This window comes from Petromyzon marinus, chromosome 19, assembly GCF_048934315.1.
Source record: "Petromyzon marinus isolate PM22_M1 ecotype Great Lakes invasive population chromosome 19, UKy_Petmar_22M1.pri1.0, whole genome shotgun sequence".
In the NCBI taxonomy this organism is placed as follows: Eukaryota; Metazoa; Chordata; class Hyperoartia; order Petromyzontiformes; family Petromyzontidae; genus Petromyzon; species Petromyzon marinus.
This window is the reverse complement of record NC_133685.1, coordinates 14,491,627-14,563,715: the sequence shown is the minus strand read 5'-3', so window position 1 is coordinate 14,563,715 and position 72,089 is coordinate 14,491,627. Positions and strand designations below refer to the sequence as shown.

The 72,089-nt window shown below is 51.1% G+C and overlaps 1 protein-coding gene across 1 annotated transcript; it reads left to right on the top strand.

Annotated features, from left to right (window-relative positions):
• Window positions 1-30,271: 30,271 nt before the first annotated feature.
• LOC116943812 (transcription factor Sp9-like) lies at window positions 30,272-47,043 on the top strand. Its single transcript, XM_032957035.2, has 2 exons — window positions 30,272-30,470; window positions 44,095-47,043. The coding sequence occupies exons 1-2, from the start codon at window positions 30,450-30,452 to the stop codon at window positions 45,541-45,543; spliced, it is 1,470 nt and encodes a 489-aa protein (XP_032812926.1). The 5' UTR covers window positions 30,272-30,449; the 3' UTR covers window positions 45,544-47,043.
• Window positions 47,044-72,089: the final 25,046 nt, after the last annotated feature.

Sequence of the window (72,089 nt, the reverse complement as noted above, 5' to 3'; positions counted from 1 at the left end):
GCACCAAGTACTCATTCGAGGCCGAGTCGACCTAGGGGAGGCCCATGCCCGGTTCAAATAATCGTCACCGATGGTGTTGGCGGCCGTGAGCGGGAATCGAACTCGGCTCGACGGCTTTCGTAGCGCAGCGCGCGACCCGCTACACCACCGCTCCCCCCACGCCACCCTACCCAGGATCCACACAGGCGCGCGTGTGGGTCCTGGGTACTCCGTCCGTGGCATCGTCCTCGATCGCGCAATGACCATGGGAAGCGGGGGGCGCTGATCCGACACCCCGCGCGCGCGCTTTGTTTAACAGCGGAGGTTGAACGAGCGGATAATGAATCCGTCATGAAGAGGCTGCTCAGGCATCGTAAAGGACGCCGGTCCGGTCGGGGACATCCACGGCTCACTTGGGGGTGGGATTAGCCGCGCTCTCACGACCCGCGGCTTCCGCTGAACGGGAACGATTGACCGCATCGGCTCGTGTGCAAAGTGCTACTAGAGAGATGGCCTTCATCCAGCAGTGGATGTGATCATGGCTGCTGCTGATGTTGATCATTCAAACGAAATTATTTTATTTATTTTATTTTACCAGGTAAAGCCTCACTGATCCGTCTAGCTCTTTTTCAGAAGTAACCTGGCCACAAATGACAGCTCAGCGAAGTGGCTTATCGCCTGGAAATCTATGGCAGCCAAATTTTCCAAGACGCGCTTTTATTCTAAATGTGGAGGGGAAATCCCCGGTGGAAACGAACATAAAATCCTCGGGGGAAGAAACATACAAACTCCAAATATACAGGCGTCAGGGTCGGGTACGAACCCATGATTTCTTGCAACTATCCCAAAGTAGGCATCCTACACACAATATATACAGAGAGTGACAATAAACATATTCTTATCTTGTAGGTACACACCCACCGCCTGCAACCGATTCCCTCATGCGACACGGAATGGCTGGAGTGCGACGCGAACGGACGGTAGAGGGTTGAGGTCTATGGGTCTACGTGGGGAGTGGTTAGCGCAACGCTGCGCTATGAACCTGACAACACGGGTTCGATTCCCTCTCACGGCCAAACACCCGTGACGATTATCTGAAACGGTCCTGGGCCTCCCCTAGGTCGACTCAGCCTCAAATTAGTACCTGACGCGATGTGTAAACATCGTCACCCAAGACGACACCACCAAGTACGCGAGGGGGCGGGTCACCCCCCACGCTGACAACGGTGAGATCGAGGAGACGGAGTCGCAAGCATAAGGACGTGGCCGAATAGAAATCGATGCAAAGTAACCGCGATACAGGAGGAAGAGCAGACAGAGAGGAGGGAGCTGTCGACACGAGACAAAAGCAATAGCTTAAAAATACACAATGAAGCCAAAGATAAATCGGTGCAAAGTAACCGCGAAAAACGAAGGAGATGAGACACACGGGGAGAGAGAGAGAGAACGAGATAAACTATTCCACCTTGATGAAACAACAGAACGTTCGTGTAGCCAGCGACAAAAGCAACAGGATAACATATAAACAATGAGGCAGATAGAAATCGTGACAAAAGCAACCGCGTAGCAGGAGGTAAAGGAGACAGAGAGAGAGAGAGTCGTGAAGCCAGGGATAAAATACACTCGTGGGTAATTGACTAGAAACGCTGGCGCCATTGATTCATAACTTTTGAGCAAAGAACCATCATCATCATCACCACCGCTATCACTTCACGCTGCAATGCACCTTGGCTCTGCAAATGGAACCCTAGCAATTGCCCTATGTAGGGTTCATTTTGTGTGTGTGTGGGGCTGGGGGCTGGGGGGTGGGGGTGTGTGTTAGGGTGGATGGATGCCTATTTGTTTATTGCAAATTGAGTGTATTTTGGCCTTTTCCAAAATAAGCACGTTTTTTGTCGTGCGCGTGTGTGTTTGTCAAACGTTTAAAAATCCGTTAAGTTGCAACTGCTTCTAAAAAAAAAACCTGTAATGAAACCGGTGTTATTCTGGTTCACAAAGCAACAGTTAATATATCTACTTAACAGCCATTTAGTGAATTATCGGATGTAACCACCGTAGCATCAGCTGGGTTTTTTCTCTCTCTCTCTGTGCAACAGAAATGAGCGTTTTGCAAATGAGACGGAATAACTTGCCACACAACAAATCGGAGAGGAAAGCATTCGGCAGATCCGACCAACCACCTCGATCCCACCAGGCGCGTCACCGTGGACAGCGAGTCCTCGTTTAACGCGCTCGATGCGTTCCTGAAAAGTGCCACGTCGAGCGAAAAACGATTTCCCCGCAGATAATATCATGGTAAAGTTCGGCGAGATGGTATGTGCTACTCACTACTACTACTACGCACATCACACAGTGAGACGCTGCGGAGAAATAACGTAGGGTACGCTGCCGCATTACTGTACAATTCCATGCATTGTGTTCGCTGTGCCGCAGCTCAAGAAAATAGTTCGTCAACCGTTCAGAAACCGCGTTATAGTGGCGTGCGTTCCCTGTTATAACGACGTGCGTCCCGCGTTATAACGGGCCGTGTTCCGCGTTATAACGAGCCGCGTCCCGTGCTATAACGACGTGCGTCCCGCGTTATAACGGGCCACGTTCCACGTTATAACGGGCCGTGTTCCGCGTTATAACGAGCCGCGTCCCGTGCTATAACGACGTGCGTCCCGCGTTATAACGGGCCACGTTCCACGTTATAATGGCGAAAAGTGTCCCCGAATGGAAGCCTCCGCGATTCGTATCGTTGTCACAAATCAAGGCGTCGATCATTCTCAATGCTCCCCCTTCTGTTCTAAGTCACCCGTAGAGTTCACCACTTGTCGTTGTTGTTCTCTAGTAATAATTGTTATCACCATCATAGTAACGATTACAATGGCACGACTTTAAAGCCTTTCGTCAATCCACTGCGTCGCATCAGTCGTTTATGAGATTTAATTTTTGGACATTTATGATATTTTTTTACCGTTTCAGGGATAAGGAGCGCTTCACGATGTCAGTTCGCCCACAGCCTCCAACCCATCCCCTCCCCCTCCCCCAACATCCGAACGCGAAGGGAAATATTTTCCGGAGCACAGGCCCGTACAGCTCCCTGAACATAACCCCTACTTATTCAGAATAACGAGACTCCTTCCTCGGTTGATTTCAATGCGGTATTTATACCAAAATGCCCTTTGTTTGCTCCGCAATGGATTCTTGAATCTGTCAGTGTGGAGCTTTGGAGCGCTTCCTCCCCACATGAAGCCGAACCGAACAACCGGTCGTAAATGGAACTGTCCAAACACCCGCACGCAGGTACGGCCCCACTGAGCTACGTAGCTCTATCTCAGAAGCGACCTGGCTATCACAAATGACAGCTCAACGAAGTCGCTTATCATGTGGACATGTATAGCAGCCACATGCTCTGAACGCGCGATTTTGATTCGAAATGTTGGAGGGGAAAAAAAACGGAGGACCCGAAGAAAAAATAAATCCACTTGACCACGGGGAGAGAGAGACACGCAAACTTCAAATATACTGCAAGCGGCAGGGTTGGGATCGAACTAACGACCTCCTGTATACCAGGCGAGGAAGTTAACATCTCCTCGCTATCGCGGGACACTACTGCGGAGATGGAGCCATATTTTAACAGCCGGAATGGATTGTTGAATTGCGAAGGATGGCGAGGGACGGCGACGTGCTTCGGGAACGCCTTCATCCAGCAGTGGATTAATAATGGCTGATGGTCGGGATGACGATGATTATGTTTGAACGAAGATTATATTTTAAGCGTTTTCACTGCTCTTTTGTTAAAATAAAATGTGCCACGTGCAACCGAGTGTTGTAAAGATGTTAAGAGCCCTCTGTGGTTATAATTTGTCCACATAACTTGTATGAACGTATGACACACACACACCGACTGTTGGAGAGGAAAACAATCAAACGAGAAATTTAAAAAAGAGTTTAAAGTGAAATAAGCTGATGTGCTTCGTGAAGACTTTAGAGCTAACCTGTTCTGCTTTGCAGTCGTATTTCACCTACACATTCAGACATACCATCACACAAGCAGCCATTCCATCACACATCCAACCAAACCATCACACATCCAGTCATTCCATCACACATCCAGTCATACCATCACACATCCAACCAAACCATGACACAGCCAGCGATACCATCACACAGCTCAGCCACACCATCACACACAAACCCACACTGCCACCACCACCACCACCACACAGTTCACCACAACATCACCCAATGACGCAATCGAGCCCCCGGCACCACGTAGCAGTCGAGTGGATAGTCACAACATCACGTGCCCAGCCACACCATCACACAGCACACCCCCCCCACTCCCACCCCACCGCCTCACTCCTCTCCGGCGCTTGGCCATCGCCTGCACCCAGTGGCCGCGCCGTGAACCCGCGCAGGGCCCCGAGCCGACGCGCGGCAGCCCGAACCATGCAAGGCCGCGCCACCTTTACTCCTAAACGGTGTCGGTAATCCCGACTTAAGCCTCTCACCCCCCTCCCCTCCTCCCCCGTCTCTTCTCCCCCCCCCCCCCTCTCTCTCTTTCAAGAGGATGTCACCAATGAGTGGAGGCTGTGGGAGGCGATGGTTGGGTGAGAGGCGCTGGTTAAGTCAGGTTCCCCCACCCCCCCCTCCACACACTTGGCTCCAGATGCCTCCGTCAGGGATTTGCTGGCTCACGTGCGAATCGCGTACAAAAAAATATATATTTTATTAATAATGCCGTGCTCCTACGTGTACCCTGTGTGTGCGTACATGTATATTATAAAGGATGGAGTGGTGGCGCGAAGGTTAGCGCGCTGCGCTATGAACCCAGTTTGCGCTGAGCTCGATGACTCCCAGTCCACGGCAGGGATCAGGAGCGAGCGATGGGTCACTAAAACACTCCGCCTCGAGCGACACGCACTGACCCGCGTAGTGAAGTATGGTCAGGTAACCCCCCCCCCCCCGCCCCTGTTGAGGATTGGCGCTCGAGTCACTTATCGCGGTGCACTGCTGTGAATCCGGAGTTGTTCTCGTGGCACCGGGGTTGGTAGACCACGCCAAGACGTGGACAGCCGTGAAACCGCCTGGGCTGCGAGAAGCCTTGGACACGTGAGTGTGCGTAGTGCGGAGCGGGCGTGTAGTGGTCCCGCTGCGACGGGAACCCCGCGACCCGAGTTCAATTCCCGCTCACGAGCAACGCACGGTCATGAGTATTTGAACCGGTCCTGGGCCTCCCCTAGGCCGACTCAGCCTCAAATGAGTAATCTGGCGCGGTGCGTAAAACATCGCCACTGGGGGAGACAAAGGGTGACCGGGCGCGGTGTTGGGCACCCACCCCCTCGCGCGCCGTGCCGGCCTTCATAAGGACTGCCCCAACAGTCTGTTGAGGCCATATGAGGGATCTTTGTCTTTATCTCGGTACGCGTCCTGCTAGGTTACCACGATTGTACGCCACCCCCACCCTTCAGCTCCCCTGCCTCCCACTCCACGTGTTTAATCTTGAGACTTAAACCCGAAGTTTCAGAATCCACCTCCATCCCCCCGTCTCTCACCCCCCCCACCACCCCATCTCCTCCCCCTACGGAATAAGTTGGGGGATGAATGAGACGGACGAGTCTCAGCAGGTCCCGTGCCACACTTGTTGCGAAGGGGGGGGGGGGTTGGCGCGGGGGGGGGGGGGGTGAGGAGCGTGGGGGGGGGGGGTAGGAGGTCAAACGTCGAAGTCATCTTATAGCGACAAATCGCGTTGTGTGAACACCGGCGCGTTAAGCGAGGACTTGACGTCATTTGTTTCATCGTAAACAAATGACGGCGGTTGACCAGGGGGAAGTCTTCCCCGAGACGCGACACTAAACTCCGACCTCGTTGGGGTCGTTTGACCGATTCCGGGAGTCGGGCTCGGCGTGGCAGGAAGGCGACTTGGAAAATCCGTGGAGAAAAATTCCACATCGTGGGACCTCCCTTTGTGAGTATCAAATCATAAGAATATGTTTTACCCTCTCTGGCAATGAAACCGTTTGTGTTGAGATGTTAAAACATTAAACTAAATCTTTTTGTAAGTAATCATGTCCGCATTAACCACACGTGTGTTTTTTTTGGTTTGCATGTTCACCACAAATATATGTGGTCAATGCGGACGTGATTCCTTGCAAAAGGTTTCAGTTTGGGGTTTTAACATCTGAACACAAACTGTGTGATTGCCTGAAAGGATAAAACCTATTCTGAGAAAATTCCACGTTCAGTTGAATTATCTGATGAGTGGCGGTGGGGGGGTGCGAGTGGTGATGTCCACGGGATGAGGAGTTAATGTTGCAGGGGCCTATTTACGTTGAACTTCTTTCACGCCGTACATATCCAACCGCTCTAGTCGGAGGTGCGGGGGTTTGGAAAGCTGACGAGAGGTGACAGGCAACTTCGTGACATCAGTGTCTACACAGGGCGAGTGGACTGTGTGGCAGCGTGCCGATTACAACCAGGGCATTACGCGCAAGTGCACAATTAGTGTCCATACGGAGATGTTAATACAACTAAAGTTGTGCAACTTCGGGTGTCTCCACCGGGTCACAACAAAGTGTTGTTCTTGGCTGTGTGGCTTTATGAGAGCCATTCGCTAGCAACGCGATCGTATTTGGCATAATCATCATCATCGTCAACTTCATCATTAAAATCATCCACTGTCTTCTTCATGATCATTGTTCCTCGTCGCAACATTGAATTGCCATGTAACCATCTTCATGATCATTGTCTTCAGCATCGTCGATTGGCATCAGCGTCATCATCATCATCACTCCGCTGCCTAAAATCATCGTCATAATAAATAACATCACGGGTGCCAGATGTTTAGAATGCACGTTAGAGATATGGTGGGATGTACGGAGGGAGTTGGAGATAGGCAGAGAGGGGGATGGATATGGGATGTACGGAGAGAGTGGGAGAGAGTTGAGACGTACGGGACAGAGAAAGTGGGACAGAGAGATTGGATGCACGGAGAGAGAGGGAGGGCAAATGCAATGCACGGAGAGAGTGGGAGAGAGGTGTGGGGGGTGGTGGGAGAGAGAGACAGCTCAAGCGCCAGGGTTCGGGGAAGACGCACACTCGTGGCTGTCAGACGGGCTGTCGGGGCCGCAGATAATCCGGTGTTAAATTAAATTTTGGTGATGGGCAGGAAATTACCCTCCCCCCGCCTCTTGCCCGCACGTTTAGCGAGTTTGCACGGCGCTAATCGCCGCCGCCGCCGCTCCCGTGGCGCTGTTTGCTGTCACTTAGAGTCACCGCCACGTGAGTGACTGTGTGCATACTGTTGAGGCTATACGGGGGACCTTTGCCTGTGTGTGTATAATATGTGGGGAGCGGTGGTGTAGCGGTTAGCGTGCCGCGCTATGAAACCGGCGACCCGGGTTCGATTCCCGCTCATGACCAACACCGGTGACGATTATCTGAACCGATCCTGGGCATCCCCTAGGTTGATTCAGACTCAAATGAGTACCTGGTGCGGTGCGTAAACATCGCCACTGGGGATACAAAGGCGATCGGGCGTGGTGCTGGCCACCCATCCCCTCGTGTACCGTTCCGGCCTTCATAGGTGCTCGCTAACAGCACTTGTCCCTGCAGTCTGTTAAGGCTATACGGGGGAAATGTATCTTTGTGTGTATGTAATGCAATGTATGAATGCGGGGGAGCGGTTAGTGTAGCGATAGCAGTTGCGAATATTTAAACCGGTCCTGACTCAGCCTGATAACTCCAGCAGGAAGGCAGAAGCCACGTGATAAGCTAGCACCACCAAACATTGTACAAGCTCCGCGGGCCTCTATATATGAATGCGTTTTATCCCATTAATGAGTGTTTACATGTGGGATGAAGCCGGAGAAAACCCCACGCGTGCGACGGAGCAACGCTCGATCCCATACAGACAGAACAGGCGGAGTCCCGACGTTTCCGCTTCAACTGCCTTCCCCGGGGCGGGAGTCCCACAGCCCACCTGTGCATGATACACCAACCCTCGCTGTTACATATGTAGTAGCTACTACACTACACATGTACACTACACATGTAGTAGCTACTACACTACATATGTAGAGGCTACTACATATGTGAGGTAGTAGCTACGGGCCCCGCACTTTCAAGGGCGCCGCGCTAAATGCTTTCAAGATATCAATTCCGGTTCAGTGACTCTGCACTTGCTCTATTACTATAGTACTATACTGCCTTCAACCTTTGTGAACGGCTGGGTGTTTAATGTTAGCGATTTGTCGTATTATCTGGCTGTATAGCAAATGAAAAAAAAAACAATTACTTTACTATGCAAGTTAAAAATGAGTTTTTTAATGTTTTTTTTTTATATATTTAGGGCACCTTTATAACATTATTTATGCTACAGGCTCCGCACTAGCTTAATCCGGCACTGCTCATACCCGCCTCGACTGGACGTCTGTGAAAGATAACTTCATAGCTCACCGCATTCCTCCAGTACAAGTGCAGATTCTGATTTGTGTTTCACTCGCGACACTGATTGGTGGAGGAGGCGCCTCCAATGCTCGCGGGCACTCTCCAGTTGTATTTGGCCTCCTCTTCCACGGCTGGCCAGTTTCGTCCGGCGCAAAGAGTTGTGGGTAGTGGGTGGTAACCCCCACACTTTGCCCCACCACAGACTACCACCACAGACTACCACCGCAGACTACCACCACTACCACCACTACCACCACAGACTACCACCATAGACTACCACCACTACCACCACACACTACCACCACACACTACCACCACCACTACCACCACTACCACCACAGACTACCACCACTACCACCACAGACTACCACCACTACCACCACAGACTACCACCACAGACTACCACCACTACCACCACAGACTACCACCACAGACTACCACTACCACCACCACAGACTACCACCACTACCACCACAGACTACCACCACAGACTACCACCACTACCACCACAGACTACCACTACTACCACTACTACCACCACTACCACCACTACCACCACAGACTACCACCACTACCACCACTACCACCACAGACTACCACTACTACCACCACTACCACCACTACCACCACAGACTACCACCACTACCACCACTACCACCACAGACTACCACCACAGACTACCACTATCACCACCACAGACTACCACCACTACCACCACAGACTACCACCACAGACTACCACCACTACCACCACAGACTACCACCACTTCTACTAACACTACCACCACACACTACCACCACTACCACCACAGACTACCACCACTACCACCACTACCACCACAGACTACCACCACTACCACCACAGACTACCACCACTACCACCACTATCACCACAGACTACCACCACAGACTACCACTATCACCACCACAGACTACCACCACTACCACCACAGACTACCACCACTACTACTAACACTACCACCACACACTACCACCACTACCACAGACTACCACCACTACCACCACTACCACCACAGACTACCACCACTACCACCACAGACTACCACCACTACCACCACTACCACCACAGACTACCACCACAGACTACCACCACTACCACCACTACCACCACAGACTACCACCACTACCACCACAGACTACCACTACTACCACCACAGACTACCACCATAGACTACCACCACAGACTACCACCACCACTACCACCACTTCCACCACTACCACCACAGACTACCACCACACACTACCACTACTACCACCACAGACTACCACCATAGACTACCACCACAGACTACCACCACCACTACCACCACTACCACCACTACCACCACAGACTACCACCACACACTACCACCACTACCACCACAGACTACCACCATAGACTACCACCACAGACTACCACCACTACCACCACTACCACCACTACCACCACAGACTACCACCACACACTACCACCACTACCACCACAGACTACCACCATAGACTACCACCACAGACTACCACCACCACTACCACCACTACCACCACAGACTACCACCACACACTACCACCACTACCACCACAGACTACCACCATAGACTACCACTACAGACTACCACAGACCACCACAGACTACCACCACACACTACCACTACCACCACAGACTACCACCACACACTACCACTACCACCACCACTACCACCACAGACTACCACCATAGACTACCACCACAGACTACCACCACAGACTAATTGTGGCGTTTCCCGCTTACACTGCAGGGTGGAGAGAGGAGGTGCTGGGGGGGGGGGGTTAGAGGGCGGGGGGATTTATAAAATGTGTCCCATTGTGTTTATCTCAACATGTTCTTCAATGACACCACTCTTTCCAAGGTAAGTAAATAATAATAATAATAATGAAACTCAAACCTCGTGCCAGAGCGAGCGGCTCACAATCAAAAGGTCGCGCGGTTCAAATCCGGTTTGGAGTTGACTCGGCCGGCCCATCATCTCTCTCTCGGGGTGGGGTCGATAAATTGGGTACCATTTTGTTGGGAAGTCAACAGCGGTTGGTCTGTGAATAGAATCGCACCCCTCCCCCACCGTCCCGCTGTCATAGAAATGTGGAATTTCCACCACTGGCTCATAAGACGAGCGTTCCCCTCAATGCTCCTTTGAGCAAGAAATCGCTTTCACTCTGGATTGAAAGGAAAGTATAATTGGCGACGTTTGGGGCAACGGCCCTTCCTCGTAGCAGAGATAATACCGCTCCAATTGCACGTCCGCGCGGAGAAGTCGTAAATCCCGATGTACAAAGTGATAAGTGAACGGCGGTGAGAAGCCGCAATCATCTCCCATTGGGCACCATTTACTCAGGAATCACAGCTCACAGCGCGCATTCCTCACCTGAGCAGGTGAGTGCATCCCTGAGAGAGCCAGACACTCTGCGGCACTCAGGTCTCAACAAGCCCTCCCCCCTCCCCTCCACTCGCCCTCCGCCTCCTCACGCCTCCCACTCACTGCAGTGGCGGTTTAACACAGTGCTGTTGGGCGGGAGGATGAAACGAAATCGGATTTGTATTCATCGTGGAGGAATCCGATGAGCTATGAAGCTCTTTGTTGCAGACGTCCAGCAGGGGCGGCTCAGAACGTGACGTCAACGAACACGAGACGAAAAACACGACACGAGTTCCACGTATTCTTTGGGTCTTTCGTGAAAGTCACGTCGATAGGTTCAAAGACAACAACAACAAAAAAACGACGATGTTTTCCTGATGACGACCGCTTGTGTTGCGATCGAAACGTCGTAGGTTTTTTGTTGTTATTTTTAGTTATTTTCTTTGAACATATCCACGTGACTTTACCGAAAGACCCTAAGAATATGAATTCCTGCGGTCGCGAAAGCTTTAAGTCACGAGTACAATGTATAGGTAAGGTAAACAAATCACTTTAACATATTTATAAAAAGATAAATAAACTATATATATTTTTTACCGGTCAAAGCCCAGGAAAAGGTCAACATCTCCTCCCCTCCTCCAAACTAGGGCGCCCTTGCAAACGAGAATGTCCATCTCAAGGGGATTTTCCAGGTGACGTGTTTTAACTTAAACAGCAGTTTTAATGAGCGGTTTAAATAAAAAAAAATATATAACCCAGAAAATAAGAAAAGTCACGCAGTGCTGAGCACAGTGGACCAAAGTCTCAAAACGCCAAGCGGCCAGCAACCAACGGCACTATGCGCCCTTGTGATAATAATAATAATGAAGTGTTAACATGTTACATGAATTTAACAAGGTTGTCATTGGACTAACTTGGGGAAAGAGACTACGATAATGGATGGAAGGAATGAGTGGGTGAGTGTGTGAGTCAATGGGTGAGTGAGTAGGTGAGTAGGTAGTGAGTGACTGCGTTAGTGGGTGAGTGAGTCGGCGAGTGAGTGAATGAGTGAGTGTGTGAGTGAGTGAATGAGTTGTTGGGTGAGTGAGTGGGTAAGTAGCTAGTGAGTGACTGGGGTAGTGGGTGAGTGAGCAGGAGAGTTTGTGAATGAGTGAGTTAATGGGTGAGTGAGTAGGTGAGTAGGTAGTGAGTGACTAGGTTAGTGGGTGAGTGAGTAGGCGAGTGAGTGAATGAGTGAGTGTGTGAGTGAGTGAGTTAATGGGTGAGTGAGTAGGTAGTGAGTGACTGGGTTAGTGGATGAGTGAGCAGGTGAGTTTGTGAATGAGTAGATGAGTGAGTGTCTGAGTGAGTTAACGGGTGAGTGAATGGGTGAGGAGGTGAGATGCTGTGTTAATGGGTGATTGAGTTGGCGAGTGAGTGAGTGAGTGGATAGGTAAGTCTCTGAGTGAGTGAGTGAGTGGATAGGTATGTCTCTGAGTGAGTGAGTGGATAGGTAAGTCTCTGAGTGAGTGAGTGGATAGGTAAGTCTCTGAGTGAGTGGATAGGTAAGTCTCTGAGTGAGTGAGTGGATAGGTAAGTCTCTGAGTGAGTGAGTGGATAGGTATGTCTCTGAGTGAGTGAGCGGGTGAGTGAGTGAGTAAGTGAGTTGAACGGTAGTAGCGATAGAAGAGTGACCAGGGGGGCGTCTGACTGCCGATAGAGTGAGCGACTGGAGCGGAAGCGAGGGAAGAGGCGGTTCCTGGACAAGTGAAGTCGTCTTCATAGACGTGCAAAGTAATTCGGCTCGGATTGTAACAACCATCGCAGAGTCTCGGTTCGCGTGTCAAAGACCGTGAGCACCGGAGCGGCGGCGGTAGCGGTCAGCGCGCCGCACTGCGACCCCGGCCACCCGAGTTCGACTCCCCCGGTCAGGGCCAGGGCCGGATTAAGGCACGGGAGCTTTAGGGGCTGCAGCCCCAGGGGCCTCCGCCAGCCGGAGGGCCTCCAGAGATGAAGTGAAAAGTTGTTTCATTTGTGAATGCTGAATTTTATTTGTTTTTTGCCTTGTAACAAAATAAAATTATTTTTTATCTCTCACGGCCAACAACGGTGGCGATTTTTCTGAACCGGTCCCGGGCCTGGGTCCCCCTAGGTCGACTCAAGCGAGTGCCTGGTACGGTGTTTAGACATCGCCACTGGGGAGACAAAGGCGGTCGATGGCGCGTTGTTGGCCACCCCACCCCCGTCCATATGCCGTGTCCGGCCTTCATAGGTGGTACTGCTCGCTGACAGCACTTGGCCCCAAACGGTCTGTTGCAGGCCACGCGGGGGATCTTTGTCTTTGCACTGAAGCAGAGAGACGGCTCAGAGGCTGCGTTCGAATCCGGGTCGCAGGCGCACAACCGCAGCAATGAGAGCGGGTTTCAGGTCCAGCGATCTGTTGGTTCGTGTACAGCTCACGACCTTTGTGCGTCCGCTGCCCGATCACGGACTCCCCATGCCGTGCCGTTTGTGGGGCTAATTTAACCATACTTCACCACTGCTAAGTGCCATCCGCACCCCCACCTCTCACCCTCTGCCTGCACCCCTTAGTTTGTATATGTACCCGCGTAACCTTTAAACAAGGACATGTTACAGAATCTGATCGCTATATCTCACGTGCGTGATGGGGTGTGTGTCAGTGGCGAATATCGGAACAGGTCTTTCGTCTCTCCATAGGTCGACTCAGCTCATAGAAAAACAAATCTAGATTGACAAATAATTTATTTAGAACTACTTTGTGTTTTGATGGTTGGCCTTCCCCCCCCCCGAACCTTAGATTACCAACGATTGTCTACGTACGGTGCGAAAGAAGTTCAACGTGCATACACACATAAATTAATACTTCGTGTTGTATTAAAGATAAAAATAATCGGCAGTGGGGAAACAAAGGCGGTCGGGCCTGGTGCTGGCAACCCACCTCCTCGTGTACCGTTCCGGCCTTCATAGGTTCTCGCTAACAGCACTTGCCCCTACAGTCTGTTAAGGCTACACGGGGGATCTTTGTCATTATCTTTGTCTGTGTGTGTGTCTGTGTGTGTGTGTCAGACTGTAGGTGCTCGCTAACAGCACTTGCCCCTACAGTCTTTCAAGGCTACACGGGGGATCTTTGTCTTTATCTTTGTCTGTGTTTGTCTGTGTGTGTGTCTTTGTGTGTGCCTGTGTGTGTCTGTGTGTCAGACTGTAGGTGCTACTCGCTAACAGCACTTTCCCCTACAGTCTGTTAAGGCTACATGCAGCGCCGGATTAAGATTGTGTAGGCCCTGCGCTACAGGTACTGTAAGCCCCCCCCCCCCCCCAGTAATATTTTCAAAAGGAAAAAAAAAATGTATTTTCATAAGGCTAACAACAAATACAATTCAGCATTCACAAATGAAATAACTTTTCACTTCATCTCTGGAGCCCCTCCAGCTTGCGGAAGCCCCTGGGCTGCAGCTCCCTAAAGCCCCGTGCCTTAATCCGGCCATGGCTACACGGGGGATCTTTGTCTTTGTGTGCGATAACTCACAAGGTGCTCGCTAACAGCACTTGGCCCAACAGCCGCGTGAAAGCTACACGGGGGCTCTTTGTCTTTGTGTGCGTGTCTTTTTATCGTCACAGTGACGGGGGGGGGGGGGGGGAGAGGCCCTGGGATGGAAAGGTCAGCGGTAAGTACTGGCAATTTGTGGCGCTGTTTCATTCTTTGCGTGGGGGACTTTAACTTTTTTATAAATCACGGTAGCTGAGCTCAGACCCCCCCCCCTCGCCTTCACCGCCCCCCCCACAAAGAGCCCAAAACACCAAGCCTCCAGCAACAAGCAGCACTATCGACGCCGTTGATGGATAAGAGTGCGTGGATTTCTTGGATTGAGAGACAGCTGCCGAGGTGATGTGATTTTGTGTGGTTTTATTTTATTTAAAGACGGAAACTTTTGAGAATTTCACACCGGGGTTTCTGTGGATTCATACTCTTTGCTTCTTTCGGTAAAGTCACGTAGGTGAAAAAATAAAAATAAAAATATCTTTGTGTGGATTATTTTTATCTATGTATTCATGTAGATGTTACAAATGTTACCGTATTTCTCCAGAATAATCAGACGCATCACAAACGTGTGCCCTACGTCAACGAAGTTATACAACTCTTTTCACAAAGACACACACGCGTGTACAAAGACACAGACGCCCCCCCCCCCCAACGTATAACCTTTAACAGATTCATATTCTTGGTTCTTTCGGTAAAGTCACGTAGAAGGGAAACAACAAAATAATTTATTATTAAAATTAAATATATATTTTTTTTATTTAAAGCTTTCGTGACTGCAGTAATTCATATTCTTAGCTCTTTCGGTAAAGTCACGTTTCCCTTCAACGTGACTTTACCGAAAGAGCTAAGATTATATATATTTTTTATTTTATTGTTTCCCTTCTACGTGACTTTACCGAAAGAACCAAGAAGATGAATCCCTGCAGTCACGAAAGCTTTAAATCAAAACTGTAACAGATTGTTGGGGGCAAGTGTTGTTAGCGAGCACCTATGAAGGCCGGCACGGTGCGCGAAGGGGGTGGGTGGACAAAACCACCACCACCATACCCGGTCGTTTTGTCTCCCCAGCGCTGATGTTTGACACCGCAATCAGGTTCTCAATTGAGGCTGAGTCGACCTACGGGGGTGCTTGCCGCGTTCGTAGCGTAGCGCGCTCACCGCTGCACCACCGCTCCCCCAGCCCCCCTCCCCTCCCCCGAGATACAGAGAGAGAGACGCACGGACGTGTCAGGGTCACGCAGTCGTGTCACTCGACAACAACTTGAACAACGCAGATGATGGTTGTTGTTGTGTGGAGTGGGGGGGGGGACGGTGATTGGGAGGGTGCCGGTGGGGGGGGGGGTGATTGGGGGGGGCCGAGGGGGGAGGGGTGGTGGGGGGTGCGAGGGGGGGTGATGAGGGGGGGGCGAGGGGGGTTGTATCATGCCCCGTTTTCTCTCCGGCGTGACGGCGAGTTTTTTAATCGCGACGAATTATCACATCATGCACATGTCACTGCCTAAGAGAGAGAGAGAGAGAAAAATAAAATAAAAATCCAGGTTGTAATGTTTCACGCCGACCGAAGCCTCCCCCCCACCCTTCACCACCACCAACAGCAGCAGCAGCAGCAGTCGTCTCCTCTTCCCTTTTAGCCGCTAACATCTCTCGCATTGTTTACGCTACACCGAACAAACTGATGCGCCGCTAATCGCCGCGGAGCTGCGATAGACTAGCAATTAACGCTAACATGAGCGCGACAAAATGCCTCCATCCCCCACCCCCTCTCCCTCTCTCGCCCCCCCCCCCCTCTCTCCGTGCCATTCTGCACGCAGATGAGTCAGTGTGTCAGCCAAGGTAAAGTGGCGTCTTGAGTAATGCAGGCCTCCTACCGCCACCCACGTACCCCACCAGCCCTCACGATTCTGGACACCACCCCACCGGCCCGGACAGCTCCATCCTCGTCACCGCACCACGGAGCGAGAATGATCGAATTCGCGGCACAAATAAGCCACAATATTCGCCAATAATGAATAACCCTGTGGTCGTAATATGTAACACCAATATACATACTGTGTGTGTTTGTCTGGGGGGGGTGGGGGGGGGTAGGTGGGGTGGTAATGCAACGTGTCAGCGCTACGCCGCGCTACGAACCCGGCGACCCCAGTTCGACTCCCGCTCACGGCCGAGACCGGCGGCGATTATCTCCTCCCCTAGGTCGACTCAGCCTCAAACGAGTACCTGGTGCGGTGTGTACACATCGCCACTGGGGTGACAAAGGCGGCTGAGCGTGTGATGCTGGCCACTCACCGCCTGCATGTGCCGTGCCAGACTTTATAGGGTGCGACTCGCTGACAGCACTTGCCCCAACACTGTTCAGGCTATACGGGGGGGGGGGGGTCTATGTATGTATGATAGCCGACGTTTCGGACAATGGCCCACCTCGCCCTCTTACAATTGTCTCCCCCACTTATTGCCGTGCGCAAGGGTGCCATGGAATGCTCCTCTCGGCGTAGCGCAGCTGCTGAAGGGCCGTCGTCTTCGCCTTGAACACACGTCTCCTCTGAGATGTTATTGTCCTCGTCAAGGCAACACACACTTTCGCTTCACGAACGTGTTTCTCGCCGGTGTTGTTGGTGCGTGATTGTGCATCACTCACAATGAATGCAGCGCGGTAACTCGCCCGCGGCTCACGGTCGTCAGGATGCGCTCCCGATAAGGCCGCGATGACGAACGTGGAAACGACGCGAACCAGAGCAGCGATCTTACCGTGCAGCAGTGGGGGGCGACGTGAAAGTGTTCGTGGGGTACGCAAATCGGGTGGCGGTATTAATGACGAAGAGACGACGTATTCGCGGAACGACGTATATCGGGGCATTGTGCCGTTAATCACGACGACAAGCAGCGCGGTTCGTGCATTGGCACGTGTTCGGGCACCGAGTGACTGATCTCAATCAGGGTGGCCTCTAAATACCCGGCTAATTTATGGGATTGGCCATGTCCCTAGTGTACCCGTTATCCTAACAACTCCCCCCCCCCCCGCTATGTGCATAGAGGATTTGTTTGAACAGGTTTGCAATGTTATAGTCATGCTGCGTTCACATATTTATCTATGTAGAGGAAACAAATACAATTACACACACTTCCAGTAAAATATATGTTCGGGAGAAAGTCATCAATCGAAACCACCCAGTTAGGAGAACAAAAAAAAGTTCACCATAAAAATTGCGCGGCGATAATTTCGCATACATCAAAAATTCACAACAACATATTGACGACAAAAACATTTCAAAACAAAAAAATTCGTAATAAAAAAAAATCGATAACACACATTTCACGACAAAAAATTTCGCTACGAAAATCTCACATCAAAAAACAATTAACAAAAAATTCACGCGAAAGAAATCACGAAAAAAATGTCACAAGCAAAAAAATGCGCAAGAAAATTGTGCAGCAACGATAGCGTGCAGGTCTGCAGCAGTGACTGCGCGTCACGTTGTTCAGCTGGGACTGCCTTTGCGCGTTAAAAGGCACGAGCAGTCTACATTGTAGACTGTATCTCCATACACACAGTACGTGTGTGCGTGCGTGTATGCAATATTTTTGGGGAGCGGTGGCGTAGCGGTTAGCGCACTGCGCGACGAATCTCAACGCGGCCGAGTTGGATTTCCCGCTCACAACCAGCAACAGTGACGGCGAATATCTAAACCTGTCCCGGTCGCGGGTCCTCCCCTAGGTCGACTTAGCCTTAAATGAGTACCTGGTGTGGTGTGGTATTAAACATTGGCGTTGGGGGGGGAGGAACAAAAAACAAAGGCGGCCGGGCGTGGCGTTGGCAACACGACCGCTCGCTGCGCCGTGCCGCACCATAATAGGTGCTCGCAAACAGCGCTTGCCCCCAGCGGACCGTTCATGGCTTCACGGGGTGGGGCGAGGTTCTTTGTCCCTGCAGTGCAGAAATGAGTCAACCGCGGCATTACGCACCGGCGAACCCAGGTTCGATCCCCCAGTCATGTCCACAACAACAACAAGGCAGGTGCTGAACGCACGCACCGTACCGGCGGAGGCCTACGAACACGACGACGGACGGAGGCTGCCACGGCGCGCAAAAGGTGGAGCGGCTCCGGACTTGCGAACCCAGAAAGCGCAGGTTCGATCCCACCACCCCGGCATGGCAGTTGGAACAATTGGTGAAAGTTTTTTGAATGCAACCACCAGGGCCGTTCACAGGGGGGACGGGGGAGTGTGCGGGGCCTGAGGCTAATCCCACACCGTGTGTGGATCTCTGACGCCTTCAAACGCGAACCCCCCCCCCCTGCCGCAAAGTACGGGGCCCCGGGCGATCGCCCTGATTCGCCATCCCACTATTGTCGCCTCCGAGGGCACCCCCCCCTCTCTCTCCAACCCAGCAAGAATAAATTCGTAGGTGGGGTAAAGTATGGGTACACTCTCCCGCCTACTCGTCAAATACTTTTATCCAGCGTGGAAGAGTAGGCCAAACACCCTCGGGAGAGAGTCGAGAAACCCTCCATTCTCCTCCCTCTCTCTCTCTAGTCTGGTCTCTCGAGCCTCGTCGAACGATGGGACCCTTCCGCAGAGCAGGGCCACTGAACGGGCGCCATTGCAGGCGCCGCGCCTTGAGCACTCGAAGGACGCAGTCCGCGACGCGCTGCCTCGTCGTTTGTTTTCCCATGCGGAGCGCGGAGTCCCCCATCCCCCCGTGATTGCGTGTCCGTGTCCCTTGCGATGTCTTACACCCCCCCCCCCCCCCCCCCGAAGGAGTCACAATTAAGGACGGGTCTCTCGGTTTTTTTTTTACAAACCCGAGTAATTTGTCCGTTAATAGCAAACAAATAGTGCGCGGTGATTGAACAGCCCCCTCGGCACTGATTGGATTTGAATTGTAAATGGCGATCACCGCCTCGCCAGAATTACTAATGCAAGTCAGCCCGCGCTGGGTGGAAACCCCTGAAAATCGGTGTTAATTACGCGTGTGCGCGTTTAGGTGCGCACGCGTGCATGTCTGTGTATCTGTGTGTGTGTTTGTGTGTGTGTGTCTGTGTGTGTGTCTGTGTGTGTGTGTGTCTGTGTGTGTGTGTGTCTGTGTGTGTGTCTGTGTTTTTGTGGGGAGCGATAGTGTAGCGGTTAGCGCGCTACGCTATGAACCTGGCGACCCGTGTTCGATTCCCGCTCACGGCCAACACCAGTGACGATTATCTGAACCGATCCCGGGCCTCCCCTAGGTCGACTCAGCCTCAAATGAGTGTCTGTGCGCGTCTGTCTGTGCGCGTCTGTCTGTGCGCGTCTGTCTGTGCGCGTCTGTCTGTGCGCGTCTGTCTGTGCGCGTCTGTCTGTGCGCGTCTGTCTGTGCGCGTCTGTCTGTGCGCGTCTGTCTGTGCGCGTCTGTCTGTGCGCGTCTGTCTGTGCGCGTCTGTCTGTGCGCGTCTTTCTGTGCGCGTCTTTCTGTGCGCGTCTTTCTGTGCGCGTCTTTCTGTGCGCGTCTTTCTGTGCGCGTCTGTCTGTGCGCGTCTGTCTGTGCGTCTGTCTGTGCGTGTGGCCTGTGATATTGGGCTCTGGGTTGTTCTTCGTGCTTTTGGAGTCCCTGACCCTCTGCTCACGATCATGAAGGACCTTCATGATGGTGAGCGGGCCCGGGTAAAACTACGTGGCCGGGAGTCAGAGCCATTCCCTGTACCACGTAGTTTGTGAAGCCTTCAATAGCTGTACAGATATAATGAGAGGCTGATCGATGCCCGGGTGCGGTCAAGGGATGGCTCCCTATTGCTCAACCACGTTATGTATGCCGATGATTTGGTAATAGCTGCTCATTCAGAGGAGGAGTTGGGGACGCTGCTGCTGAGACTGGAGCGTGCCACTAAGAGATGGGGCCTTACCAAAACTAAGCACCTGCCTGGGTATTTTGTACCATCGGACACTCCACCCCCACAACTCCCAATCGGTGATGGGGCAGTTGTGGAGAGAGTGGAGAGTTTCCCATACCTGGGCAGTGTGCTTATGACTGGCTCTCGTTTAACAGCAGAGGTCTCACTCCGAATCAGTCGAGCGGCAATATATTTTCATCGGTTGCGTAACGCTGTGTGGACGCTACCTGGTCTGTCGCTCTGCACTAAGCTTCAGGTCTTCTCGGCTACGGTCATTCTCTCCCTTCTCTACGCTTGCGAAACGTGGACCCGCTTAATGGAGCATCTTCGCCGGTTGGAAACATTTAGGCTGGCCTGCCTACGATCCATCCTGGGTTTAACCAGGCTGGATTGTGTTAGGAGCTCACAAATCCTTGAAAGATCTGGGCAAGGTCCCATCGGTGAGCTCCTCCGGCAGGCAAGGCTGCGTTGGCTGGGTCATGTAGCCCGCATACCCAGCCACCGCATGCCGAAACAGCTTTTGTTCGGCCGGATCGAGGGGGCTAAACGGGCGCGGCACGGGCTAGAGAAGAGATGGAGTGATGTGATACAGAAGGACGTGGAGCTGAGTGGACTTGCCGATGACTAGTACCAGCGGTGTCAAGATCGGCCTCTGTGGAGGAGGCTCGTGAAGGACGCTATTGGGCAGTTGGAGGCAGTCGCCCTCCAACAACAACGGAGGGCGGAGGAGCGACGCTCAGAACAACGAGCGGAGCGCCGGGTGGCTAAAGCACAGCAGGTTGTCACAGTAGGGGCACAGGTAGTGCCCCAGCCAGTCATCTCAGTCAGTCGACCCGTGGCACCTGGGTCTGCCCCGTGACCTCCTGCCCACGGGCGTTCGACACTTCACGTGGCCTCAAGGTGCACATGGCCTGGCACAAGCGTCGTGGTGACGTCACCACCACTTAGTGGCGAATGCCGGTTGTTGTTGTGTCTGTGTGCGGGGAGCGGTAGTGTAGCGGATAGCGTGCTGCGCTATGAACCTGGCGACCCGGGTTCGATTCCCGCTTACGGCCAACACCCAGTGACGATTATCTGAACTGGTCCTGTACATCCCCTAGGTCGACTCAGCCTCAAATTGGTACCTGATGCGATGTGTAAATATCGCCACGAGGGAGAAAAAGGCGGCCGGGCGTGGTGTTGGCCACCCATCTCCTCGTGTGTTGTGGCGGCCTTCATAGGTGCTCGCTAACCGCTACACAACCGCTCACACACACACACACGCATCTACCACCAGACTAGTACATGTGGCTTTCTTGGCATCAACGACAACAGCGACAACAATAAAAAAAACCCGAAACAACTGGAATCGCTTAAAAATGACTCGGGACCGATGTCTGTCAGCCAGCTGTTTGTGTGGACAGGTCAGACGGCGGGCGCATTGTGGAGTTTAATTGAATTGTAACAACGTAAAACATCTCCGCGCGTCGCATACGAGGGGGAGAGAGATGGAGAGAGAGAGAGAGATGTGGGGGGGGGGGGGAGAGAAGCGCTTTTAGGAAAATGATTGCGATGCGCAATTGAAATCTAAGAGCGTTCGCTTCTCTCTCTCGCTCTCTCCCTGTCCGGAGAAAGAGGAACATAAGAGAAAGGCAAAGTGGGAATCAGAATAAATAGGTGTTTTTTTTATTATTTGATCGCGTAAATATAAATGTGTCGTTAACCCATCACTACCCGACACAGCCAATTCGTAAGGTTGTGTTTATGTCACGTAAACGAAATGCGCAAATTAGTTGCTACTTCAGCACACCGGTGCGTTGGAGAGTAATCCCACAACATGCACGATTTGAGTCCGACGTTCCGCTGGTGATTACAACCATCTCCATCTGGCGCTTTGCCATAATTCTTTAGGCGACAAACCTTGCTAATTTGCCGTATCGAGCGGTGGTGGTGGTAGGTCAACGATACATTTATATTTTACGCGATCTAACCCCCCCAAAAAACACCTTTATTTTGTATTATATTGGTGGCGAAAGCCTACGTGTTAAGCTGCGAATCGGAACACGCGAGACACTGCGCCCAGTACATCGTGAGAGACAGGGGGAGTGGTGGCGCTGTGGTTAGCGCGCTGTGCTCCGAGTCCGACCATCCAAGTTCCGTTCCTGGCCACGGCTAACATCATCAGTGGCAGGGTGATAGTCGAAGTGGTGGATTGACGACCTGGCGGCGAGGCATGGTTGTTAGCTATACTTAAGTAGATTGGATACAGATTCTACTAATTTGCATATATATGTGCATAACAAGCGAAAAGACTAAAGATCTTACGATATCCCACATTGGCTATTGGGGTAAGTGCTGCGAGTGAGCACCTATGAAGGCCACGGCGGTGCACGAGAGGGTCATGTAGCTACTGATGTATGTAGAACTTCTTTCGCACCGTACGTTTACTAATTTAAGGCCAAGTCTCCCTCGGGGAGGGCCCGTCACCGGTTCATGAAATCATCACCGGTGTTGCTGGCCGCCGAGCGTGATAATCGAACATCGGGTTTGTTGCGCGGCGCGCTAACCACTGCGCCACCTTTCCCCGCACACGGATACACAGAACAACAATGACAAAGATCCCCCGTATAGCCTGCACAGACTGTGGGGGCAAGTGCTGTCAGCGAGCACCTATGAAGGCCGGCACGGCACACGAGAGGGGGTGGGTGGCCAATACCACGCCCGGCCGCCTTCGTCTCCTCCGCGGCGATGTTTCACTACACACCGCACCAGGCACTCGTTTGAGGCTGAGTCGACCTAGGGGAGGCTCAGGACCGGTTCAGATATTCGTCACCGGTGTTGGTGGCCGTGAGCGGGAATCGAACATCGGGTCCGCCGGGTTCGTAGCGCGCTGCGCTAACCCCTGCGCTACCGCTGCCCCCACCCCCCGCACACCACAATACCTCCGGCCATTCCCGCCAAGACGTGCGTACGCGACGCACGTGGCGATCTCCCTCCTGGAACCAATCACGGGAGGTTGTTGTTGTTGTTGTGAGGAGCGCGCGCGGCATCGCGTTCGCGTCCCAGTGCGGCACTGGGCGCACGGGCCGGGGCGCCTGTGTGTGGTGCTGTGTGTGTGTGGTGCTGTGTGTGTGTGGTGCTGTGTGTGTGTGGTGCTGTGTGTGTGTGGTGCTGTGAGTGCGTGTGTGGTGCTGTGTGTGTGTGGTGCTGTGAGTGCGTGTGTGGTGCTGTGTGTGCGTGTGTGGTGCTGTGTGTGTGGTGCTGTGTGTGTGGTGCTGTGTGTTTGTGGTGCTGTGTGTGTGTGGTGCTGTGTGTGCGTGTGTGGTGCTGTGTGTGTGTGGTGTAGTGTGTGTGGTGCTGTGTGTGTGTGTGGTGCTGTGTGTGTGTGGTGCTGTGTGTGTGTGGTGCTGTGTGTGCGTGTGTGGTGCTGTGTGTGGTGCAGTGTGTGTGTGGTGCTGTGTGTGCGTGTGTGGTGCTGTGCGTGTGTGGTGCTGTGTGTGTGTGGTGCTGTGTGTGTGTGTGGGCGGCTGTGTGTCGTGCTGTGTGTGTGGTGCTGTGTGTGTGTGGGCGACTGTGTGTGCGTGTGTGGTTCTGTGTGTGTGGGTGGTACTGTGTGTGTGTGTGTTGTGCTGTGTGTGCGTGTGGGGGCGACTGTGTGTGCGTGTGTGGTGCTGTGTGTGTGTACGTGGTGCTGGCTACCTACCCCCTCGTGCGCCGTGCCGGATTTCGTAGGTGCTACTCGCTAACAGCACTTGCCCCAACAGTCTGGTTAAGGCTTTACGGGGGATCTTTGTCTTTGTTCCGGTGAGCGCGCTGCGCTGCGAACCCGGCGGAACGATGTTCGATTCCCGCTCACGGCCACCAACACCGGCGACGAATATCTTAACCGGTCCTGGGCCTCCCCTAGGTCGACTCAGCCTCAATTTAGTGTGTCAAAATATCGCCACTGGTTTGGCAAAGGCGACTGGGCATGGTGCTGGCCACCCCACGCCCTTGTGTGCCGTGCCGGCCTTCATAGGTGATACTTGCGAAGAGCACTTTCCCCAACAGTCTGTTAAGGCTATGCGGGGGTTCTTTGTCTTTGTGTCGGAGGGGGAGTGGTGGCGCAGTGGTTAGTGCACTGCGCTTCGAATCCCCCGCGGCTCTGGGCCTCCCCTAGGGCGACTCGTCCTTCAGAAATTAGTACCTGGCGCGGTGCGTAAAACGTCAGCACACGGAAGACAAAGGCGGCCGGGCGTGGTTGTGCCCAGACACTCCTTCATGTGGCGTGTCGCCATTGACACGTTGCTCGCCAACAGCGCTTGCTCCAACAGTCTATTAAAGGCGGTTAGGGCACTGCGCTCGAACCCCAGCCACTTTCACGACCGTTACATATACATCGTTTGTGAGTTGTGCATTATATTACTTAAGAACCCTGTAAATTAATGTGGAGCTTCTTTCGTACCGTACGTAGCCAACCGTGCTGCTGCTGCTCACACCCCGGATTTTCCGTGTAAAATAGGCGGGAAACTGGCTAAACCGGACGATCAATCGTGTAACAAATCCGAATAAACTCAAACTCACAGGGACAGAACTTACGTATTTTTAATGCGTGTTTGTCTTGTGTGTGTATATATATACGTGGGGAGCGGTCGTATAATGGTTAGCGCGCCGCGCTATGAATCTGGCTCACGGCCAACACTGGTGACGATTATTTGCACCGGTTTTGGCATCTCCTAGGTCGACTCAGCCTCATAAAAGGCATCCCCACTGGGGAAACAAAGGCGGTCAGACGTGGTGCTGGCCATCCACCCCCTCATGTACCGTGCCGGGCTTCATACTGTAGGTGCCTCTCGCTAACAGCACTTGCTGAGGCTATTCGGGGAATCTTTGTCTTTGTCCATCGGACTACGTGTGCATATTTGAATCGGAAAAAGACGCAGCCGTTTGGGATACCTTAATAAGCGACGTTTCGAGCAACGGCCCTTCTTCGTAGTACGAGCGGCCAGACAGATGGGAGTGGAAAATCAGAACTGGACATTAAAATTGCTCACAGCGTATATAGGTCCTGGTTACGAATTAAATTTCAGTGACTATTTAAAAAATCTATTACAAGGTCCATCATTTTGGTTCCATTATTCACTTTTGCGTTGTACTGGAAACGTCTGGGCAAACACCGCTCTCTCGAATCGATTGTTCCCAAATATTTGAACGTTTGAAGCTAAGCAGCGGCCTTCATCTAGCAGTGGCTGACGAAAACGTCGTCGTCGTCGTCATCAACGTTGTTGTTGTTGTTGTTGACGTCTTTGTTGTCGAGATGCGGCGACTCTAAACCACTTTGGACCACCCACACCGCGAGGAGTCATTTGCTCAAAGTTGCCGAGGCAGCGGGGTGCTGGCTGCTCGCCATCGAGACGAAGACGGCCACGCGCTATCCGACGCGCTTGTGCGGCCATCTGGAACGCTCTTCCTTACGATGTTAGGAAGCCACTGGGAGCTGTGCACTTGCAAAATCATCATCATCATCATCATCAACTCGATTGGCGAATTAACACGCAGTAGGCTTTCGCGACCAAATGTCATCCATAATAGAGGTTGTTTTGGGTTAGATCGCATAAATATATAAATGTGTCGTTTAGCACACACAATAGACAGGAAGGACAAAATCAATGGGCTCGCCAAATGCGCATACATAACGTACGTTGACTCATTAACCCCCCACCACTTTGCGTAAAAGCGCAGAAGGGTGCTCAACACATCTACGCCTCTATATGAGGAACAGTAAGACGTCTCCACAAATCTGGCTGTCGCCTGATGAAGCTAGTTGTAATTACTGGCGAAACGTCGTACTCAGATTGTAAATGTTGTCGCTTGGCTCTTAAACACACCAATGTGCTGTAGTAGTATACTACACTATACACTACTATACACTACACTAAACGCTACATACACTACACTATACACTGCTATAAACTACACTATCCACTGCTATAAACTACACTATCCACTACTATACACTACACTATACACTACTATACACTAGTGCTGTACTAGTGACGAATTGACACGTTCTGTTTACGTGACAACCCTTACTAGTTGGCTGTGTCGGGTGGTGGCGGGTTTAACGACACATTTATATATTTACGTGATCTAACCCAAAACAAACCTCTATTATGGATTGACGAAGCTAATTTCTTTGGAAGTGCACTTTGTGTGTGTGCTTCGTTTTTGCTGTCCTTTCCCCGCACCTCCGATTAGCACGGTCGGCTGCGTAGTCAGCGGAAGAAGTCCAACACTCGTGCACGCCACAAAGACAGCGCACCCGACACTGGGGCATCGCTAAGGCATCGCGTTTGGCAATGCACCCGTGACTCCCAACGCCCCAGTGAGGAGACGTCGAACAAAGGAGACGGAGCGATAAAATCAGTTTCGTTCGGAGGTGCTCGCCGGATGGTGATAGGCGATGGCTTCCTGGGGAGGCCTTCATTCAGCAGCAGCGGGGGCGGTGGCTTCCATCCTGCCCACGCGCACGATGATTCCAGCAGCAATATGTTCAGGAGCTCGATGGCAACGTCAAAGTGTGCTGTTGCTGCTGCTGGCCACGACGAGAGGGCTTCAGCAGAGAGAGTTCGCGTCGTTTCGCTGCTCCTCCTTCTGCTCCTCTGAGACTAGCATTGGCCATAGACTTAACATTACCCAGAGACCAGCATTGGCCATAGACTAATATTGCCGATAAACTTAACTTTGCCCTATACCATTCCCATTATAGAGTTTGGCAGTGTCGTTCAGGAGCTACAGACGCCAATGCGGAGGTCTGCTGCTGGCCACGACGAGAGGGCTTCAACAGAGAGAGAAAGTCCGTGTTGTTTTGCTGCTTCTTCTCCCCCGTCGAAGACGTACAGGGCTGACGCAGTGGGTTTACTGCACGCTCCAGTTTGGGTTCCCAGACCATGATCGCACGACTGTGGCTCGTCTTTATCTTTATGCATCTCTCCGTGTATCTTTACGTACGATTATGCATGTGTCTGTATCTACGTGTATCTCCATGGTTCTCTATATGTCTCTACGTATCTCTATGGGTCGCTGTGTATCTCTATGAGTCTCTACTATCTCTATGGGTCCCTATGTATATCTATGAGTCTCTACTATCGCTATGGGTTTCTTTGTATATGAGTTTGTATGTGTTTCTGTATCTGTGTGTGTCTCCATGGTTCTATATATGTCTCCACGTATCTCTATGGGTCCCTGTGTATCTCTATGCGTCTCTATATATCTCTGTGGGTTTACTATATAGTCCAGAGTTTGAGATGCATGACCACAATCGTACTCCTGTGAAGATGGAGCGATGGAATCAGCTGGTGTGCACAGGATAGGACGTTACATGCTGTACTATTGCAGTGAAACGGTTTGGGAAATGGGCCTTCATCAGAGTATACAGGGCGGTCAGCTCGTCACAGCACTTCCAAATGTAATGCATTGACCGTGTCATCGATTCATCTATTCACGTCGTCGCCTCCACGCACGTGGCACACGCACGTGACACACGCACGTGACACACACACGTGGCACAGGTGCGTGGCACAGGTGCGTGGCACAGGCGCGTGGCACACGCACGTGGCACACGCACGTGGCACACGCACGTGACACACGCACGTGGCACACGCACGTGGCACACGCACGTGACACACGCACGTGGCACACGCACGTGGCACTCGCGCGCCGAACCACTCGTCGGGGTTGGTGTTTGCGCAAAGCAGGGGTGAGAACTCTTGAGAGGGCAGGGACAGGAGTCTCATTTGCAGGAGTCACCTGACTCACCGGTAATCACGGTGGCTAGGAGTTGTTGACGACCTCGCCTGGTACACAGGAGGTCGTGGGTTCGATCCCGACACTGACGCTTGCTGCTGCTGCTGTATATTTGGAGTTTGCGTGTTCTCCGGGTCCGACCAGTTCTTTTTGTTCCATCCACGTGTAGAATTTCCACGCGATAAGCCACTGAGTTGAAATATGATTTGTGGCTCGGTCGCTTCTGAAACCGAGCTCTATAGCACAGTGGGCCTGAGCTGATACAATAAAAAAAAGTTTAGTTTAGCATCAGTTCATAGTGGCGTGAGAGAGCAGCGTTGCTGATGTGGAAATTTTCGCAGCCAAATACTCTAAACGCGTGATGATGATTAAAAATGTGGAGGAGAAAAGCCGGAGGACCCAGAGACAAATCCACGCGATTACCACTCGCACAGGCGCTCACCAACTCACTCAGCCGTCGAACTCACGCACCAAGAAAATAGAGCACTCACCGATGCAGCTACTCGCTCGCTCGCACATTCACCTACCGACTCACCCACTCACCTGCTCACTCACCCACCTGCTCACTCAACCACCTGCTCACTCACCCACCTGCTCACTCACTCACATACTCACCTACCTACTCACTCACTCACCTACTCACTCACCCACCTTTTCACTCACCTAGTCACTCACCGACCTACTCACTTCCCCACCTACTCACTCACATACTCATCTACCTACTTACATAACTCACTCACCCATTCACTAATCTCATCTTTAACGCCCACAATCTCGCGCTGGTGCATCTCACTACTCACTCACCTCGAGAATCTGACACTCGCTCACCTATCTACTCACTCAATCACCCACTCTCACACACTCACACACTCTCACACACTCGCACACACTCACACACTCTCACACACTCTCACACACTCTCACTCTCATACACACTCACACACGCTCACACACACTCACACACTCTCACACACACACTCACACACTCACACTCTCACCCACACTCACACACTCTCACTCTCACACACTCTCACTCACTCTCACTCTCACACACTCTCACACACACTCTCACACACTCTCACACACACTCTCACACACTCTCACACACACTCTCACACTGTTACACACTCACTCTCACACACTCACACTCTCACACACTCTCACTCACACACTCTCACACTCACACACTCTCACACACACTCACACACACTCTCACACACTCTCACTCACTCTCACACACACTCACACACTCTCACTCTCACACACTCACACGCTCCCATTCTCAACTAACAACACCAGCGCTGTTCGTCGCGAAGTTGCGGTGACGTCACCACGGCGTTGTGCCAGGCTAGGTGCATACAACAAATAACAAAAAGATCCCCCGTATAGCCTGAACAGACTGTTGGGGCAAGTGCTGTTAGCGATCATCTGTGAAGGCCAGCACCACGTCCGGCCGCCTTTGTCTCCCAAGTGGCGATGTTTTTACGCACCGCACCAGGTACTCATTTGAGTCTGAGTCGACTTAGAGGAGGCGCAGAACCGGGTCAGATAATGGTCACTGGGTGGGAATCAAACCCGGGTCGCCAGGTTCGTAGCGCAGCGCGCTAACCGCTACACTTACATACACCCTCATACATACATACAGACACTCACCAATCGACTAACTCTGGCACTCACTCAAACTCTTTGCACGCTCTCTCACACAATCATGCACCAATCTAAAAACAAACTCACCAACTCACACACTATCACACGTGCTCACTAAGACTCCCTCCCCCCCGTATAGCCTAAACAGACTGTTGGGGCACGTGCCGTTCACACAACCTCTCTCACTGTCACTCACTCACTCACACTCTTGCATGCTAACTCACTCACCCGCTCACTCTAGCACGTGCTCACACCCTCGCTCAACTCACTCTCCTCATTCCCTCGCATCGCTCATCTCTCGCCAATTGAACGCGAATCTTACAACCAACCACCCCCTTCCGCGACTCTCTCGCTCCCTCTCTCCCCTTCGCTCTCTCTCCTTCACTCTCCATCTCCTTCCCCCTCTCTCCTTCCCTCTCTCCCTCCCCTCACTCTCTCTCCTTCCCTCTCTCTCCTTCACTCTCCATCTCCTTCCCCCTCTCCCTCCCCTCCCTCCTCTCCTTCCCTCTCTCGCCCTCGCACTCACCCCATTGGCCGACTCGCCTCGAGGCGGCACTTCAAAGTGGATGAGTGGGGGGGCGCGCGCGACGATGGGGGAGGGTGGAGGGGGGGGCAAGCGGCGGGGGGGGGGGAGATGGAGGGGGAGGGGTCCTCGCTACTTGATGGCCCGGGGAGGTACGGAAGTGTCCCACTTGGTCTTTGTGCGCGGAGCTCTCAGATGAAGAAGTCGCGGGCTCCGTGAAGCGAAGAGGCGATCAGCTGCTCGCTGCTTTGCTGCTGCTGCTGCTGCCCGCCCTGCCTGCCTGCCCTGCTGCAACGGCGGGAGGAGTTTGTGATGGCAGCTTCCTTGCAGGGGGTGAGTGTGCGGCGAGTGAGTGAGTCGGTGAGTCCGTGAGCCCGGTTGAAGTGAGTCTGTGAGTCGGCGAGAGAGTCAGCGCGCGAGTCTGCGAGTCTATGAGTCGTGAATGAGTGAGTCCGTGAGCCCAGCGAGTGAGTCAGCGAGTCTGCGAGTCAGCGAGTGAGTCGTGAATGAGTGAGTCCGTGAGCCCAGCGAGTGAGTCTGCGAGTCAGCGAGTGAGTCGTGAATGAATGAGTCCGTGAGCCCAGCGAGTCAGTCTGCGAGTCAGCGAGTGAGTCGTGAATGAGTGAGTCTGTGAGCCCAGCGAGTGAGTCTGCGAGCCGGCGAGTGAGTCAGCGCATGAGTCTGCGAGTCTATGAGTGAGTCTGTGAGCCCAGTGAGTGAGTCTGCGAGTCAGCGAGTGAGTCAGCGCATGAGTCTGAGAGCCAACGAGTGAGTCAGCACATGAGTCAGCGTGTCTATGAGTGAGTCCGTCAGCCCAGTGAGTGAGTCTGCGAGTCAGCGAGTGAGTCAGCGCATGAGTCAGCGTGTCTATGAGTGAGTCCGTGAGCCCAGTGAGTGAGTCTGCGAGCCAGCGAGTCTGTGAGTGAGGCTCTTGAGTGAGCCGCGAGTGAAGTCTTCGAGCGAGTCGACGAGTGAGTCGGTGAGTGAGAGACGGCCGCCCTTATATGAGCGCGAGTGATGTGCGACTCTCAGTGTGTGTGCGTGACACTGGTGACGATTATCTGAATCGGTCCTGGGCGTCCCCTAGGTCGACTCAGCCTCAAATGAGTACCTGGTGCGGTGCGTAAAAAAACATCGCCACTTGGGGATATAAAGGCGGCTTGGCGTGGTGCTGGCCACCCACCCCCTCGTGTGTCGTTCTGGCCTTCATAGGTGCTCGCTAACAGCACCTGCCCCTACAGTCTGTTACAGGCTATACGGGGGATCTTTGTCTGTGTGTAGGCTCTTGAGTGTGAGCGCATGAGCACTGTCCATAGGCGCGATTAGCGTGTCCGTGTGAGCTTCTGTGTGTGTGCGTCACCGTGTGTGTACTCAAGTATCAACTTGTGTCTACTCAAGTATCAACTCGCGTGCAACCTTTGTGTATCGCTTATGTATCTGCGTTATCCTCCGCTTGTATGTGTCTCTGTGTGTGTATCTGTGTGTTTGTCTGTGTGTCAGTGTATGTGTCTCTGTGTGTCTCTGTGTCTGTGTGTGTCTCTGTGTGTGTGTCTGTGCCTCAGTGTGTGTGTCTCTGTATGTATGTGTGTGTCTGTGTCTCAGTGTGTGTGTCTCTGTGTGTCTGTGTGTGTCTGTGTGTGTGTATGTGTGTGTCTGTGTCTCTGTGTGTCTGTGTGTGTCTCAGTGTGTGTGTGTCTCTGTGTGTGTGTCTGTGTGTGTGTCTGTGTCTCAGTATATGTCTCTGTGTGTGTCTGTGTCTCAGTGTGTGTGTCTCTGTATGGGGAGCGGTCGTGTCACGGTTAGCGCGCTGCCATTACGAACCCGGCGAACCCGAGTTCGATTCCCGCTCACGGCCAACACCGGTGACGATTTATATGAACCGGTCCTGGGCCTCCTCCCCTAGGTCTACTCAGCCTCAAATGAGTAACGTGGTGCGGTGTGTAGTAAACATCGCCACTGGGGGACACAAAGGCGGCCGGGCGTGGCGCTGTCCACCCCCACCCACCCGTGACCACTTGCTCATACAGCCCGTTCAGTCGATACGACGAGGGAATCTTCGTCTTCTGCGCGAGTGTGAGTCTGTGTGATATCTGCCTGATCCATCTACCCCCGTATCTGTGCTCACGTGGGATCTACTGCAACCCCTGGGAACTGTTTGTCCACTTGGAGGTACCCCGCGAGTACAACAGGATCGCCGCCGTAATCCTTCACACGCGCTCATTTAAGATTTCGGCGAACGCTGCGGCAAATTAGCAACCGCGCATTCGTTGACACAAGCCGAACACATCAACTCTGCCGTGAACATTTAAAAATAAAATTATAATTGGTATTTACACTTCCGTTCTATTTCTTATGTACGTACATAGATATATGTATATATGTGTATCCGACGGCAGGCATCCCACATGGGAACAAACACACAAAAAACGCACATCGTCAACTCCATTTGTTTCGAGTCATCGCTGAAGTCAGCGGTCCCCAACCTTTTTGGCACCAGCGACCGGTTTCGTGGAAGACAACTGTCTTCACGGACCGGGGCGGGTTCGTCATTGGGTCTTTCCCACTTTTCATAGAAGCTCTCCAGCGACGTTTGTTTTTTACTCACTGTGGCTACTAGGAGTTAGACCTTATGGGTTTACTCATTGTGGCTACTAGGGGTTAGCTTGTGGGTTTACTCATTGTGGCTACTAGGGGTTAGAGTTTGTGGGCTTACTCATTGTGGCTACTAGGGGTTAGAGCTTGTGGGTTTACTCATTGTGGCTACTAGGGGTTAGAGCTTGTGGGTTTACTCATTGTGGCTACTAGGAGTTAGAGCTTGTGGGTTTACTCATTGTGGCTACTAGGGGTTAGAGCTTGTGGGCTTACTCATTGTGGCTACTAGGGGTTAGAGCTTGTGGGCTTACTCATTGTGGCTACTAGGGGTTAGAGTTTGTGGGCTTACTCATTGTGGCTACTAGGGGTTAGAGCTTGTGGGCTTACTCATTGTGGCTACTAGGGGTTAGAGCTTGTGGGCTTACTCATTGTGGCTACTAGGGGTTAGAGCTTGTGGGCTTACTCATTGTGGCTACTAGGGGTCAGCTTGTGGGCTTACTCATTGTGGCTACTAGGGGTTAGCTTGTGGGTTTACTCATTGTGGCTACTAGGGGTTAGAGCTTGTGGGCTTACTCATTGTGGCTACTAGGGGTTAGAGCTTGTGGGCTTACTCATTGTGGCTACTAGGGGTCAGCTTGTGGACTTACTCATTGTGGCTACTAGGGGTTAGCTTGTGGGCTTACTCATTGTGACTACTAGGGGTTAGCTTGTGGGCTTACTCCTTGTGGCTACTAGGGGTTAGAGCTTGTGGGCTTACTCATTGTGGTTACTAGGGGTTAGAGCTTGTGGGCTTACTCATTGTGGCTACTAGAGGTTAGAGCTTGTGGGCTTACTCACTGTGATTACTAGGGGTTAGAGCTTGTGGGCTTACTCATTGTGGCTACTAGGGGTTAGAGCTTGTGGGCTTACTCATTGTGGCTACTAGGGGTCAGCTTGTGGACTTACTCATTGTGGCTACTAGGGGTTAGAGCTTGTGGGCTTACTCCTTGTGGCTACCAGGGGTTAGAGCTTGGGGGCTTACTCATTGTGGCTGCTAGGGGTTAGAGCTTGTGGGCTTACTCATTGTGGCTACTAGGGGTTAGAGCTTGTGGGCTTACTCGTTGTGGCTACTAGGGGTTAGCTTGTGGGCTTACTCATTGCGGCTACTAGGGGTTAGAGCTTGTGGGCTTACTCGTTGTGGCTACTAAGGGTCAGCTTGTGGGCTTACCAACACTGTGACTGGGACGAGTGCGCAGTGCGGGGAAGAGGCGCGGACCGAAGTGGTAAATAATAAAATAATGGCCACGTGCGGACTCACCGCTCTCACCTCCTGCTGCTGCCGTGCGGCCCGGTACCGGTCCGCGGCCCGGGGGTTGGGGACCCCTGGCTTAAAGGAGATCTCCCAAGAGTCGATCCTAAGAGACATCACGCACCGAGGAGGGCCGCCAAATTTTGCTTCGCGCAACGACAAAGATGCTCCCCCCCCTCAACCGCCCAGGATCCCATTGTAGACTGTTGGGGATGCGGGTGTCCAAACACCACGCCCGGCCGCCTTTGTCTCGCCGATGCTGATTATTACCCCCCCTACCACCAACCAGAACAGGTTTGAAACATCGCGTCGCTGTTATTGGCCGCGAGCGGGAATGGAACTCGCGTAGCCGGGTTCGTAGCGCAGCGCAATAACACACACACACACACACGTACACACCTAAATATACACACACACACGTACGTGCATTGCTGCATATACATGCGTTATGCAACACAGCATACATATGTATATTGTGCCTCGCGCAAATAAAGGTTGTGAAATCAGAGCGAGGATCGGGAACGGAACGTCCAATTTAAGTCCAGCGTTCGGAATATGAAACATTTCACCGTCATCATCATTGACGCGTTGTGTGTCGCTGTGCTCTGTTCGTCTGAGTTTTGGTCGTATCGTACTGTTATATAGACACGCGTGTGTACATAGACACACACATCGTTCACTCTGTGTATCAGAGAACCGTAGGGCACCGCGGAGCGAGTCAGGATTCTGAGCGAGTTCCTATTGCCCTCGTGTGTGGCTCCGTGGTTTGTGTGTGTGTGTGTGCGTGTCTGCGGCCAGGGAGACAAAGGCGGCCGGGCGTGGTGTAGGCCACCCACCCTCCTAATAGTTTCCCGCTAAGAGCACTTGCCCCAACAGTCTGTTAGAGGCTACGCGGGGGATCGTTGTCATTGTGTGGCCAGGTTAGCGCGTACGCCCTGGAACCTTTTGTCTGTGTGTGTGTGTCCAACCCCCTCCCTGCTGTTGCGTTGTTCGCACGACGCAACAGGTAAAACTCGTTTGAGGCCGAGTCGACCTAAAGGAGAGACACACACGCACGCGCTCACGCACGCGCACTTTTTACATTCAACTTTCGTTCTGCTTTGCGTCTCTCACCCCTCTCGGAGGCCTTCGCGAAAGCGCCGTGTCCGTTGTCGAGGTTGTCGTTTGGCCATACTTCACCACGCGGGTCAAATGCGGCTTGGTGGAAATGGGGGGGGGGGGGGCAAACGCGGTGGGGGGCGCTTGTTCGGATATCACTCGCCAATGATACTGATCGTAGTTCTAAAATGCAACTTGGCGAGGTGGATGACGTACATACGTCTTGTCGGTCTCCAATGTCGCTTTGCTGCATCTCCACGTGTCTCTGTTTTATTTATCTCATGCGCATTTATGTCTCTTGTTTACATCTCCCATCTAAAACTAGACACCACCCTCTCTCACCCCCTCCTGGTCCGCGTGTTATTCCACCTCACCACGTCTCCATGTTTTCCGCCTCCAAACGCTCTCTACCTTGCCAAAGTCGGTCGTATTTCACAAACATCTCCTGTCCACGTGTTTTTGCTTTTCCCCTTTTCATCTCAACCGCATCTGTTTACATCTCCAAAAAAACATGAATTTAGTGGGTTTTTTTTTTAAATCTAAAACTCTCGTAAATTCAAAACGCGGCAGCGACTTTATCCATCGACTTCTGCCTCTCCGTTTCCTCTCGTCTCGATCTTTGTTGACCGAGAGGCGAAGTCGCGATGCGCACACAAGCCCCACTCCCGACATCTCTATCTGCTGCTGGATGAAAGCCTCCACACGCCATCGGCATCTCTCACCGCGGCTCCTGCGATCACAAAATCACCCCCCCCCCCGACTTCGTAACTCCCGAGCCAACGAGCTCATCTCGTCGTCGACCATACTTCACCACGCCGGTCAGAGGTCAGGCGGAGCCGCTGTTTGAGCCGTGGGCGAGTGTCGAACTTGGACCAAGGGTCGTGTCCTGAGCCCATTGAACTAACTCGCTTCGGGTTCATTTATCAAGTTTATATACTGCATATTTAAACGTTTGTAAATTGTCGTCACTTCTTCCGTATGTAGACAACTTTCCCTCCGTATAGCCTGAACAGAGCTATTTTTAAGGCTGCGTCGACCTAGGGGAGGAGGCCCCCAGAACCGGTTCAGATAATCGTTACCGGGGTTGGTGGTGGCCGTGAGCGGGAATCGACCTCGGGTCGCCGGGTTCATAGCGCAACTCGCTAACCACTGCCACGAACCGCTCACCCCACACAGAAAGACATACCCTGTGTCTTGCCGCATACATAAATAACAGATATAAATATACATACATTTTATATATACTATGTGCATGTATCAATGAGCGAATACATTTACGCCATGGATCCATTTAAACAATCGGATGCGACTGGCAAAAGAGTCTCTAAATGCAACGTTCTTGAAGTGTTAAATCGCGGGGAGCGTCGAATGGAAGGGTGGCCTCCATCTCTCCCGCATTACCATACACACAATGGGCATTGTGCCTTTTAAATCCCCGCGGCTGTGTGTGTGCATATGGAGTGTGTAGTGTGTGTGGTAGTGTAGCGGTTACCGCGCCGCGCTATACCCGCTCACGGCCAACACCGGTGACGATTATTTGAACCGGTCCTGGACCTCTCCTAGGTCGACTCAGCCTCTAATGAGTACCTTGTGCGATGTGTGAATATCGCAACTGGGGAGACAAAGGCGGTCGGGCGTGGTGCTGTCCACTCACCCCCTCGTGTGCCGTTCCGGACTTCATAGGCGCTCGCTAACAGCACTTGCCCCAACAGTCTATGAAGGCTACACGGGGATATTTATATTTTCCTTATATACATATATATGTAATGGTTAACTCCATATATGAGAAACAAGCTATTACCGTTTCTATACTTACAATGGTCAATTACTGCCGACTGTTAATCCACGGCTGGACGTGTGAGGGTCTCCGCACGTGCCGTGTCGGTCACGGGGTGAGGAGGACAGGCGATGGAGTTGTTTGACCATACTTCACCACACTTCACCACACTTCACCGGTAAGTAACGCACAGTGAGCAGGCGTTTTAGTGACGTGGTGTGGAATAAATTTGTGGCGTCCAGCCACGGTCTGGAATTGACCTCGGGTCACGCGAGCAACGCGAACCCTTCACCCCCCCCCCCCCCCCAAGTTGCGTGTATACAAATATTAAATAAATCCCCATTACAATGGCATTGACGTGATAACCTAAAGTTAACCTAAAGTTATCACGTGAGGTTATCGCGTGATAACCTCACGCGATAACCTCAAGTTATCAGCCGTGTAATATGCGGGCTCATTGCCCTCTCGCGTATATGTAATACGCGTGTGTCACATACACGCGTATTACATATACACATAGGTGACTACACGTGTGTTACATGTACGTAGTTTAACTCACACGCGTATTGCATATACACATAGGTGACTACACGTGTGTTACATGTACGTAGTTCAACTCACACGCGTATTGCATATACACATAGGTGACTACACGTGTGTTACATGTACGTAGTTTTACTCACACGCGTATTGCATATACACATAGGTGACTACACGTGTGTTACATGTACGTAGTTTTACTCACACGCGTATTACATATATACATAGGTGACTACACCGCATATTTTACATGTACACACACATATATAGTACTACTTTTTAAATCAGACACAAATAGTCTACTATATACGTTGGCGGCTGTGCAATTTTCGCCAAGAGTTGACGGTAACATTATTTGCGACGTTCCGGGCAACGGCCCTTCCTGCATAGCACGTAGCTAGAACAACGGCCAGAAATGTCACCTATTTACATATATACATATATAGCGAGTAGAAGTCGTCTCCTCTATCACGGCCACAGTATCGAGAGTGATGAGTGTGTGGTGGTGGTTGTTGTTGTTGGATTGTGTGTTCGTGCACAACTGCCAGCAGCAGCAGCAGTCACAATCTCATTCGTTCAACCGCGAATCAATCCCAAGTTCATTTCTCTCCGCGCGAAAGGCGTTGCGCTCTCGGGGTCTCTTTTGAGTCTCCGACAGCCTCCTCGGGTTTATCCACCCTAGGACTGCGTCTATGGCTAAGCGGGCTGGCTGGGGGTGGGGGGCTTCTCAGAGTCCGATGCCGCGGTACCTGCAAGTGCCGAGGCTGGCTCCGTCGAGGTCCTGCAGATGATGCCCAGCGGCGCTGGTTTGATGCTCGACGCGGGCGTTGACACTCCGGACAATAACGACCACGTTGATGTTGTGTCTTGTTGTTTTCGTATTTGACTCGTGGTTATATATATATTTTTTTTCAAAAATTAAAGTTCAGTAAACTACCCCTGATTAAACCGTCCTAACGCTGAGATCTAAATACAAAAACTTTATAACTGCTTTAACTAAAAATATATATTTTTATAATCCGGTAATATTAATAATTTTGTATTACCGTACTTTAGAGAGAGAAGTGAATGCGTTTTGTCACCAGAGGTGGCTGGGGTGGTCCGCGGAAATGTTTGCATCGGCTGAGTGGTCCGCTGGCCAAGAAAGTTCGAGACGCACTGGTCTAAGAGAATGTCGGGACTGTCTAAGAGAATGTAGGGACTGTCTAAGAGAATGTAGAGACTGTAAGAGAATGACTGTCTAAGAGAATGTAGGGACTGTCTAAGAGAATGTAGAGACTTTAAGAGAATGACTGTCTAAGAGAATGTAGGGTCTGGCTAAGAGAATGACTGTCTAAGAGAATGTAGGGTCTGTAAGAGAATGACTGTCTAAGAGAATGTAGGGTCTGTCTAAGAGAATGTAGGGTCTGGCTAAGAGAATGTACGGTCTGGCTAAGAAAATGTAGGGACTGTCTAAGAGAATGACTGTCTGAGAGAATGTAGGGTCTGGCTAAGAGAATAACTGTCTAAGAATGTAGGGACTGTCTAAGAGAATGACTGTCTAAGAGAATGTAGGGTCTGGCTAAGAGAATGACTGTCTAAGAGAATGTAGGGACTGTCTAAGAGAATGTAGGGTCTGGCTAAGAGAATGAATGTCTAAGAGAATGTAGGGTCTGGCTAAGAGAATGACTGTCTAAGAGAATGTAGGGTCTGGCTAAGAGAATGACTGTCTAAGACACTGTAGGAACTGTCTAAGACAATGCCTGTCGAAGAGAATATCAGGCCAAGAGAAGGTAGGTTTGTCTGCTACGACTGTAGATTGTACATCAAACTAAACTTTGTTTTAATTTTACCAGGTAAGGCCCACTGGAGCTCTACAGCTCCTTCTTCAGAAGGGACCTGGCCACCACAAATGAGAGCTCGGCGAGGCGGCTCATCGCGTGCACATTTAGAGCGGCCAAACACCCTAAACGCCTGCTGTAGATTCTAAATGTGGAGAGAAAAATCGGAAGACCCGGAGGAAAAAAATCCACGCCATCACGGGGAGGGGAGAGACAGACACGCAAACTCCAAAAATACAGCCGGCGTCAGGGTCCGTTTCGAAAACCACGACCTCCTGTATCCCAGGCGAGGTAGTCGACATCGCGCCATGCGAGGCGTAGCGATGCCCGCTCCGTCTAATTTGACATCTCGGCGCTTTAACGTGAAGTGGTTTTTGAGTAAAAAAAAAGCGTCACTCTCTCCGACGCGGGTTTCGTTTGCGCCCTTGTCACGCGTGTTTGTTTCCGCACGACGTCCGACGATTCGCTCCACGTGCCAGCGGGCAAAGCTTGTACGGGGGGAATGAAGGAGACGCAGGTTTCCCCGACGGGAGACGCGGTTGACTCGAAAGGCGCGTGCGTCTTCAAAGTGCCGCTGCCGAAACAAAACGGAGCCATACAAAACGAACAATGTATCTGATAAAGCTAACACACAGCGCTGATGTTTAAGGCTGTAGGCCATAGGTGCTCGCTAAACAGCACTTGCCCCTACAGTCTGTTAAGTCTACACGGGGGATCTTTGTCTCTGTATGTATTGCGAGCGCGTGTTTGTTTATTTAACCGTGTACGGCTTATATACCTTTGCTGAGTGACGTCTGTCTGTACGATTCGTAGCGATTTACCTTCGGAACGCTCGAGTTCACCTGTGTCAAGTGTGACTGTGTCTATGCAACGCGCGTCTATGGCGCGTATCGTATGCCCGTGAAGAACACGTCGATCTGAAATTGCGTCTGTATTGCACGTGAAGCGTGCGTCTATGTATATATGAAGCGACGCTGCTGTATATACGCAACGATGCAATCGTATTTTTGTTGTTGAAATTTTCGTCGGTCTGTTGGAATGAAGCGTTGGGGTGCGCGCGCGCGCGCGACGGATGCGCCGGATCGCTCGCCCCGAACCGCGTGTGGCCTTGCGCTCGCCGTAACGAACACGGCTTCTCGACTTTCGCGGTCGCCGCATTGTGAACCCCACACACACACACATTGCCTCGGCTGATCTCGTCACGGAGCGCACACACACGCGGCATCGCGCGAACTTCGAATCATCCCGCGCAGAGGCAGCGGCGGCTTTTGCCTGCTAAGAGCCGTCGCGCGCTTCCAAACGCTCTTCCTTTCCACTTTTAGGAAGCCACTGGGAGCTTGTGCACTTTTTAAAAACTATTTTTTTTAGAACCGCTGTGTGTGTGTGTTTTAGTTTGTTGTTCGTCCCCCCACACACACACCTCCGATTGGCGCGGTTGGCTGCGTACGGCGCGTGACAAGTTCGACATGAAGACATAACACATGCTCTGTCGGTCAGAAGTAGTACTTCACCGCGGCCGGAAAATCGAATACATGGCCCGGGTTCATTGACGCAGGGCGCCAACCACTGCACCACCGCTCCACCCGGTCTGTAAGCGTAGGTCTCTCTCTCTCGCTCTGTGTGATAAATATCCATCAGTTTAAAGAATATGTATTCTCGCAATATACAGATTGTACGACCATCTGCGTGAATGCAAACGTATTGGGTAAGCGTATATAACGATGATTGATATTACACGTGTGTCTATGTGCTCTGTGTATGTACACCCGTCAAGAGTGAATGCCTGCCTATTTGACGACCCGACATTTAAATATCGCTCCGCGTGCTCGGAGCGACTGCTACTTCCGCTGCGAAACGTCGGACATCGCTTAGCGGGCACAAACCCTGACGGCACACACAGGATCGCGACGCGGTTGTCATGAGTGTACGTGTTAGGAGCTCTATATAGCACGAGGAGTAATGTCATATACATCGACAGTTACATGGGATATAGGAGCGTAAAACAACCAGCTTCACGTCGATACACAGCACAGACCCGTCGGCGTGACGTTATCCCATCTGTTCGAAGTTTGCGTTGTACGTAGCTGATATTGGGGGCGCCGCGGTGGCGAGATGTTAACTACCTCGCCTGGTATGCACGAGGTCGTGGGTTCGATCCCGACCCTGACTCATGCTGTATATTTGGAGTTTGCGTCTCGCTCATCATCACGGTTTCTAGGATATGTTAACTACCTCGCCTGGTATACAGGAGGTTGTGTTCGATCCCGACCCTGCCAGCTGCTGTATATTTGGAGTTTGCGTCTCGCTCTCTCTCATCATCACCACGGTGTCTATGAGATGGTGACTACCTCGCCTGGTATACAGGAGGTCGTGGGTTCGATCCCGACCCTGCCAGCTGCTGTATATTTGGATTTTGCGTCTCGCTCTCTCTCTCTGGATTTTTCTCCGGGTTCTCCGGTTTTCCCCCTTCACATTTAGAATCAGCGTAACGCGTCTTAGAGTATTTGGCTGCTATGCAATGCTGGTTCTGTCGAGACATCATTTGTGGAAAGCCAGGTCGCTTCTGTGAAATAAGAAATACTATATATGGCTCCGGGGGGCCTTAACCTGCTAAGATTATTTAGTTTCACGTACAGAAGCGCGTGTCTATCTATGAAGCATATGCATACGAAATACAGACGTTTATATCTACTACGTCCAGTGTGAGACCATCTCTCACGTGCATTCTTACATCAACATCGGCCACGATCTATAATCCACTGCCGTCACCCCCAAACTCGCGATCCTGCGGTGCAGTCATCCACCGATATACACATATATGTGTATATATATACATATATACACATATATATATATACATAATAGAGGGGGGGGGGGGGTTGGTTAGATCGCGTAAATATATAAATGTGTCGTCAAAACCCGCCACCACCAACTAGTAAGGGTTGTCACGTTAATGATTGGCGAAACGTCGTACTCAGATTGTAAATATTGTAGCTTGGCTCTCCAACACTACCGGTGTGCTGTACTCGTGACGAATTGTCACGTTCTGTTTACGTGACAACCCTTACTATTTGGCTGTGTCGGGTGGTGGCGGGTTTATCGACACATTTAGATATCTATACACTTCGTATATACCTCTAACGACATGTGTGTATGTTTAGCGCGTGTCTGTGTAAAGTGTACATCTTAAATATATCTCTAACTTCGGGAAGGGGGGGGGGATGGGGAGGGGCGGCGTCGTTTGACCATACTTCACCACCATGTGTCGAAGGGCGCAGCGGCGCTAACTGCTGCGCCGCCGCTCCTCCGAAAGTTTCCGAACGCTGCTGCGACGTTCCGTTGCGCGGCGTGTCGATGAATATCCGTCGAGGTGATGACACCTAGCGTGCCCTCCCGCCCGCGTGTCGAGTACGTGAGGTGTCACTGCTGTGTGTCTGTGCGGGTGAACGTCCGTCGATGCAGCGTAAGTGTGCGCACTCATCAGCCGTGCTCAATCCACTGCTGGGTGAATGGCTCACAAAGGATCTCTCACCATCCATCGATGTTATAATAAACATATCAAATGATACACTTATATTATAAATATAAAGTTGCATATGCTGCATGTGAATATGAAAAGTACGCGTCGAAATACAGCACTTGTCGGTATGTCGCGTGAAGAGGTGGTAGAGAGATCTACGTTACATGAATGCGAGTTATTTAACAAAGGGAACGCTTTATCAAGTCTCAGGACAGCGTTTGCAAGAGGGTCCCGCCGCATTGAGACGTTCTGTCGTGAAATCCACGCACGACAGTTGGGGGCGGAGGTAAGATAAAACGCTCGACGATCCGCACAGACGGATTCAATAATCTCTCGATGTAACAATACCGTAACGTAACCTTCTGGTGACCTTCACCACCCGGCGGTCTGGTCAAGACTCAGTCAGCCGACTCGTCCATCCACGCAGTCATGCCAACGGGTGCTGCGGTGGAGAGATGTTAACTCCATCGCCTGGTACACAGGATGGCGTAGGTTCGATCCCGACTCTGACGCCTGCTGCTGTATATTTGGAGTTTTGTGTGTCTCTCTCTCGCCGAGGTCCCGTGGATTTTTCCCCTCCAAATTGAGAACCAACATCACCACGCGTTTAGAGTACTTGGCTGCTGTATAACTTTCCACGTGATAAGCCGCTTCTTTTGTGGCCAGGTGGCTTCTGAAAAAATAGCTATGCATCTTAGCGGGCCTTACCTGGTAAGATAAAAAAATAGTTTAGTTTATAGTTTTAATAATCACGTATCTATCTCCCTCGATGTCTCTCAAGAGAGAGGTATCTCTTGAGCAATATATAGAGATTGAGCTGCGCGCGTTACAAATGATGCATCATCACCACTCAAGAGCGACAGAGAGATACAGAGGAGTCTGTGAACGATTCACAGGCGCAGAAACCCACAGAGCGGGAGGAGGCAAGCAGCCATCACCGGCGCCGACTATTTCCCGAGCTCTGCGATCCTATATTGGGTTGTGTGACTAAACCAGGCTCAGCCACTGGAGATTAGGAGGGGGGGAGGGGTGGTTTGGGTCGCACCGGGGGGGGTGAACTTGTTAAGACTCCGCTCTCTCTCCCTTCTATCCCCCACATCTCCCTCTCGTACAAGTGTCGTGATTGTACCGCGAACCGGCCTTCCCCGCCCCACCCAAGATCTCGACCCCGCTCAATTTTCACGCTCCGTCGCTTGGGCCTCTCCGTTGGGTTCTATGGAGAAATGTTTTTTTTTGTTTGTAATCATCTCTGCTGAAGGTTTCTGAAGTGCCCACTGTCTCTTTGCTCTCTCTCTCCTCTCTTTGCTCTCTCCTCTCTCAAGGAAGAGTCTCGCCTCGCGTCCGCTCCCCTCGCCATGCTCGCCGCGACCTGCAACAAAATCGGCAACGCGCGCTCCGTGTCCCCGCTCGGCGAGACGCACTTCAGCGGCAAGGGCGGATTCTACCCCTGGAAGAAGCCGAGCGCCTCCAACGGAGGCGGCTACGGAGCGGCCACGCGGAGCCCGGGCGAACACCAGCAACAGCAGCAGCAGCAACAGCAGCAGCAGCAGCATCAGCAACAACAGCAGCAACAGCAACATCACAGCCTCGGTAGCATCAGCAACAACAACAACAGTGGCAGCAGCGGCGGCAGTTCGAGCGCGTTCAGCGCCGCGTCTTGCACCACGGCCTCCTTCGGTGGCGACTACTCGGCGTACCACGGCGGCGGCGGCGTCTCGTCGCCCGAGCCCACGCACTCCGCCTTCGTCTCCAAAGTGCACTCGTCCGTGGAGGGTCTGCAGGGCATGTACTCTCGCGTGGGCATGCCCCCCCCTCACCACCACCACCACCACCACCACCCGTACGAGTCGTGGTTCAAGGCGGCGGGCGCGGGCCACGGCGACGCGTCGGCCGGAGGCGCCACCGCGGCCGCCGCCGCCGCGTGGTGGGACGTGCACGGCACGGGCTGGCTCGACGTGCAGGCCGGCGCCGCGGGCGGCCTGCAGGCCCCGCTGCAGCCCTCCTTCCACTCGCAGCTGGGCGGCTACAACTCGGACTACGCCGCCAGCCTGGGCCACACGGCCGCGGCCGCCTTCGGCGGCGCGTCGCCCCACCTGCTGCCCTCGGCCGCCCAGCACCTGCTGGCGCAGAACAGCATGCTGCCCACCTACGCCGAGTCGACCGCGACGGGGGCCGGCGGCGGCGGCGGCGGCGGCGCGCTGTCGGCCAGCCCCGTGATCGCGGGCGCCCCGGGCCTGGGCCCCGCGCCGACGCCGCGCGGCTCCAGCCGCCGGTTCCCCGGGCGCGCCACCTGCGACTGCCCCAACTGCCAGGAGGCGGAGCGGCTGGGGCCCGCCGGCGCCAGCCTGCGGCGCAAGGGCCTCCACAACTGCCACATCCCCGGCTGCGGAAAGGTGTACGGCAAGTCGTCGCACCTCAAGGCGCACCTGCGCTGGCACACGGGCGAGCGGCCCTTCGTGTGCAACTGGCTGTTCTGCGGCAAGCGCTTCACGCGCTCGGACGAGCTGCAGCGGCACCTGCGCACGCACACGGGCGAGAAGCGCTTCGCGTGCCCCGTGTGCAACAAGAGGTTCATGCGCAGCGACCACCTGAACAAGCACGCCAAGACGCACAGCGGCGGCAAGACGGGCAGCGAGAGCGACCCCGAGACGAGCAACCCCGAGTCGCCGTCGCACCCCCACTCGCCTGACGTGGGCGGGGAGTCGGCGGGGTCCATGCAGGAGGCGGGCAGCATGATGGTGGTGGGCAGTCAGGACCAGCGGCTGGCTTGAGCTCGGTCGCTGATTATCATCGTCAGCGTCGTGAATTATTGCACGGCGATTTCGTTTTTGGGCCCAAGATGTCTTGGCGTGGTGCTGGTGATGAGGGCTGTTGGTGATACGTTGGGGCTGACGCGTCTCTCCGTCGCTGAAGGGCCGGGGAAGCATCTCCAGGGGGATGCGTTGAAGGTGTTTTTTGTTGGTTTTCACGTTCATATGTTCTCGCGAAGTTTTGGGCGCAAGGCGTGAACATGCCCTCCCCCCCACTCCCACCCCGGCTTCTTTCACCTTCGTGCGGAGCGGGCCGAGTGGGGAGTAAGACTTTGTGGGTGGAGAGGAGACTTAAGTGCACGGATGGATGGACAGCCAAACAACACTCAAGCCTCCCGCCGTCTTTAGTCGGGGTCCTCTGACCCTGACGTCTGACCCTGACCCGGACTCTAACCTCAACGCCAAACGCCCTCATCGTCACACCTCGCCCCGTCTACCCTTCGTGACCCCCTCGATCGATCGAACGCGTCTACGAATGCTCAACAACATCAGCAGCAGCAGCCGCAGCCGCAGCAACAACATCATCAAGAACAACAACAAACAATCCCTAACTGTTGCCCGCTCACGTCAATATTCACGTGGCCAGATGTCAGCGTTAATAACAAAACCAAGTTAAAGGCGCAGCCCCGCAAGTGCTTGCTCGCGCCGCTGCTGGCAGAAAGAACGGCGGTCCTCCGCTCGAGGCAAGCTCCGGGAGCGTGGAGTGCTTACAGCGGACATTGTTTGGCCTACTCTTCCACGCTCGCCAGAGCGACGTCTTGGAAGACGCCCCGGGATGGGGAGGAAAGAGAGGGCAGGCGAGACTGAAGCTGTCCGTGAAAGATGTTTGACTCTTGTCTGGACCGTGTTATCAGTGCTGTACCCGTTGAGGTCTTATCACCATCGGTTCCGCACCAGGTGAGATGTTGTCATAATTATTCTTATTATAATTAATAATATGGAAAGAGAGCGAGAGAGAGAGAGGAAAAAGAAATATCTATTACTAAAAAAAAATGAGATTACAGATTCGTGAATAAAGCTTTTGGCAATCATATATAGAGTTATAACGTGGATTTGGATATAGTTGACTATAACACGTGCACGCGTGCGTGTGTGTGTGTATATACTCGTCTGTTCACTGTTTGCGGGAAAAGGAATCATTGCCTTGATGACTTTGAGCATTTAGTGCGCTCGCAATTTGTACATGGTTTGTAAAAAAAAATTACGATGGTGATGATGATGATTTAATGATATTGATAACTGATGATGATGTTGATAATAATATGAATTTAATAATAAGGTCGAAATGTTAGACTTATAATAATAGGGGGGGGGGGGGGGTGTTCCCTACCGTTGTGTTTTAACTTAAGTGCGGCGTGAAGACACGTGTAAGAATTCGATAAAATGGAATTGAAAAGAATTATGGAAAAAAAAACCCCGCTCGTTGAAAAAAATTAAAATGCAAATGCGCGCTAAACTACACCCAGAGTGGACACGCATCGCTTTTTTAAATTACAAATCAATTATTTATAGCCCCCCCCTTCGCTCAATCCACTGGCTTGATCATAAGGCCTGCTACCCTGCCCACGTCGGTCGCGTGTGGGTTGCTTGACCATACTTCACCACGCTGGTCACTTGCAGGAGTTTTTGGTGAAGTTGCCACCCCAACCAGCGACCGCTTCGGATATCACTCGCCACTGATGTTAGCCGCGTGGCCGGGAAGGGACTCAAACTCTTCATAAATGCCCTCAGAGGGGAGGGGGGGGATGGGGGGTTTCCTTTACCCACTGCTCCAACGCTGCACACGATAACATCATGAATCAGAATATGTATTTATACTGGAGAAATCCCATGAGCTAGGAAGGTCTTTTAAATAATAAGGCCTCGCCGAGTCTGAAGACTCTGCCTGGAGGGTCCTATACCACGTTGGCCATGGATATCCACGGATTTATGAGAATTTCCATGAATGAATGAGACTTGCCATGAATTAATGAGAATGTTCCATGAATGATACGGTGGCTCTGCGCGGCGTAAAACCCACGAGACAAATCCAGCGAGTAGACGCCGCGGCCGCCGCCGCGAGCTGCCTTTTGTGTTGAGTTTGCAGCCAATTCCTCCTCGCCTGCAATTCGCATGGTTGCCTCCGAGCGCTGCTAAAGCAGTCCGACGTACATCCAGAGCACACGCGCGACTGTACTCGCGAGAGGCTAACACTCGGGACTGCCATCTGCTGGCAACGCTGGCAGGCCCCCTCTGTCCCGCCACCAGCCCACCAACGCTCAACCATGACCCGCTCAGCCACCCCATAGGAGCACTCGCCAGGCTCAGGACCCGCTTAGCCGCTACACGCGGTGTGTACCACGCCACTGCCGGAGTCTGCCTCGCCGAGGTGAATAGCAGGGGAACAAAAACAAAAGACGACCCGAGCGTGTGATTGGACATTTTTGCCACGCCAACCGCTCGACAAAGCGCGCGCAACAAACAAGGCGCGATGATTACAATATAAATACACGTAAATATAAACAACCGCATGTATATACTTGCCTGCCTTTAGTGGCAATTAGCGGTGGAGCGGCGGAGCGCAGCGGTGCGTCACTGAGCCAACGCGAGCTGACCAGGCGCGTGGTGGAGTTGGGGTGAAATCATAAATCGACGAATAAATGCGATGGGCCGACGTGGCGTGGTCGTGGCGGACGGGGAGGGAAGGGAGGGCTTCGCCTATCACGTTCTCCTGAGAATGGCTGTAATGGTGACGTTCCCGTGACGTTCCCGTGACGTTCCCGTGACGTTCCCGTGACGTTCCCGTGACGTTCCCGTGACGTTCCCGTGACGTTCCCGTGACGTTCCCGTGACGTTCCCGTGACGTTCCCGTGACGTTCCCGTGACGTTCCCGTGACGTTCCCGTGACGTTCCCGTGACGTTCCCGTGACGTTCCCGTGACGTTCCCGTGACGTTCCCGTGACGTTCCCGTGACGTTCCCGTGACGTTCCCGTGACGTTCCCGTATTTTGATGGAACGCGCCACCGAGCCCAAGCGTCCGGTGGCGCGCGGAGAGGGCCGCGTTCCCGTGACGTTCCCGTGACGTTCCCGTGACGTTCCCGTGACGTTCCCGTGACGTTCCCGTGACGTTCCCGTGACGTTCCCGTGACGTTCCCGTGACGTTCCCGTGACGTTCCCGTGACGTTCCCGTATTTTGATGGAACGCGCCACCGAGCCCAAGCGTCCGGTGGCGCGCGGAGAGGGCCGCGTTCCCGTGACGTTCCCGTGACGTTCCCGTGACGTTCCCGTGACGTTCCCGTGACGTTCCCGTGACGTTCCCGTGACGTTCCCGTGACGTTCCCGTGACGTTCCCGTGACGTTCCCGTGACGTTCCCGTGACGTTCCCGTGACGTTCCCGTGACGTTCCCGTGACGTTCCCGTGACGTTCCCGTATTTTGATGGAACGCGCCACCGAGCCCAAGCGTCCGGTGGCGCGCGGAGAGGGCCGCGTTTACGCCGAGAGACGGAGAGAGACGGAAAAAAAATATTACATATAAAACAGGGGGAACATAGACATAGAGTAGGGAGAGAGGGGGTAGAGAGAGGGGGGGGGGTAGAGAGAGGGGGTAGAGATGGAAGGGGTAAGAAGGAGAACAGAGCATGAAATATTTCGTGAAATCTTTCATTTAAACGGGGAGGGGGGGGGGAGGCACATAAAGTAAAGCATTGAAAAAAACACCAAAAAAGCGAAATGATGAACGAAGCAAAGTGCCGACTACACCGAGCATCTGCTTGTTTCCTCTGATGGTAAAACAAGAGAGACGGAGAGAGAGATGGAGAGAGACGGAGAGAAAGACGGAGAGAGAGGTGGGAATTCGCGGAGTTCACGCGGCACCGCTCGGAGCAAGGGATGGACGAACTTTCAGAGCGTGAGACGTGAGACGACGAGGAGCCGTTGTTGTTGTTGTTTTGTTGTTGTCTGTGACCCGAAAAATAGTTCGGGAGCCGCATCACACGCGGAGCTACTTGACGTGCACAGACGGCAGCGGGTATACAGCAACATGACAACAACAACAACACATTCTGACGTAAATAAACAAAACAGGTGATGGAGAAAACTGCGTCTTGATTTAAAGCTTTCGTGACTGCAGTAATTCATATTCTTAGCTCTTTCGGTAAAGTCACGTTGAAGGGAAACAATAAAATAATAAAATATATATAAAAGAATAAAAATTCTCACGACGTTTCGACCATAACACAAACGGTCGTCGTCACACCTGATGACGACCGTTTGTGTTATGGTCGAAACGTCGTGAGAATTTTTAGTTTTATATATATTTTATTATTTTATTGTTTCCCTTCAACGTGACTTTACCGAAAGAGCTAAGAATATGAAAAACTGCGTCTACTTAGTTGATGCGCCCCCCCCCCCCCCCTTAGTTCTTCTTTAACAGTCACAGTTTGACTCTTGTGCATTTTGTGTCGCCAAGACATCCCATGGTGACGCCTATTCCCTGGCCACATTTAATAAATGTATCTTGACATCAAATTTCGTTTAAGAATTACGGCGTTTTTTTTTTAAACGGCTGCTCTCAAGCTGGGGGGGGGGGGGGGCAGCCAAAGAGCCACTGCATGCGGCAAAGCAGCCAAAGGCTGTCAAACCCCTTGCTACCACCATCACCACCATCACTACCATCACCATCATCACCACCATCACCATCATCACCATCATCACCATCATCATCCCATCATCACCACCATCACCACCATCACCACCATCACCATCATCACCATCATCATCATCACCACCATCACCACCATCACCACCATCATCACCACCATCACCACCATCACCACCATCACCACCACCACCACCACCATCACCACCACCATCACCACCACCACCATCACCACCACCACCACCATCACCACCACCACCACCACCATCACCACCATCACCACCACCATCACCATCACCACCATCACCACCACCATCACCACCACCATCACCACCACCATCACAGACTGTTGGTCCGAGTGCCGTTCGCGAGTGTCCCGCCTGTGACGCCACGATGAGGTGGTCTGCCAGTCCCACGCCACGGTTCGCCGTTGCCTCCCGAGTGACGGCACTTGCACGTGGTGGTTTACCAGGTACCCATTTGAGGCTGAGTCCACCTAGGGGGGGGGGAGGGGGTTGCCCGTGATCGGTTCAGTTAGGTAGAGCCCTGTGAGCCATGAGGCTCTTGACTCGGGTGCAACCGTAACAAGTAAATCGTGAACATTGAACATCCTAAAGTGACGTTTCCTGTTTTGCAGGGGAAAAACAGGAAAAATCTTCCAGACAAAAGCACCGTAATCAACGCTGTGTGCAAAAATCCCAATGGAATGCAAGTCGAACAATAACAACCATGAGACAATTTAGATTAAAGCTATAAGGCTAACTCCGTACTTCAACAAACAAATATAATCTTGATTTGAAACTTTCGTGACTGCAGGAATCCATACTCTTTGGTTCTTTCGGTAAAGTCACGTAGGTATAAAAATAATAGATTACGACGTTCGATCGCAACACAAGCAATCGTCATCAGGTGAGACAACCACAGCAAGAACAAACAGCTGAAGTTAAACATGGCTTGACCACACGTTTTCGAATATCACCAAAATGAATCGATAAAAACGATGCAACGAGTGACCATAGGTGGAGGGAGGGAGGAGCACGTGGACGAGAGGGACGCGCTTCGGGTCTAATGCGCCACTGCCGTCGATGGGTTGTTCAAGGGAACGTCGCGTGGGGCATTGGGGGTCAGCGGATGAGACGCAGCAGGGCGCCCCGCCACACGAGCGGCAATGTCAGGCGGCTCAGCGGGTAGCCGACTCAGCACGTCGGGAATAGGCGACGCGCCATGGGTCGGGGGGCGGGGAGAGAGACGGAGCGATGGAATTGGCCCCCCTCCCCCCATGGGGTCCGAGGCGTGTGTCGAGTCAAGGGGGGGGGGGGGGCGTCACGTGCCGAAGCTGTCGTCGTGAAGCTCGGCAAGGCTTTGCATCTAGCGGTGGATCGAGCGCGGCTGATGGATAAAGAGGGGGGGGGGTATTTAAGTCGGCGCTTCCGAGTTTGGGATATTCACCGCGACGTTGTTGGTGGTGATGAACGTGGTGGTGGTTGTGGTTATGATAGGGGTAGTGGTTGTGTATGGTGGTGATGGGGTAGTGGTTATGATAGGGGTAGTGGTTGTGTATGGTGGTGGGTTGTGATGGGAGAAGTGGTTGTGTGATGGGGGTGGTGATGGTGGTAGTGCTTGTGTGTGATGGTAGTGGTGATGGGGTAGTGGTTGTGTGTGATGGTGGTTATGATAGGGGTAGTGGTTGTGTATGGTGGTAGTAGTTGTGTATGGTGGTGGTGGTGGTGGTGATGGGGGTAGTGGTTGTGTGTGATGGTGGTTATGATAGGGGTAGTGGTTGTGTATGATGGTGATGGTGGTAGTGGTTGTGTATGGTGGTGGTGGTGGTGGTGATGGGGGTAGTGGTTGTGAATGGTGGTGGTAGTGGTTGTGTATGGTGATGGTGGTGATGGGGGTAATATTTGTGCATGGTGGTGGTGATGGTGGTAATGGTTGTGTATGGTGGTGATGGGGTAGTGGTTGTGTATAGTGGTGGTGGTGGTGATGGTGGTAGTGGTTGTGAATGGTGGTGGTAGTGGTTGTGTATGGTGGTGGTGGTGGTGATGGTGGTAGTGGTTGTGAATGGTGGTGGTAGTGGTTGTGTATGGTGATGGTGGTGATGGGGGTAATGGTTGTGTATGGTGGTGGTGATGGGGTAGTGGTTGTGTATGGTGATTGTGGTGATGGGGTAGTGGTTGTGTATGGTGATGGTGGTAGTGATTGTGTATGGTGGTGATAGTGGTTGTGTATGATGGTGGTGGTAGTGGTTGTGTATGGTGGTGGTAGTGGTTGCGTATGGTGATGGTGGTGATGGTGGTAGAGGTTGTGTATGGTGGTGGTAGTGGTTGTGTATGGTGGTGATGGGGGTACTGGTTGTGTATGGTGATGCTGGTGATGGTGGTAGTGGTTGTGTATGGTGATGGTAGTGGTTGTGTATGGTGGTGGTAGTGGTTGTGTATGGTGATGGTGGTGATGGTGGTAGTGGTTGTGCATGTTGGTGGTAGTGGTTGTGTATGGTGGTGATGGGGGTACTGGTTGTGTATGATGGTGGTGGTGATGGTGGTAGTGGTTGTGTATGGTGATGGTGGTGATGGGGGTAGTGCTTGTGTGTGATGGTGTTGGTGATGGGGGTAGTGCTTGTGTGTGATGGTGGTGGTAGTGGTTATGTATGATGGTGGTGGTGATGGTGGTAGTGGTTGTGTATGGTGGTGATGGGGGTAGTGGTTGTGTATGGTGGTGGTAGTGGTTGTGTATGGTGATGGTGGTGATGGGGGTAGTGGTTGTGTATGGTGATGTTGGTGGTGGGGTGGGGATAGTGGTTGTGTGTGATGGTGGTGGTAGTGGTTGTGTATGATGGTGGTGGTGATGGTGGTACTGGTTGTGTATGGTGATGGGGGTAGTGGTTGTGTATGGTGGTGGTATTGGTTGTGTATGGTGGTGATGGGGGTACTGGTTGTGTATGATGGTGGTGGTGATGGGGGTAGTGGTTGTGTATGGTGGTGGTAGTGGTTGTGTATGGTGGTGATGGTGATGGGGGTACTCGTTGTGTATGGTGGTAATGGGGGTAGTGGTTGTGTATGGTGGTGGTAGTGGTTGTGTATGGTGGTGATGGTGTTGGGGGTACTCGTTGTGTATGGTGGTGGTAGTGGTTGTGTATGGTGGTGATGGGGGTAGTGGTTGTGTATGGTGGTGTTAGTGGTTGTGTATGGTGGTGTTAGTGGTTGTGTATGGTGGTGATGGGGGAAGTGTTTGTGTATGGTGGTGGTAGTGGTTGTGTATGGTGGTGATGGGGGTAGTGGTTGTGTATGGTGGTGATGGGGGTAGTGGTTGTGTATGGTGGTGTTAGTGGTTGTGTATGATGGTGATGGGGGTACTCGTTGTGTATAGTCGTCGTGGTGGTGGCCATGATTGACGGAGCCGAGGATGCTGATAGCGGCTATCAGCAATAAAACTCGCGCGGCTGGAACCAATCCTGAATTAATTAATTCCTTGCTCTCTCATCCGTCAATCCATCCATTCATTCGGCCAGCGCGTGATTCGTTCGTCTATTCGCGAATTAATTAAACCATTAATTAATTAACTCTGCGGAAGCCTATTGCCTCCCCCACGCCCGCGTGCCGATATCGCCAATTACCCTCGCCAGCACTCGCCGAGAGTCGTGCGGCCCCTGTTAACGAGTCCCAGCGATAACCCGACCGCCGTTGCGTTAATTACACTTCTCCGATACGAGCTCGTGGCCCCCCACAATTCCCCAGCTCCGCTTGCTCGGGGTGGGGGTTGGGGTGGTGGTGGTGGGGGTAGTAATGAGAGTCGTAGTGGTGGTGGTGTGTACGTATGTATGTGTGGAGGGAGCGGTTAGTGGAGCGGTTAGAGCTACGAACCTGGAGGACGCGAGTTCGATTCCCGCTAACGGCCAACACCGGTGTCACGATTATCTTGAACCGGTCCTGGGCCTCCCCTAGGTCGACTCGGCCTCGAATGAGTACCTGGCGCGGTGTGTCAACATCGCCACTGGGAAGACAAAGGTGGCTGAGTGTGGTGCGAGCCGCCCACCGCCTCGTATAGCCTGAACAGACTTTTGGGGCAAGTGCTGTTAGCGAGCACCTGTGAAGGCCGGTACGGCACGCGAAGCGTTATTCTTGACGAATGCGTCTGAGCGTTTTTGTTATTATTCCAGCGATGATGACCAAAAATAAAAGGCCTTACACTATTCGGCAATGAGACGGGGGGGGGGGGGGGGTTAAGATGTCCATACAGCGCATAAACAGCACCTATTGCAAGACATCACCAAGTCTCATGGTAAAGCGTGCAAACAATCGTACGCTTTCGTATTAACGCGTGCACTCTTTTCGAATTGGGTCCCTCCACCGGAGCAAAAGTAGCTACATATGTAGTAGTAGTAGTTACGGGCCCCGCACTTTCAAGGGCCCCGCGCTAGACGCTTTCAAGCTATCAATTTCCGATTCAGTGATTCTACACTTGCTCTATTACTATAGTACTATACCGCCTTCAACTTTTATCAACGACTGGGTGTTTAAGGTTAGCGATTTGCCGTATTATCTGGCTGTATAGCAAATGAAAAAAATACAATTACTTTACTATGCAAGTTAAAAATTTGTGTTGTAATATTTACGTGTTTTTATTTTATTTTGATTTAGGGCGCCTTTATAACGTCACGCTACAGGCCCCGCACTCTGCTTCATCCGGCACTGGCAACACGTCACCTGCTTGCCAGAGCAGCAGCATCACCAGATACTTTGTTCCACTTGTTTAACTTGCATTGACACCGGACGCAACTTTGAGGTGCGTCTTATGATCCGGACAATACACTCTGTACGTACGTATATATGTGTATACCAACGGAAGGAGCGGTGGCGCAGCAGTCAGCGCAGTGCGCTTTGAACCCAAACTCCGCCTCGGTTTCATTCCCGACCGCGACGACTCGACAGTAACACCAGTGGCGAGTGATTTTATGAACTGGTCCTGCCACCAACCCGCAGTGACCACAGTGGTGAAGTATGGTCAAATAACCCCCCCATCTCCCCCCCCCACCCCCCCATGAACAGACACTATGTAGGCAGCCTTTCATCCACACAGCGTATTGAAAAAAAGGCTGTAGACTGTCAGAATGAGACTCAGTATGTGTATTTATACCGGAGGAATCCAGTATAAATACAGTCGGTGAATCCAGTACATTGACACACACAAAGGACACCGATCCCCCGTATAGCCTGCGCAAGAGGTTAGGGCAAGCGGTGTTAGCGAGCACCTATTAAGGTGGGCAAAAATGCACACGCTGCCAACATCTGTCAAACTTCGATTCACATTGGTCAAATCGTACAACAAACATGACATCGGGACAACTCAATGACACCGTGGCCTTAAGAGAAAATAATCAGTAATGGGGCGACGTTTCGGTCAATGACCCTTTTGCTTTATAATATAATTGCACGTGTATGTGTGTAACGTATATAATTGTGTCAATCAACTGCTGAATGAAGACCTCCACCAAAGGTCGCGCCGTAGGAACGTGGAATTTCCACCACTTCAACATCGCCGTTCAATCGAGATTAGCCGTGCCCCATACAGTAGTGCTGATGCGAGTCTTATTGAGGAATGCAATCTTCACTCAATTATTTTCATTACTCGTGCAACTTTTGACGATAATTAATATTATAATAATAATAACAGCAAAGCCCCCGTTGCTTATCCGGGAAAGTCACGGAGCAAGAGGGTTCCTGCTACATTTGGGATGTTTGGCCAATGGCACTCCAGTGAGCAAGAGTAAATTGTTTTTCAAAGATCACAATCAACAACAAAATATATACGTGGGCCGATGTTTATAATCTCGAGGATAGAATTCGATTATTTGCCGCTGCGGTAGAGGTAACGGTAATTAAGTCCGTTTGTAAAGGATGACAACAGTGTTTAGATAATTAAAAAAACGAATAGCGTGTTTGCACGCTATTCGTACATACATACAAACAATTCACAAACACATCGCAGTGTCAATTGCTCAAGGGACAGCTTTGATTTGTGCGACAGAGGCCCTGCATGTGGACGTTGACTCCTGTGTGCATGCATGCTGGACTTCTTTCGCACCGTACGTAGCCAACCGCGCGAATCGGAGATGCGTTTCAGTCTCCGCTGTCAAAGACAAACGATCCCACGTGGAGCCTTAACAGGCTGTTGGGGGGGACGGGGCCAAGTGATGTTGGCGAGTAGCACCTTTGAAGACCCCCATTGTGGTACACGATGGTGGTGGGTGGCCAGCAACTACGCCCGACCGCCTTTGTCTCCCTAGTTGCATGGATAGGCGTCCTCAACACCCCCCCCCCCTCTCGCCGTGTGGGTGGGTTACGTACGACCATACTTCACGACGCTGGTCAGTCTCGGTATTTGGTGATGTCTGCGCAGGGAGTGTGAGACACGGCTACGCGTGACCAGGGCAGGCCAGCGCAGCAGGGTGGGCAGACAAGCGGACGAACGAACGCACGCGGGGTGGTATCGCTCGCACTGCCATCGCGACATCGCGTCGGCCACGACCTTGAGGCCACGTTGGCTGCCTATAGCACCTGTTATACACCGAGGTCTGCCGACCCAGAACGGCTCAGCTCCTGCTTAGGAATTTCGACGTCTCGCGAGACCGCTGCGCACTACAGGTCGGCACGGCGTACTCACGTTGCGAGCGCCTAATGTGTCAGCGCACGTGGCCCAAAAGTCAGGACACACAGCGTCATTCCATTATTTTGTTTTTTTTTACACACCGGCATTAAAACATGTTCATGGTTTATTATTTGAGTAAAGCATTTGTTGGAATCTAGTCTCATTAATAATATCAATACATTTTTGTTATTTTTTTTCTTCCTGTGGGGATAACCGTAATTCCGTCGTTTATAAAAACTCGATCAAGAATTATTCTAATTGACGAATGTTATCCCCCCCACCCCTCCATCTATCACGGCTGGCTACGTACGGTGCGAAAGAAGTGCAACATACATACATTGCACAGCTGTACTCTTAAAACAATAAGTCCTAAATGAAGTTCAAAAGGGAATGTATGCATCATGCATTACTGTTAATGTAAGTCCGTTTGAAAGGTTGTTAAAGTAAATATAATATCCCTATGCGTCTTAACTCTTGGCCCACCCTACATTAGAGTATTCACAATATGTTAGTGTATATTTTTTAAACACGTGAATTGTAAAAGCGTGTGATCGTCGATGGTCAGTGTGGTGGACGTAAATACCGCTCTTATTTGTAATTGTTTTCGATGAGAAACGTAACGAAGCGTCTTACAGTTTACATGTATAAAGGAATTCGTCACGTTTCTGCGATTCGCAGACCCAAAATATAACCAACGTGGTGAAGTATGGTCAAGCAGCCACCATGACGGACACTGCGCAAAGGAGGCCTCCATCCAGCAGTGGAGTGATAAAGGGCATCACATTATTAGTGTAATTATTATGAGTATTGATCTGTTAAACGTGAGCTCATGGGGACTGCTTGACAGGGATTCATCCAGGAGTGGATGGAAGATGATGATGGTAATTATTGCTTCTATTAGGAAATACGGATGTTTAAACTATACTATACATTTTTTTTATGTTATTTTACCAGGTAAGGCCCACTGAGCGGTAGAGCTATGTTTCAGAGCCTGGCAACGAAAGACCCAAAGAATATGAAAACGAATGATAGCTCAGGGAAAAGTGGCTTATCACGTGTACATTTCTCACAGTCAAGTACTCCTAAGGCGTGTTTCTGAATGTGGAGGGGGAGAACCCACCGGAGAAAAATCCACGCGCCGACCACGGGGTCGGCAAGTACACAGCCATCGTCACAGGGTCGGCTTCGAACCCACGAACCTCCCATAGTATGCCGGGCGAGGGAGTTGAACGTCTCACAGCCACCGTGGCGCACGCTGCCCCCTTCGGGAAAGAACAAAAAAAAACGAGCAGCGGAAAAGCGACGAACGTCGTCGGTTCCGCAGAGAGTCGCGACGCGTCCATCGCTCGTAGCGGCGTCGTTCGTGACGAGGGCACCGAGCGGCGTACAAACGGCACGGCGGTGTAAGTCACCGCGTGACGCGGCAGCCGGCGGATTTTGTGTTTGTTTTTTTTTTACTTAAAACTTTGGTGACTGCAGGAATTAATGTTGTTGGTTCTTTCGGTAAAGTCACGCAGATAGAAAATAAAATGAAAATAAAATGTAAATTTAAAATAAATTAAAAATGAAAGCAAAAAAAACCCACGACGTTTCGATCTCAACACAAAGCGGTCTCCGCCTGATGAAGGCCGCTTGTGTTGCGATCGAAACGTCGTGGGAGTTTATTTATTTATTTTTAATGATTACAAAAATGCTATCTACGTGACTTTACCGAAAAAAACAAGAAAATGTTTGCTTGTTATCTCAGTCCCCCCAACAACAAAAGAAACCCGGTCGCATCCCAAACGTGGGCCCCGCTCTTCCACGTTGATCAGGCGTCTCGGAAAGAGGTGGGCGCACCACGCGCACTTTGCCCTGCTGCACCGCACGGCACCTGGACAGAGCTGAGGGTTTCTATTGCCGCGACAGGAGATCGAACGGAGCCGGCAATTCCCCGTGCGCGAACCATAACACCGCCACGGCGGCAGATTCGTCTCGGCGAGCAACAAAAACCAAAAGCCAAGCGCTCTCATAAGCTCAACATTCACCTCCCACTTTGTCACGTACACACGAAACACGTCCACAGACGCACACACAGAGACGCAGCTGCCCGTGCAGCCCCAGCAGACCACTGGGGCGAGTGCTGTGAGCGAGTGACACCGATGGCGGTGGGTGCGGCACGCGATGGGGGAGATGGGTGGGTGGCCAGCGCTACGCCAGGCTGCCCACGTGGGCTCCTCTTCCCACACTGCTTGATGTGTTACGCAGCGCACAGGGTACACATTTTAAGGCTGGGTCGACCTAAGGGAAAGCCACGACCGGTTCAGCTGCTTCCTCAGCGACGTGGGCTGAAATCGCGTTTGCCGGGGGTCGTAGCGCCGTGCGCTAACCACTGCGCCACCGCTCTCCCCACACACACACGAACATATGTATACATACATACATAACTGCACCTGCAAAAACTCTGCATACAAACAAAGACACATACAGACGTATTCACGAACAAACATACGCATATATAATAGTTGACTTGTTTTGCACAATACATAATGGTTTGCCGACTATAATATCAAATTAAGTTAAAGCAATGATTTACATGGGGGTCTAAATGTAAGCGCATCGCACACTAGTGAGTGAGTGGTACACGGGCATCCTGAGAATAACATACAGACGCATGAAGGGCAGTGGGCCGAAACGTCGGTAACCGTGATATTCCGTTATGTGCGTTGTTCCACGTCGACTGAAGCTGCGTGTGTATAATTAATAGTTGTATACAGTTACGCATCAAATTGCTCACACTTAATATACGTACATATGTGTGTATATACGCGTATTATTATAGTTGCATAATAGTACCCACGCACGTAGAAAGATAGACAGGGAGAGACAACAGTGAGACGGACAGAGAAGGCAGACGAGACACGAGGTGGGACAAACGGACGAGGCACATGTACACGAAGAGAAAGTTACACAGACACACTCACAAAGACGGGCACACATCCACACTCACAGACGTGAACACACACGACACGGAGAGCACAGACTGTTGTTGGTGCAAGTGCTGGTCGCGGGTAGCACCTATTGATGAAGGCCAGGTACAGGCACGCAAAGAGGTGGGTGGCCAGAAACCCCCCCCTAGCCGCCTTTGTCTCCCCAGTGGCGACGTTTACACACCGCGCCGGGTACTCGTTCGAGGCTGAGTCAACCTAGGGGAGGGCCTATGACCGGTTCAGAAAATCGTCACCGATGGTATTGGTGGCCGCGAGCGGGAATCGAACTCGCGTCGCCCGGATTTCTTAGCGCAGCGTAGCGCTAACCGCTACACCACCGCTTTCCCACCGGACACACACGCACACACACACACTCTACACACTCTACACACACACACTCTACACACACACACTCTACACACACACACTCTACACACACACACTCTACACACACACACTCTACACACACACGCTCTACACACACACACACACACGCTCTACACACACACTCTACACACACACATGCTCTACACACACACACTACATACACACACTCTACACACACACGCTCTACACACACACGCTCTACATACACACACTCTACACACACACGCTCTACACACACACTCTCTACACACACACGCTCTACACACACACACACGCTCTACACACACACACGCTCTACACACACACACTACATACACACACTCTACACACACACTACACACACACACGCTCTACACACACACGCTCTACACACACACGCTCTACACACACACACGCTCTACACAAACACGCTCTACACACACACACGCTCTACACACACACACGCTCTACACACACACACTACATACACACACTCTACACACACACGCTCTACACACACACGCTCTACACACACACACTACACACACACGCCCTACACACACACACGCTCTACACACACACACTCTACACACACACACGCTCTAACACACACACGCTCTACATACACACACTACATACACACACTCTACACACACACTCTACACACACACACCACACACACACGCTCTACACACGCTCTACACACACACTCTACACACACTACACACACACACGCTCTATACACACACGACACACGGACTCTCTACACACACACACTACACACACACTCTATACACACACACTACACACACACACTACACACACACACGCTCTACACACACACACGCTCTATACACACACACTACACCCACACACGCTCTACACACACACACTACACACACACACTACACACACACTCTACACACACACACTACACACACACACTCTACACACACACACACGCTCAACACACACACGCTCTACACACACACACTCTACACACACACGCACTCTACACACACACACTATACACACACACATACTCTACACACACATGCTCTGCGCACACACACTCTACACACACACACTACACACACACACTCTACACACACACACTACACACACACATGCTCTAAACACACACACGCTCTACACACACACACTCTACACACACACTGTACACACACACAGACACACACCTACACACACACAGACACACACCTACACACACCTACACACACACAGACACACACCTAAACACACACCTACACACACAGACACACACCTACACACACACCTACACACACCTACACACAGACACACACCTACACACACACAGACACACACCTACACACACCTACACACACACACAGACACACACCTACACACACACAGACACACACCTACACACACACAGACACACACCTACACACACACAGACACACCTACACACACACCTACACACACACAGACACACCTACAGACACACACCTACACACACACAGACACACACCTACACACACAGACAAACACCTACACACACACAGACACACACCTACACACAGACACACACCTACACACACACCTACACACACCTACACACACACAGACACACACCCACAAACACCTACACACACAGACAAACACCTACACACACACAGACACACACCTACACACACACAGACACACACCTACACACACCTACACACACACAGACACACACCTACACACACACAGACACACACCCACACACACCTACACACACACACAGACACACCTACACACACCTACACACACCTGCACACACACAGACACACACCTACACACACATAGACACACACCTACACACACACACAGACACACCTACACACACCTACACACACCTACACACACAAACAGACACACACCTACACACACACAGACACACACCAACACACACCTACACACACACAGACACACACCTACACACACCTACACACACACAGACACACAGCTACACACACAGACACACACCTACACACACAGACACACACCTACACACACACAGACACACACCTACACACACACAGACACACACCTCTACACACACAGACACACACCTACACACACACAGACACACACACAGACACACACACCTACACACACACAGACACACACAGACACACACCTACACACACAGACACACAGACACACACCTACACACACACAGACACACACCTACACACACCTACACACACACCTACACACACAGACACACATCTACACACACAGACACACACCTACACACACACAGACACACACACAGACACACACACCTACACACACACAGACACACACAGACACACACATACACACACAGACACACACACAGACACACACCTACACAGACAGACACACACCTACACACAGACAGACACACCCTTACACACACCTACACACACACACTACACACACACAGACACAAACAGACACACACCTACACACACCTACACACACCTACACACAGACACACACCTACACACACACCTACAAACACACAGACACACACAGACACACACAGACACACACCTACACACACCTACACACACACACAGACACACCTACACACACACCTACACACACACAGACACACAGACACACACACACATCTACACACACAGACACACACCTACACACACACAGACACACACCTACACACACACAGACACACACCTACACACACCTACACACACCTACACACACACAGACACACACCTCTACACACACAGACACACCTACACACACAGACACACACCTACACACACCTACACACACACCTACACACACACAGACACACACCTACACACAGAGACACACACCTACACACACACAGACACACACACAGACACACACACCTACACACACAGACACACACAGACACACACCTACACACACAGACACACACAGACACACACCTACACACACAGACACACACCTACACACAGACAGACACACACCTACACACACCTACACACACACACTACACACACAGACACAAACAGACACACACCTACACACACCTACACACACCTAAACACAGACACACACCTACACACACACCTACACACACACAGACACACACAGACACACACAGACACACACCTACACACACCTACACACACACACAGACACACCTACACACACACCTACACACACACACAGACACACACAGACACACACCTACACACACACAGACACACACCTACACACACACAGACACACACCTACACACACACAGACACACAAACAGACACACACACCTACACACACAGACACACACAGACACACACACAGACACACACACAGACACACACCTACACACACACCTACACACACAGACACACACAGACACACACCTACACACACACAGACACACACCTATACACACAAAGACACACACCTACACACACTTACACACACACACTACACACACACAGACACACACAGACACACACCTACACACACACACACACACACCTACATACACACAGACACACACCTACACACACCTACACACACACAGACACACACCTACACACACCTACACACACCTACACACACACAGACACACACCTACACACACCTACACACACACAGACACACCTACACACACACCTACACACACACACAGACACACACACAGACACACACCTACACACACACACAGACACACACCTACACACACAGACACACACCTACACACACACAGACACACACACAGACACACACACCTACACACACACAGACACACACAGACACACACCTACACACACAGACACACACACAGACACACACCTACACACACACAGACACACACCTACACACACCTACACACACACAGACACACACCTACACACACCTACACACACCTACACACACACAGACACACACCTACACACTCACAGACACACACCTACACACACACACAGACACACACACCTACACACACACCTACACACACAGACACACACAGACACACACCTACACACACACAGACACACACCTATACACACAAAGACACACACCTACACACACCTACACACACACACTACACACACACAGACACACACAGACACACACCTACACACACACACACCTACACACACACAGACACACACCTACACACACCTACACACACACAGACACACACCTACACACACCTACACACACCTACACACACACAGACACACACCTACACACACCTACACACACACACAGACACACCTACACACACACCTACACACACACACACAGACACACACACAGACACTCACCTATACACACAGACACACACCTACACACACACAGACACACACACAGACACACACACCTACACACACACAGACACACACAGACACACACCTACACACACAGACACACACACAGACACACACCTACACACACAGACACACACCTACACACACCTACACACACACACCTACACACACAGACACACACCTACACACACCTACACACACACCTACACACACACAGACACACACCTACACACACAGACACACACCTACACACACACAGACACACACACAGACACACACACCTACACACACACAGACACACACAGACACACACCTACACACACAGACACACACACAGACACACACCTACACACACACAGACACACACCTACACACACCTACACACACACACCTACACACACACAGACACACACCTACACACACCTACACACACACCTACACACACAGACACACACCTACACACACAGACACACACCTACACACACACAGACACACACCTACACACACACAGACACACACACAGACACACACCTACACACACACAGACACACACCTACACACACCTACACACACACACCTACGCACACACCTACACACACACCTACACACACACAGACACACACCTATACACACCTACACACACACAGACACACACCTACACACACAGAGACACACACCTACACACACACACCTACACACACACACCTACACACACACACCTACACACACCTACACACACACAGACACACACAGACACACACACAGACACACACCTACACACACCTACACACACAGACACACACCTACACACACACAGACACACACCTAAACACACTCAGACACACACCTACACACACACAGACACACACTCACACACACCTACACACACACCTACACACACCTACACACACCTACACACACCTACACACACACACCTACACACACACCTACACACACACAGACACACACCTACACACAGACACACACACCTACACACACACACACCTACACACACACCTACACACACAGACACACACAGACACACACACCTAAACACACACCTAAACACACACACACTACACATACACAGACACACAGACACACACACCTACACACACCTACACACACACAGACACACACCTACACACACACTACACACACACACTACACACACACCTACACACACACTACACACACACTACACACACACACTACACACACACCTACACACACACAGACACACACACCTACACACACACAGACACACACACCTACACACACAGACACACACACCTACACACAGACACACACACACACACCTACACACACAGACACACACACACCTACACACACTACACACACAGACACACACCTACACACACACAGACACACACAGACACACACACACTACACACACAGACACACACACCTACACACACACAGACACACACACACTACACACACACAGACACACACCGAGCCGTGACTCATCGCGCAGGCGTCAGGCGCCGATGGCACCGCGTGACGAAGGCGCTCGCTCTCTGAGTCGCTAAGCATCAATTAATAATGATGTTGATGATACTACGACGTGGACGTTACTCTAAAACACGGGTACACCACGGGGATTGCTGCTTGTCCCCCGCCCTGGGGTGAGTTGGAATTTCAAACGCAGAAATCATCTCAGGCCATCCACCGGAGTCGATGGGCATTTTTATAAAAGATATATTTTATGGTTTCGGTCATTTCGTTTCGTTCGTTTCCCGACCGCTGTTTTGGGAGCGCACGATAACACGGCCAGACTACACGGGCGGATTGTTACCTCGTGGGGACCGTGAGAGAGAGAGAGATAGCCACGGCTGAGCGTGTGAGGGAGAGTGATGCATTCATCCAGGAGTGAATAGATCAAGGCGGGCGACCGCGAAATATCTTGCACGAGTCTACCTTGGAGCAGGGGTCGTCAACGTCGCCACCGGGGAAGACAAAGGCGGCCGGGCGTGTTGTCGGCCCAACCACCACCGCGTGAGCCGCGGCGGCCTTCACACAGGCGCAGCTCGCCCAAGAGCACTTGCCCCACAACAGTCGGTGAACACTAAACGGGGGAATCTTTGTCTTTGTTTCGCTCAACTAATTGTTTGGCGATGCAGGTGCGTTGGCAGTGACGCACAAGCACAATTAACAACAACAACAATGCACAAACCACAAACAAACAACACGTTAGTCAGCAACATTGTGCGGCCTTAAACCTATTGACATGTATATAAAGGAGCCGACGTTTCGCTGCAGTGGCACTTGCTTTGCGCTACGCTGGCTCATCAGCTCCGCTTTTGCCACCGAAGAAGGCCCTTTGCCCGAAACGTCGCCTATTTACGCGCGCGCTCTCTCGAGTTCCGCGCGGTCTTCCGCTGAACTTCTCTCTTGTTTGTGTTTACTTTGCAAGCGTCACAACTCTGCGGGCGGCGAAGTACTCGGTTCACCGACGACGCAGGCCCTCGTGTCGACGTCACGCCCCTTCGGGAGCGATCCAAACCCATTGCGGCGTCGTTCAACGCGAGGCCTCGTTGGGTGTTCATCAGTGTCGCGAAATTATTACGTTGCTCACCTCGACTCTGCATGGACGCATTTCATGTTTACCGAGACCCGATGGATTTTTTACATCGGTCACTTGGTCGTCTATCCCTTCTAGAACATCATTAGAATGTCCATCACTCCCTCAGCTCTCTTATCCCTTCTAGAACATCATTAGAATGTATATCACTCAGCTCTCTATCCCTTCTAGATCATCATTAGAATGTCCATCAATCAGCTCTCTATCCATTCTAGAACATGATTAGAATGTCCATCACTCCCTCAGCTCTCTATCCCTTCTAGAACATCATTAGAATGTCTATCACTCACTCAGCTCTTTAGCCCTTCTAGAACATCATTAGAATGTTCATCACTCACTCAGCTCCCTATCCCTTCTAGAACATCATTAGAATGTCCATCACTCAGCTCTCTATCCCTTCTAGATCATCAGTAGAATGTCAATCACTCACTCAGCTCTCTATTCCTTCTAGAACATCATTAGAATGTCCATCACTCACTCAGCTCTCTATCCCTTCTAGATCATCATTAGAATGTCCATCACTCAGCTCTCTATCCCTTCAAGAACATCATTAGAATGTCCATTACTCACTCAGCTCCCTAGCCCTTCTAGAACATCATTAGAATGTCCATCACTCTGCTCTCTATCCCTTCTAGAACATCATTAGAATGTCCATCACTCACTCAGCTCTCTATCCCTTCTAGATCATCATTAGAATGTATATCACTCACTCAGCTCTCTATCCCATCTAGATCATCATTAGAATGTCCATCACTCAGCTCTCTATCCCTTCAAGAACATCATTAGAATGTCCATTACTTACTCAGCTCCCTAGCCCTTCTAGAACATCATTAGAATGTCCATCAATCAGCTCTCTATCCCTTCTAGAACATCATTAGAATGTCCATCACTCACTCAGCTCATTATCCCTTCTAGAACATCATTAGAATGTCAATCACTCACTCAGCTCTCTATCCCTTCTAGAACATCATTAGAATGTCCATCACTCACTCAGCTCTCTATCCCTTCTAGAACATAACTAGAATGTCCATCACTCACTCAGCTCTCTATCCCTTCTAAAACATCATTAGAATGTCCATTACTCAGCTCCCTAGCCCTTCTACAACATCATTAAAATGTCCATCACTCACTCAGTTCTCTATCCCTTCTAGAACATCATTAGAATGTCCATCACTCACTCAGCTCTCTATCCCTTCTAGATCATCATTAGAATGTCCATCACTCACTCAGCTCTCTATCCCTTCTGGAACATCATGAGAATGTCCATCACTCACTCAGTTCTCTATCCAATCTAGATCATCATTAGAATGTCCATCACTCAGCTCCCTATCCATTCTAGAACATCATTAGAATGTCCATCACTCAGCTCTCTATCCCTTCTAGAACATCATTAGAATGTCAATCACTCACTCAGCTCTCTATTCCTTCTAGAACATCATTAGAATGTCCATCACTCACTCAGCTCTCTATCCCTTCTAGATCATCATTAGAATGTCCATCACTCAGCTCTCTATCCCTTCAAGAACATCATTAGAATGTCCATTACTCACTCAGCTCCCTAGCCCTTCTATAACATCATTAGAATGTCCATCACTCAGCTCTCTATCCCTTCTAGAACATCATTAGAATGTCCATCACTCACTCAGCTCTGTATCCCTTCTAGATCATCATGAGAATGTATGTCACTCACTCAGCTCTCTATCCCATCTAGATCATCATTAGAATGTCCATCACTCAGCTCTCTATCCCTTCAAGAACATCATTAGAATGTCCATTACTCACTCAGCTCCCTAGCCCTTCTAGAACATCATTAGAATGTCCATCAATCAGCTCTCTATCCCTTCTAGAACATCATTAGAATGTCCATCACTCACTCAGCTCTCTATCCCTTCTAGAACATCATTAGAATGTCAATCACTCACTCAGCTCTCTATCCCTTCTAGAACATCATTAGAATGTCCATCACTCACTCAGCTCTCTATCCCTTCTAGATCATCATTAGAATGTCCATCACTCACTCAGCTCTCTATCCCTTCTGGAACATCATGAGAATGTCCATCATTCACTCAGTTCTCTATCCAATCTAGATCATCATTAGAATGTCCATCACTCAGCTCTCTATCCCTTCTAGAACATCATTAGAATGTCAATTACTCACTCAGCTCCCTAGCCCTTCTAGAACATCATTAGAATGTCCATCACTCACTCAGCTCTCTATCCCCTCTAGAACATCATTAGAATGTCAATCACTCACTCAGCTCTCTATCCCTTCTAGAACATCATTATAATGTCTATCACTCACTCAGCTTTTTAGCCCTTCTAGAACATCATTAGAATGTCCATCACTCAGCTCTCTATCCCTTCTAGAACATCATTAGAATGTCAATCACTCACTCAGCTCTCTATCCCTTCTAGAACATCATTAGAATGTCCATCACTCACTCAGCTCTCTATCCCTTCTAGATCATCATTATAATGTATATCACTCACTCAGCTCTCTATCCCTTCTAGAACATCATTAGAATGTCCATCACTCACTCAGCTCTCTATCCCTTCAAGATCATCATTATAATGTATATAACTCACTCAGCTCTCTATCCCTTCTAGAACATCATTAGAATGTCCATCACTCACTCAGCTCTCTATCCCTTCTAGAGCATCATTAGAATGTCCATCACTCAGCTCCCTAGCCCTTCTAGAACATCATTAGAATGTCCATCACTCACTCAGTTCTCTATCCCTTCGAGAACATCATTAGAATGTCCATCACTCACTCAGCTCTCTGTCCCTTCTACATCATCATTAGAATGTCCATCACTCACTCAGCTCTCTATGCCTTCTGGAACATCATGAGAATGTCCATCACTCACTCAGTTCTCTATCCCTTCTAGATCATCATTAGAATGCCCATCACTCAGCTCTCTTTCCCTTCTAGAACATCATTAGAATGTCCATTACTCACTCAGCTCCCTAGCCCTTCTAGAACATCATTAGAATGTCCATCACTCACTCAGCTCTCTATCCCTTCTAGAACATCATTAGAATGTCAATCACTCACTCAGCTCTCTATCCCTTCTAGAACATCATTAGAATGTCCATCACTCACTCAGCTCTCTATCCCATCTAGATCATCATTAGAATGTCCATCACTCAGCTCTCTATCCCTTCTAGAACATCATTAGAATGTTCATCACTCAGCTCTCTATCCCTTCTAGAACATCATTAGAATGTCAATCACTCACTCAGCTCTCTATCCCTTCTAGAACATCATTAGAATGTCCATCACTCACTCAGCTCTCTATCCCTTCTAGATCATCATTATAATGTATATCACTCACTCAGCTCTCTATCCCTTCTAGAACATCATTAGAATGTCCATCACTCACTCAGCTCTCTATCCCTTCAAGATCATCATTATAATGTATATAACTCACTCAGCTCTCTATCCCTTCTAGAACATCATTAGAATGTCCATCACTCACTCAGCTCTCTATCCCTTCTAGAGCATCATTAGAATGTCCATCACTCAGCTCCCTAGCCCTTCTAGAACATCATTAGAATGTCCATCACTCACTCAGTTCTCTATCCCTTCGAGAACATCATTAGAATGTCCATCACTCACTCAGCTCTCTGTCCCTTCTAAATCATCATTAGAATGTCCATCACTCACTCAGCTCTCTATGCCTTCTGGAACATCATGAGAATGTCCATCACTCACTCAGTTCTCTATCCCTTCTAGATCATCATTAGAATGCCCATCACTCAGCTCTCTTTCCCTTCTAGAACATCATTAGAATGTCCATTACTCACTCAGCTCCCTAGCCCTTTTAGAACATCATTAGAATGTCCATCACTCACTCAGCTCTCTATCCCTTCTAGAACATCATTAGAATGTCAATCACTCACTCAGCTCTCTATCCCTTCTAGAACATCATTAGAATGTCCATCACTCACTCAGCTCTCTATCCCATCTAGATCATCATTAGAATGTCCATCACTCAGCTCTCTATCCCTTCTAGAACATCGTTAGAATGGCCATTATTCTCTCAGCTCCCTAGCCCTTCTAGAACATCATTAGAATGTCCATCACTCACTAAGTTCTCTATCCCTTCTAGAACATCATTAGAATGTCCATCACTCACTCAGCTCTCTATCCCTTCTAGATCATCATTAGAATGTCCATCACTCACTAAGCTCTCTATCCCTTCTAGAACATCATGAGAATGTCCATCACTCACTCAGTTCTCTATCCCTTCTAGATCATCATTAGAATGTCCATCACTCAGCTCTCTATCCCTTCTAGAACATCATTAGAACGTCAATCACTCACTCAGCTCTCTATCCCTTCTAGAACATCATTAGAATATCCATCACTCACTCAGCTCCCTAGCCCTTCTAGAACAACATTAGAATGTCCATCACTCACTCAGTTCTCTATCCCTTCTAGAACATCATTAGAATGTCCATCACTCACTCAGCTCTCTATCCCTTCTAGATCATCATTAGAATGTCCATCACTCACTAAGCTCTCTATCCCTTCTAGAACATCATGAGAATGTCCATCACTCACTCAGTTCTCTATCCCTTCTAGATCATCATTAGAATGTCCATCACTCAGCTCTCTATCCCTTCTAGAACATCATTAGAACGTCAATCACTCACTCAGCTCTCTATCCCTTCTAGAACATCATTAGAATATCCATCACTCACTCAGCTCCCTATCCCTTCTAGAACATCATTAGAATGTAAATCACTCACTCAGCTCTCTATCCCTTCTAGAACATCATTAGAATGTCAATCACTCACTCAGCTCTCTATCCCTTCTAGAACATCATTAGAATGTCCATCACTCACTCAGCTCTCTATCCCTTCTAGAACATAACTAGAATGTCCATCACTCACTCAGCTCTCTATCCCTTCTAAATCATCATTAGAATGTCCATTACTCAGCTCCCTAGCCCTTCTA

What these genes read in the sequence shown, in the direction of transcription:
- LOC116943812 (XM_032957035.2), top strand. Translation starts at nt 30,450, where the DNA reads ATGGCAGCTTCCTTGCAGGGG. An exon ending in TGGCAGCTTCCTTGCAGGGG is followed by an intron (nt 30,471 to 44,094) that starts GTGAGTGTGCGG and finishes TCCTCTCTCAAG; the next exon opens with GAAGAGTCTCGCCTCGCGTC.